A 72,089-nucleotide genomic window follows, 5' to 3' on the forward strand; every position below is an offset into this window, starting at 1 on the left:
ACTCAGAAGAATTATACAATAGAACAATGCAAACAAGTTAGCAACTATACACAGGAAAAGTTTTTTGTTGCTTTTCACCTTTTTGTGCCATGCGCTTTTTCAGTCTTGAACAGTTGCAAATTATAAGTACCCGCATATAGTTTGGATTATCCCGAACTCTAAGGTGCTTTATATCCTTACTAGACAGAAATCAGTTAAAGTTTTCGTCTGTTTAAATAAAATGAAGTCCCTCGCCGTTTTGTTCTATCCTCTGCAGGAGATAGTTATAGTGACACTGATACGTCATGCGTGTTCCCACTATAAACCCTTCAGTGATTGAGTTTTTCAACAACAATATAAAATTTCCAAACCTTCTAATATGAAAGCTTCGTAATTTTTCAGTATCTACACAACCGGCTAGCACAAAGTTACGAGTAAAGAATTAACAAAAAAAAATTCTTTCAAAGGAGAAATCTCTCAATTAAGGAGCTAATAAAAACGTTTTACACATTTTTTTACAAAAAACGTTTATCTACACAATTTCTAATCCTAATAATACAATTTGATACAACTTGTTGGAAGGAGCCGATAATAAACACGCTTCTTCAAAAACAGTCAATCAACATTTCTTGAAGCAAACCTATTATTTCACAATTAAGAATGAAATGTTTTTGCAAATTATCTAGTATTTAATAAAAATAATCCTAAACAAATCTTTGTTGGTTATTATTTTATGTATAGGATTGCTTAGCTGCTCATATTTTCGCTCAGTTGCTATAACCAATTAAGCCTTCGTTGCACTGCAAAGATTTGAGAGGATCGATACTAGCTGCCCTCCCCTTAATTTTAGAATCTGCTATTCACATAGGTTTAGTCTCAAGTTCTGTGGTGTTCAACGGTAACATTGACAGTTTTTGTGGGGTGCTCTCTATGCATATATTTTGAAAAACAACATATAGGACGGTAACTCATTAGGAAGATCTCACTGATATATGTATAAGGATTTGTTGCGGAACTCGTAACCCAGCTATCTGTCGTGTAGTCTTTTGCAATAATAATGTTACAGATATTGCTCAAAGGTTTGTGTGGTATACTGACATTATGCAGGCGGCCATTCAGATTTGTTGTAGTAAATAATAGCGTCGCCATTGCCAATAAAATTTGTAATAAATGCCATTATAGCCGTGTAGGCTTCTAGGAACCTGCTTGAATTAATTTTTTTTGAGTTTTTTATGTTAGGTTTTTTCTGCTATCCTGCAATAGTGCTACTGACGTATTGAGACGGTATACAAGATTTAAAAAAAAACAGCCAATAGAATGGGAAAATGCAGCTTAATATAAAACAAAAATATCTTGTAATCGCATCGTGCTGTTATTGTTATCTTAACTTCGCCTAAACTTTATACGTTCTCCAAATGCACAATTAAGATCACAGTATAATGTCAAACTATTATAGATCACAACTGGCCTAATATTGCACAAACAATCGAAATAATATAAACCTTCCCCAAAATGCACACAAAACGGACATTCCTATTACATATTCACAACGCAATGTCCATGATTTGATTTGGACAGAAAAACATAATCCTGTATACGGGTCATTATTTTGTAGTGTTCAAGGCAGATTGTCTTGTCCATTATTAGCACAAATATAAAGTTCTACAAAAAAAGATGTCCATAAAGACCAACCTTACATATCTGTCTTTGTTCATTCGCTGGCGTTCGTTCTGCTCTACGTAAGTAGATAACATGTTCAATGCCCACAGCAACCTTTGTGAAGCCCGTCCAGTGCCAATAATCTGTAAGCAGGATTATTCCGGCCAAATGGGAATGTCATCCTCTTTAAGGATTTTTTTGGGTCTTTCATGCAAAATATAATTACGTATCAACCGATCAGTCGCCAATTAGACTGGCATCGAAATAAAAAACGGGTTCCGGTGTATCCCTTATGATTTGAGCGTGTGTGTATCTATGTGTTTCATGCAAGCGCCGGTTCTGCAATGGAAGTATCAGGTCTCTAGGTATAGGAGTTAAGAACCGAGTCCGTAGGAACGGTTCAGGTACTCTGATTTGGTCCTATATAAGAAATGCCATGAAACTATGACGGAACACAAGCCCTTATCTGATGCTGATGCGTCCATTCATTCCGTCAGCACTTATTTGGCTGATAGCTTTCCGTACTATCAATTGAACGAATGATATTGAGGTTATTAAGGTCAAAAGCATCGTTGAGCTACTTAGCACGTTTCTCCGAGATTCGGTGAACATTTTCCAATCATGCCTGAACTGAGTCAGTCACAAACTGCCACATCTTCATTGTACTGCAGCACCTGCAATGCACCCTTCAGTTCATGTTAGACTTTGAGAACACGATTTATACTATATACACCTCTTATACTGGACGGTCGTTGATGGCGTTGACTCGCGAGGATGGCTTCACATGCTTCCTTGCCAATCGCTTTACTTTGAACAAAACTGTGTTACTGTTCTGCCAAGATCCCTTCATCTGTCGATTAATGCAGGAGAGAACTTCGATTGATCACGATGACAAGCCATACATTGCTTTGATGAGCTCCAACCGCGATTTTAGTCCCTCTATCTGCTCAAGCCGCTCATCTCCGGGTTGAGAAGCTGGACTCTCTCCGTTAGGCCCAGTTTGTCCGTCTTCGGTTAGTGGATTCAACTCTTTGGATATTTCCGAGATCTCTTCGTTGGCTTCTTTAAGAGCTTGTTCTTCCTGTTTTAGCTCGCTGTCTACCCATTCGATGCGCTTCCCCAGAGCATTCATCTCACCTATAACGGGATGCAAAAAATAATCACAAATAATTTGATATCATCTACTAGGACAATAATAAGCCCCATGAAGCTCATCTACAAATTCTATGACATTAATTGCAGCATTTGGTAATTAGTTCTTCGTGAAGCAGAATCGTAGTTGTTCACGGATTTCAATGGGTGCAGTGTCTTGCATTAATAAAAATGATTAAAATGAAAACTCTTAGAGACATTCCATAGGTCTCTCTCTCTCTATATATATATACATATATATATATATATATAGGTAGTGCGTATGGATGTCAAATCAACATCAACTAGTACTACTAATTAAGCCCAAGGTGTGAGATCTGATATCCGTCTTGTGAGCATCGTTCTTGAATCAAAAATAGAATGTATAAATTATGTTTTGATATGATTAGGCAAACATGTTTGCTACCTTCGGCTCGTTTTAGTTGAACTGATGATATATTATGAAGTTCATTAGCGATGATCCTTAATCTCATCATTGTATTCGAAGAGAATCCGCTGCCGAAAGCTAGGCCCGGATATCCTTCGGAAGGAACCCGACTTTGCCGCTCTTGACGGCGCTTTTGCTGTGCGGCAATCTCTTCTGTCTGGCGCGAACTACATGTCATTGAGGAAAAATCTTCTTCGCCGGCGTCATTCTGCAGGTTCACCAAAAATATTCACAACGGCACAACCCACATAGACAAAACAGATTAGATCTTTGAAATTTAAAGTCTCATAATTTGTGCAAGATACATTGAAGTCGTAGATGAGAATTGTTCTAAAAGTGGGTTGCTAAACAGCTAGAGCTGCGTGTAAAGCACATTAGGTGCATAATTTTCTACTACGACATAAAAGATTAGAAAGTAATTATTTCGACAAGAGCACAAAAATACCAATATCATTACCATAGCTTGTGAGTAAAACTGAATGTCTCCAATAAAAGTTCTTGTCGGAAATTTCCGGAAGTTTTAGGCTTTGATCTATAAGACCACATCTTCTAAGTCACTACAGTTAGGACGTACTCGATAACAAATTTTCGAGTGTGATAGAATGCCTTAATAAAAATACTTAATAACAAAACTATTATGATATCCCGATTTACAGTCATCTATGATTCACGGAGTGTAACACACAGAAACCTAATACATACCCTTGGTACATCATCCGTTATTGCCCCGTTAACTTTTTCTATGGTTGACATCTTTATCCCCGTAGAGCCGCACCTTTTGCACAGACGGTCCGCTTGCACAACAAGCTTTTAAACTTTCCCAAGGTAGGTCCCGCAATGTGTGCTTGAATTTAAAAAATGTCTGCAATTTGCAAGTTCACAATAAACATCTGTTCCAGCTGCCATGTCTGTTAACTACATACGATATAAGAAAGTACAGTTGATGCTTTAGGTAGTTACAAAAGCACGCTCTGTAAACCTAATCGGTCATGTTTTCGGCATATAAAACAGAAGCCCGACGAATTTTATATATATATATAGTCTGTTCTGATTTCATGTCTCTCTTACTAAGCATAGGGTAACATGATGCAAATAAGATAGTCATGCCAAAAATTATATCGGACCACAAGCCAAATGGAAGCATTAGTTTAAATACTAGTGTGAAACGCTATATATATATATATATATATATATATATATATATATATATATATATATATATAAACTCGGGACATTTCTTTACCTGTTTGTTATCTTTCTAATTACAGAACATACACAGAAAATATGTAAGCTACATGCAAGCGACGAGTTAATTTTTCCGCCAATATGTCAAATAGCCTCGTTGCCGAAGTAGATGTTGCCAAGAACAGAAGAACGCATATTTCGATAAAATCCGCAGCAAAAATAATAGCAGAAATACTCTTCCTGACCCCTCGTCTGCTCGTGCTTATAATTTAGACACCCTAATATAACAAGACACGCAATTGCCATGATTACTCAATTTCACTTAAAAGTACTCATATAAGATAAAAATCATTGAGAGCTGCAGTCACAAAAACTAGCTGCTAGACAATATAATATAACCAGTTGGAGGTTATATTTGAAGCTGTTGTAACCTAACAACATTTCCGAAGTTTTACAGATCTTAGCAGTTCATACATATATACACTTTATAATTGGACTGATGTTTTGTATGCCTCAATAATTCAATAAAATACATCTTGTAACTTCATTTACTCACCGATTAACAGTATTATAGAACGCGAACAATAAAGCAGATGACTTCAGTTTTTCGGATAATTTTACGGCGCTTTCAAGGTCCTTTATGAGATAGTTTTAATCTAACAAGTACATGATATTTCCTACAAATTCGTATCTACATTAACGCAGCGTTCAATGAACACTGCCAACTATTTGTTTTCTAACTCCTATCTACGACTACCCTATTAAATAACCAATGGACTTTATTCTAAGCCAATGAAAGTGGTCACGTTTGAGCGGTGTCGAATAATGCAAGTACTTTCAAACTGCCAAAGTTGGTGTGTTTTGGTCCGCAGCAGTATTAAACTGTTTCTTTTTTCAGCTCCAACCCATCACAAACGATTTGAAATATTCGAATAGATCGACGAAAATATCAACTGCTTTTGTTCTTCTCTCGCTCAGATGTGCTGAACAGACGGTTTATTCTTGGTTGGCTGGCTGCTTTGTTTATAGAGGGCGCATTCGTTATAGTAGAATGGCGCCGCGCGATAATTTAAAGACAAAATTCGATGTACTTCAATGCACCGTAAGCGAATTCTATAATATCCAATAACTTTTCTATATCATTAAATACGTTCAATGGTTCACAGTGGCATGCGAGAGTTGCAAGGCTGCAGTAGTATGAATTGATGCAAATATCACCTCAACTCAGAAATGGCCGGTTTCAGTTATTATTTGACCTTAGTTGGGACACATACCCTAAGCTGAAAAGTATACTGCAAGGATAATGTGAATGTAAAAAAATTCGTATTTAAATAGTCGGCCACATTTTTTTTCATATATAAAAAGGGCTTCATTTTTGTCTAACAAAAGAAACCTTTGGATAGATAACGTTCCCCGAATTCATTACATTGCGCTTTTACATGGCAATTCTAAGATACTCTGCGCAGCTACGAAAAGTAAGATTACAATATTAAATCATGGCTTATATAGGTGCAAACGTCGTTTAGGCTTTATCGACCTATGACTATCTGATGGATCTTCTAATCAAGATGTGTATTTATGCTACCAAAAAATGGTTTCCAACGGTCAATAGCGAGTAGTAAGGACGTTGATCATATATGATCATTATGCAACAAAACTGTCTAAAGCGGGTTGCGGAATGGGTCGGGCCAACCTTCGGCATGGGGTACCTAAAAGCTTTTTGGCTTAGACATATTTATAGAAAGTCATGCAGAATGGGTGTGGTAATGTACAAGCAGAGCAATTGCTTCTTACCACTTTCACTACTTACTTTATTGTTACTATTATTTATCTACTAGTTATATTTAATATTAAGCATGCAAACAGCTGCGAACTAAATCTGTCTAAAACAGCCATCCTTCTAAAGCTGAACGATCCTGTCTTGGGGAAAAAAACGTTCGATGCTATATAGAGGACTGAAACATAGTTTCAACAGCGAAACAAAATACTCCAATATCCTATGAGAGGGCAAAAGTTAAAGTAGATATTGAGGGTTTTTCCTCTCAGTCGCTAAATACAAATAACTTGTGATGAGGAAAAGGAATCTGGATTCGTATCTGACGAGAGTCAAGCAGCGAGCCGATTTGTCGTGGTAAAATGGACATCAGATCAGCGACTGATCCTACTTTGTTTGACTTCCCTGGATTTCTATGCAGCAGAAGCTTTTATTTACAAGTTTTAGCTATTTAGACAAAGATTTTCGCGCTGGAATACAAAGAAGCTGAACTGTACGTCAATAAAGTTAATCGGGATGCAAAAGAGACGGGGTCACGTTGGCTTTCAGGCAGTCCACTAAGTTCTTTGGTTCAAAGCAGTATCGCCTGACAACGCGGAGGCCTGCTCTCGGGGAACAGTTTTTGTCCGTAACTACTTTAAAGCCGCTGGATATGAGGAGTGGCCAGCGAATAAGACGGATTATATCACACACCAATGCAGTTATTTTATCAAAATTCTCAGGGCAGCAGAAGAACTGTAGGAGGTACCATAAGGGGAGAGCTGCAGTGGGGTAAAGCGATTAACAGGATGAGTAAAACTGGGTAAATCTTGGGAACGGCATAGCGAATGCCTCATAGCCACACCAGCTGAAAAATATCAATAATAATAATAATAATAAACAATAGATAATAGATAACTCTAAAGTGGGGTAACAGCGGCATAATTATTATGTAAAATGGGGATTTGGGAGAGGCTGCTGGTTCATTCTGTTGATTTAATGGCTAAGTGAAGAGCTATCGGGAATTTCCGCAAATATTCGTCTATAAAAAACTGGCCGATTATTCGGGAAAAATAAGGATATTTCAAAGATACGAAGTGCGCCAGATGGAAGAAATGGATCTACATAGATGCTGTGATGAAAACAACGAAGACAAAGATATTTATAAGTGGCGATTCTTCTTTTTCCTTTATTTCTTGATACTTGTGACTACAACTATTAGACGTGACGGACTTGATGGCGATGGCGATGCTGATGATGGCAAGTGTAGTAGAATTCATGCGGTTTCATTTCAATGATTTATTATAGTGAAATCGCGCTCGTCTCTTCCCCTGTCGCCGCCATTTCAGTTATTACTCTATTTTATCCTTTTGTCTGGTCGCTGGTTCGCTCGCTCGAATCTTCATACGTGCGCTCCGTCTCACTCAGTCACGTTCACTGCTTCAACTTCGTCAGTCTTTCAGTTTTCCTTGACACGTTCATTTAATCGCATGAAGTCATTTTTTTGTCTCTATCCCACCGTAGCCTTATTGAAGTTGTTCTAGTTTTGGAAAGTATTGCACCATTGAATCTCGGTCAGTTCCCATCAGTGTAAACGATCTTTTGAATTTGAACGTCTTGTTGTTTGTGTTCATCAGGTAATACAGGAACGTCGATTTGAATAATATTATCCCTGATTACTTTTTCCTCTCTATTTTCTGTATCCCATTTTGTATATTTAAGGATCATCTGTATTAGACAGCACATGATTTTGTTTGATAACTGTCGAGTGTTCTAAAATATTTTTCTAAATATATTTACACAGTGAATGAGCTCAGCCGGTTTCGGCATCATCAGTAAAGATATTTATGAAGCTCGCACCCTGTTATTTCGTATCTAGATAAAGTACTCTTCGCTTCATCATTATGTTTTCTATATGTATGTTAAAAACTCATTAGGATTTATTTTATATTGATGTAAGAATTCCGTAAGCGAATTTAGTGCCTGAAATGTTAACGTTGATTTAGATTGGCTTGATAGATAAACTGTGGATCTTTCATTAATAATTATATTATTAGAGAAAAATAATATATCTAGTGAAGTGCGTATCCGTTTTTCACCTTTGTAGACCATGGCTGCGGAATAATCATAGCAAAGACAAAACTTAGGACAAGTTAATGATAATGAACGTCCGGGTTACTGTTACTGTAGCCAGTGTATCGATGGCGAGAAGCAAAAAGAACTTTTTTTAGTACGAAACTTAAGCAATTTGCTATTTGTTAGGTCGACAATGTCGCTATGCCTATAATAAAGATTTAATAGCATTAGTATTATATACAGACTTAAATAGGAATCCTATATTCACATATCTTTCAGCGCGTGCGTACGTATGTCTGTCTGTAATTGGGTATAACTAACTATTGTAATAAATAAATGCAAGATGATGGGAGAAAAAGGTCAGGTTATAATCGGATATCCACGATGTTGATGTGATTTTTGCTTTGTGAGGAAGTATATAATGAATATTTATTGGTTTTCCTAAAGCGTGTTTTTTTTCGAACAATGATGATATACTTATAGTAAAAAAACAACATTGAGACTGAGTAATTTACGTTTCAGCACTGACAGTTTCGAACAGAACTTGAAACAACACATGTGGTCCTGTTTCCGTTAACTTAAAACAGCGGGCTTCTATTAAATATCATGTTCAACCTTTTGGCCTACGTCAACAGTTTCATATGTACAGTTTTGAGCCCGAAATTTTAGTTTATGTAGGAGCTTCATTCTCGCTTCATGGATCGCTCGAAGGAGGTTTTCCTTAACATATCTGAGATGAAATATACATATTTCCAAATGAAGTCGTTCCCAAATCTTAGTCGCCCTTCAGTTGATCACAAAGTTCTTATATTTGTTGCGTCATGAAAGGCTTGTTACGAATTCGAATACCTTACCACAAGGTCTTTCGGCCGTTTGTATGTATACAGACTTTGACCGGCAACGCGTGTTAGATTCTTGGTAACACCCTTTTCACACAGTGGATTTCTTATCGTCCATCTGTTCGAGTTGGCCTTAGTCCCACAAAAACACTGTGTTAGTAATGATCGTTGAGTTGCATTTCCTACCCTATGTATATTATTTATACCTGTATACAATACGCGTCGAAGCGTTCACACATTCTAGGCCTATTCAGTCGTCTACGTTGATGCCCGGCACTGGCGATACTACTGATTAACGAAGATCGTTTCTCTCTGCTGTACTTGTCACCGGCTTTCCTATGATTACTACGACGTTTACTTAACATGATAATTTCAACTTAACTAATCATTAGTTCAATTCGACATATAGAAGCTTTCCAATTATTAGAGACTTCCTCTAGAAATAGGGTAATGGAAGACGTGGAAGTGTGAATGCTCAGACAGCACCGTTCCCTTAACACGGAAGGCTGTTATAGATATATATATTGAATAACAGAAACTGTGCTTTATCATTGTCATCATTGACTATAGACTTGCCCTATATGCGGGCGAAAATTTCTAGCGTTTTATTATCTATCGTTTATATCTATCGTTGACAATCCCAATTCTACGCAAACATGCGTAACGATTTCTTTGATAAAACTCTCCAATGTAAGTTCACTTCAACCGTGACTCGACATTTGATTTCGTTCAATTCACCCTTCAGCGTCTGTATGGGTTAAATTATATTAATTTACGTAGCTGGTGCCTAGCAGTCAATGAAGAGTACCGCCTCATTAATTGTTTTTCTACTGAAACGTGTAGACAAGATTGGAATACCTTTGTCGGTAGGCCCTCATAAATCCAACTTTATCGACAATAACTCGTCGTTTCTACGTTTACAATAGGAGTATAGTGTAATTCCGTGTTGTGTCGTGTGCGTCCGAATCGGACTAGTCTGTTATAGGTATTCCTGTTGCAACACGGTCGGCGTAAGTTGATTCAAGATAATTTACATGGCTACCAAGGACGTATTAGATGATCTGCTCGGGCGTATCATTCAGTCATTTATAGTCGAGATCGCCGTACTCGAAACCGCGCAGTTTAAAAGAGTTCCTGAAAGGTAGTCTCTACAGTGGCCACCATTCCCTGTGGCGCTTGCTGTGGCGGGCCGGCGAAGTCAAGAGGGTTTGAGGTTGATAGGGGCGAAGCTTCGGAGAATGAGCTGATCTCACCCGGGGACTGTGGCAAAGTAGTCGGTGGCTGAGTCACCAACGGGGCCGATGGGTCGTGATTTCGAAGGTTGTTGCGTCGCCATTTTGCGCGAGCGTTCTGGAACCACACCTAGAATTCAATCACAAAGCATAATATAAGTAACCCCAAATACGAAAACTAAAATGATACCCATTCAAATATTAAACAAGGGGAATTTGTGATCGTATTTATTAAACAGTAAAAAAAAAAAAAGGAAAAAGAAAGTTATCAAAATCTTCTAGTTACTGCATTACCGTTCCCTACTTGAATTTCCATGGGAAATATGGTGTTTGTGGTCTACTATATGTAATATTATTTGTTTCATATGATATCAGGTCAAAGACAAAGCTAGAAAGCGGCATTTTTTTTTTAATGTAAAAACTACTCATGTCTCATGAATAGATAGATGAAAAGTCTTAAGACCACTAGAAACAGCCAATAGAGTTCTCCAACTGCCCTCCGCGCCGACATGTAATTGAGTCAATCACTTTCTAGATACTTGCCTTTACACTGAAGGCTTTGTCAGTCTTGTTCAGCCTAGTTAGTCGTTTATACATTATTATCCGCCACAATTGAAAACTCTGACTTTCATTAAAAATTAGGTGTAACGCGTTTTACAATATACCACAGGGTAAAGCGAACCTGTATAAAAATACTTTGTCAGTCGCCTCAACGCCCTTTTCTAGCGAAATCTGAGTGTAACAATAGTTTTATAAACGGAAAGGCATATACTGAGAAACAAAGTATTATTATTTTGATTTGTTAAGTATGACTACCCTAAAATCGCACACTTGTTGACTAATAAAACTGAAGAAGTATTGAAATTCGTAGGCGGATTATTTAGGGACCAATGGAAAATATTGGAGATCTTTGGCTGTTTAAATTATCACAGATAAAAGATATTCCTGGGATGCCACAGATGGGAACTACTGATCAGTGCCATAAATACACTTCAAATCGATACTTATATGCAATTATTTTTTCATTTAAAAGTACCTTTTTTTTTTTTACTTTTCTAATGCACTTTACCTAGGGACATATGTATCTATATATAACAGTAGCTATATCTAAAAAAAAATCAGTGTGAAGTCAATATCAATAAATACCTTTCGGTTAATCGTTTTACTATACGTCTATTTGTATGACAAGAACCGTCTCCTCACCTGCAAGACCCTCTTGGAGAGGCCAGTCTTTTGCGCCAGCTGTTTGAGGTCCTTGGCGTCGGGGTTCTGATTGATGGAAAAGTAGCTTTTCATCGTTCGCAGCTGGTGATGTTTGAACGAGGTGCGCATGCGCTTCGTACGTTGGCTTCCTCCGCCAACAACGCAGTTGCCCAATCCCGCTATCTTGTGGTCAGCCAATGAGGTGAGCGGAGAGAGCGTGCTACTTGGAGAGAGCTGACATTCAAGTGGAGCTAAAATAGGACAAACCAAGTTACTCTTAAATGTTGGTATGATGTACGTTATAGAACCATCGCTGCCTATATGGCCATACTTGGCCACATAAACAGCGATAGTCCGTTTGCGGCTAAAGTCCTAGCTGCTAGCAGTTATATACTATTATTGGCAACACGAATTGGCAGCATGGATGAAGTTCTCGTCCGACCGCAACTGAGGAAACCACAAAGACTAAGCCAGCAAGCTGTTCAAGGACCAGGCTAGGAAAGCAAAAGGCACCGATTAAAACACCGCAAGTCGGCTAGGGACTAAATCACCACAGAAGGTATACCACCTTCAGGGCAATCGCTGATACTTCTTATTAGGCGCCGTCAGGTGGTGGTCCATGTAGATACGTAAAGCAAAAAGTCGGAACCGAGATTTGCTTGCGAAGGACTAGTGTTGGCGGAAAGAGGTTTGACCCACGAAAAAGATCAGATGCGTGCCATACGGGGAGCAAGCGGCTATATACTGTACAAAATTATTAGATCCGGACTAGAAATCCGGCAAGGGATAAGCGCCGACGACGGACGGAACGCAAAGATGTCACGACGTAGACAGCCAATGACATTGCAATAAGGACATGAAACCATTGGCACGCGGAATTGTGAAACCTGCAGCCGCACAGAAAATACGCGAATGTTGCGTCAACCCGGCATGGATAGTAGTGATGGCTGAGAGTTACGGGTAAAAATATAAACAATAAACATTTCGATCGCGGTTAGGGCCTTAACCGATAGCCGCAATATTGTCAGTCTTCGATTAACGGTCCTTCTATAACGTATATATTTTTCCTTTCAAATATGTCAGTGAGCAGTATACATTAAAGGATGCGTCATATTAATAACTTTTTTTTTAACAAAAAAGAAGCTCTCGTATTGCACCTCAAATGTAGACTTTTTAGTTATTTAGAATCTGACGACATATCGTAAACATATCGCGGCCTAGTTTAAAACCGTGCACTTCTGTCTTAAAACAAGCATTAAACAAGCTTTTTACAATTGAATATACACACGAATTAACCAATTTATTTTAAAGTTTTGTATTACTACGGCACTGGCTCTTGTACCTCAGCTTTGATCGACTTTAGGCAATCAATCTTGATCAATAATTTATTGTCAACTTTAGGGCAGCTTTTTTTTTCTTACTAATTAATAAGCATGCTTTTATAGTTGAACACATCGTTTGCCAGATTAAATCAACACGCATAAAAATCTTCACAAGTACTTTGCTATGGTCTTTAAGAAAACAGGACTACTTCTTCTATCGATTCTATAAAACTATACATCGCGATGTTATCTTTCGTTATCCAACCAGTTGGCTTCTGCAGACTAAACCTCCCGACAGACAAACAACGTGACAGATAACCATAACAACATCGACTTAACATGATCCTGCTACGCTTTCTGCTGCCGTTCAATAAAATCAATGGAGGGCATCCTAGCCTCGTATCTGCCGCTCTGTCTCAAGCCGTTGACGCGTACTTACCAGCTAACAAAGCTCACAACAACAGCCAACAGCACAGACCCATATTTCCCCATTTTCTTGTTCGTTCATTTTATGCGACTGCTGATGTACACATCGGCCCCAATCATCTGACAACGTCACGCATAAAAGATCATCGACATGAGACAGGCGGCTGTAACGGCACGATCAGAGAATTCATATTCATCGAGTCTGAAAGGTTTGCAACGAGGAAAGCCTTGCCCCGCAGAACTATACTATCGACTTGTCTCTGTTACAGCCATTGGTTTTCTTCCAGTTTTTCGTAGCTGCTGTTGTTGTTTCAGAAAGAAACCATATTTATTCCCACGCTTTGTTAGCGAAACAGATTGTTACTCGGCGTTTGATCTGTTGGTCTTACTCGGTCTACCGGCTTAGTGATTTATCATGACCAGCTTTTTGGTGGTATAGTATTAGGTCTACACGTTTCTCTCCATTTTCATCGACTCTTCTATTTTGTGGTGCGCTAGTAGTTCTAGAAAACTGGGATTGGTAGAAATCATTTGCCAAGGAAACAATGCGTGTCTCGTAGTATGCAACAATTAGCCGCTTGGCGCACATAGCGACGCAGGTACCGTGAAGCGCAGACGACCTTGCGTTTGGTTCTGCCAGGTTGCCTTAGCAACGAGTCGCATGACGACGTACCTGATATATTTTATAAGTCAAAGGAATTGCGTATTAACTAGAACTTATTGGAAGCGGTTTTTTTCTTTTGTCGGGAGCACAGATAACGGAAGTTCGTGATTCTATCAGTATCATCTGTGTTTTTATGGTGCATTATTTCTTTAAGTGAACATCTGATATCAGATGATAATCTATCGTTATTATTAATATAAGATGGTGTTAACATTTTACCACAACAACTGTTATCGATAAAGCTGTTTTAACAAATCTAAACTTGTAGGTAGACGAACAATTCAGTAAGAATGGCGTTACTGCATAAGCAGGCCGTGAAAAAGCGCTTCTCACCATATTAATGCTCTGTTTTTTCCCATTAGACGACATCACAAAGTCTCTCTAGTAGATGAAAACAACATGTATACCTAAGTGCGTACAGGTAATTCAATAAATATGAATAGAAATAATTTCTTGAATCATCCATATTCATTACTATCGTAGAAAGCCTTCGCCCTTTAAAACGTAATAGGCTCTTATGATTAATGTTGTTTTCTACATTTTTCAAAAAAATAACACCCGGTTAACTAAACCGAACATAGCTGTTTTTTGTTGAAGCATTGATCAGTATTATGGTGTTCATTTTTTGTTAACCACAAGAAGATGTTATTCCGAAAACAGGACAAAAAACTGATGCCCTTCTTAACTTGGTCTTATTCGGCAAAAAGGAATCATAACATAACAGAAGTCATTTCGTTTGAGAACTCCCTTTCAGTAGAGGCCCTTCCCTATTGCCTCTGATACCTTCAAATCACATTGAATATTGAAACTACCTGGTTACCTTAATTATGCTCTTCTCACGGTGTCAAATATAATGAACGGAAAAGGAAAGGATATAACGCTGCAGAAAAAGAAAAGCCAATCACAAAGGTTGTATCTAGGCAGACAGTGTCCCGCAGCATCGCCGTGTAGAACTAATGAATTTTCTGAGGGCAGTCCTTTTGCATTCCTATTGAAACCTTTCCGTCTCGTCTGAGTTCATTGACCCAGTCATTCATGCTACTGATTTAACAATTAAAGGTTGATGTCATCAATGATTGCAGGCTATCGCAAGCATCATGTGGAGCATGAATCATTCCCAAGATAGTGACAGCAAATGTATTGTGCTGTATGGGATGTTAAGGCCACAATCGTGCGCAACTGCGTGCACTGTCAGATTATATGCAAACGATTGATACATATACCTGGGAACTACATTTAACTTCGAAATAGGAAAACCAGGAAGGGTCACGTATGGTCTGATGGTAGATGAGGTACTCATGAATAGGTATATATATATAACGAGATCAGCTATTATAAAAGGATCATCTAGCTATATAGTTGGTATATAGAGGTGAAACCGAGACTTACTTTGTATGCACGGGGGCTGCGTTGGATTGCTGCCACTGTTGTTGTTGGGAGCATTGTTGTTACTGTTGCTGTTATTGTTGTTGTTTCCACATCCGTCGAGCTCAGAATCGGGTTTCCGCTTGCGGGGTCTACCCTTCTTAGGGGCAGGAACTTGAGCGGTCTGCAATGCCCCTGGTCCTGGTGATAGAGCCGGTGAGTATGAACAGGGTAGGCTGACTGCTGGTGAGAGCGGTCCTCCTCCGTCTGTTATGTCTTCCAGTTCACCGCCAGGGCCTAATGAGAGTGACATTGAGGAGAGCTCGCCTTCACTACATAGAGAATCAAAGTGTGCTCGACAATAAACCAGATTGTCCCGAATACCTGTGTACCCAAAACGGAATAAACATTTCAGTAAAATAGATTAGGAGGAGCCAATTCGAACGTATTTTTTGGGATAGTTCAGATAAAAACTATGTCTAGAGAGAGAGAGAGAGAGAGAGAGAGAGAAGGCCAGTATATGACGATGTGTTAACTGTCGAAAACGTGATCATCGGCCCTCCAGATGCACAGCTCTTTTAAAGCATTAGAGATAAGCACTTATTTCAGCAATAACAATAATAATAATGTTTGAGAGATTCGAAACAGCGCCCCCTGGTTGCTATCAACCAGAAACCTGGACAAGCGTTTGGGCCATTGTCTCAATCCTCAATCTGACAATGAAATATATTATTGTTATTGGCATGTTTCCCTACTAATTTTTTCTTCCTTTTTTTATGTCATACGAACCAAAATAGTCGCCCTGTGTGAGCGCAATGTTACACCATGCACAGGTGAAACAATGCATGTGATAAACTAGCTCTCGGGCCCTCATCACGAACTCCGAAGCGAAGATCCCTTGACAACACCTCGCACACTGTTTCCCGCTAAACAATCTGAAAAGAAAGCGAGACAGTCAGCTTAGGAAAAGCTTTAGAAAGAAAAAACATTTTGAATTGATTTTAACAACATAAAAAAAGAACAACTTACGAGACCGGAAAACTAACGATAGTACTTGTGAGGTACGACATGCAAACGGTGTGTATTATAAGCGAATGCGTTATTGTTGGTAGCGAGGTAAATGATAAAGGCATTCTAGCATATATACGAATCGAGCGGCCGGTATCATATGGTACCATTTACAGTTGAACTAAGTATTGAGATATCCTGCTAAAAGGACTAACGTTTCTTGACACCATTACCTCGACATAGGGCAGGCTCATTATTGATTACTTGCTGGTTACGGAGTGTGAAGATTTATTCACCAGGCCAACGCAGCTTCGTGCTCAGCTGATATTAAAAACTTAAATAAATCATTCAAGGCCAATAAGGTGTCACGGGACAGGACTTCCTTCTTGCATGCCTGTTGTTTTAGCCATCAAAAAATCCTTGCTTTAATATTACTTTGACGAACATTTTTGGCTTCTAGGAGACAGTAAACCAAAATGAGATTTAAAAACAGCGAGTTCTTAATTGAAAGAAGATCACAATATAATAATATCATCCTACAAAATATATAAAGTTATTAGCAAAGATTCGCATTAGACAAATTAATGATTTTTGATTCTAAAGTAACTTTATATAGATATAAATAGTAAGTCTATCGCGAAGGTACTGATTCTGAGAGGTAGCATAAACATGATGGTGTTAGTATCCTGCATTGTCTGTAAGATCATTTTCCATAACATACTAATTGGTGATCATCATAATTATAAAAATAGCGTCATCTTTAGAAAAATACTAGTAAAATGTAATCTATTACCACAGGCTACTGCCATTCATGTTGGAGTACTACTGCAGCTCGGCTGTAGAAGTGTTGCACCTAGTCTATCTTTACACCCCCAGGCACCATTAATCAGTATATGCCCCATCACAGTCGTCAGCGGCCGCAGTAGCGACTGTGGAGTTTGAATAGCCGTAGCCGCTGGTGCTGCTGATAATGCTGCCAGGCTCATTGTGCCAAAGTGTGTCTCCATGAAGGAGCAGAAGGAAAATAAACGCAGGTCACCCTCCTTATCGCGTTTCTCGACAAACCTAATGTAAAAAGTCAATCGGTTGTCGCTGTTTACTCTCCGCCTTTTTGTGTTTTTTTGTCGTCGTCCTTTTTCTGCTGCTGATTGTTTGTCTTCTCTCCCGGTTTAAAGAAGACCCCCATCAGTTACGCTAGCGGCGTAAAAGACGGAGTACTACCGTAGAAACCGTAGTTGTAGTTTTAACAGTAGTGGTTGTACAAGCCGTTGAAGAGATGCTGAGCTCGATCCGAATGAACAGATATCAACCAAACGAGATAGTACAATTTAAGACCGTGCGAAGAGCAACTAGCTCCTAAGAGGAGTTAGATCACACGTGAACTAGACTGCTTAAATTTATGTCGCCCGCCATCAGCCGCTTCTCGATCAGCATCGTTAGACCGTCGTCCATTGCTGTGAGAGTGATGCGTCGTGATTCGGACTCATCTTCCTCATTGGCGCCTTCATTTGATGGAGTGGACTGAGCACCAGCTGACCGCTGGTGACTGCTCGCTAACGCAATTGCCGATTGTGCCATCAAACGTGAATTATTAGTAGGTCTCCGCAAAGGCACTGTGGTTACTTCCGTTTCCGGTGCATCAGTTTGTTAATTCTCTGAACTGCTGCCATAAACATCAGCCGCTGCAATGGTACGTCGTATTTCTGTTTGTTTGCTTGGCCTTAACGTCTTCGCCGCTTCTGTAGTTTTATATTACTATTGTGAACCAACTATGATCTCTTTATCCGTTGGTTGCTATCCTTCACCACTGCTAAGCAATGAGGTTAAGATAAAACGCATGAAAATGGGTCGGAACAAGTGATGGGGGAGATGCCAAGGCTTAAGCCGCACTAAGGACCATTATATAGATTATGTGGACCGAAGTCTTCAGCCTGGTCGTTTTGGCTGGTGCCGCTGTACGCTATAGGAGGCACCACGGTAGGGCTAACTAGCTCTGCTGCAGCTGCCGTCGGTGATGCTTCCATCAGCGAGGTATGGGATGGTAGTTGAAGTATATTTAGCTACCTTGGTGCCCTTACATGCCACTAATCCACCGAGATGAACTTGATTTTATCGACGCTGCCATCTCATACGATGTCCTCATGGTCGCCGTCAGCCGCATGAACGTCTTCATGTATAAAATTGTCAAGGAAACATTGTGATCCCGCGGAGACACTCAGCTGTTATCGATTCTCAGGTGAAAAGTGTTCTATACGAGTTCCCATGTGTTTACCCAAGGTGCAAAAAAGACAAGGGAATACGTTCTCTTATACATTGTTGTTTCCCACTGTTTAAGGGCTCATATTTACTCTTCTTAAAATTCAAAAGATCGATTTTATTCATTTGAATCATAAGTATTAGAGCTACTTAATTTTTACTCTGATTGAACTGTTAGCAAAACCGACCTGCACTTCTGGATAAAGTTTGCCAAATCTCGCATTTGCAGTTTATGCAGGAACAAAATCTATAGTAAAAATTAAGGTTTTTTCGCGAAGTGCCCTATCCGCCTCTGAGTTTGCTTTTTTCCAATCGAGTTTTCGAGCATTAATACTCCGAATTTCCCCAGGATGTTTTGGAAAATCGTCGGAAGCATCAAAACAATTTTGACATTGGCAAAAAATTCAGTTAGATACTTTTGCATGCAAACCTTTAGTAAGAGCCTCTGCGCGTATGTCGTTGTGTTGGCAACACAGAACAAACGTCCGTTCATTGTGCGGCATTTTGTACGTCGGCCATTTGCAATTCATGTTTAGAACGCGACGTTTGGGCCTCCTTCTCGCAGTAGCTCATTATGTCGGCTTAGCACTTGACTCTCCCGTCAATTGCTGCTGCTGCCAGCCATTCCGTTCTATCCCGTAAGCCTCCTTGGCTCAAGCATTTTCAGCGCCCTTTCTGGTCTCGTTTTGACGCTGAGCATTTTTCGTTGCTTTTATCTGTTTGTTTTATGGGTTGTTGTCATTATTAGTTGTGTCGGTAGAGAAATTTTCTGTGGCACCACTCTCAGCGTCTATTTCCAGCTCTGCTCAGCCGTCTGGCTTGTAGCCTATTTCTATGTCATAAGTTTGTATCTCTCTACCTAACCTTTTTAGAAGGTCCTGTCCCTTGTCTGCTGGGCGCACTCCAGGCCTCAACTAGCAGAACGAAATGCAACAAACTACCCATAACGCAATATAGGTCAAGATAGGTGACGTGCGATATATGAATGAATGAATAAATATACGGTAGCTTGAACTTCTGTTACGATCATTATGTTATTACCGAGTGTCGTTCAAATACAGAAACATATTTGTTTGTCTCATCGTTTTTTTCTATCTACCGTCATCTTTCAAGTGTGTTACATTTTAGTTTTATTTTCGAATACGTAATGGACCTTTTGCACATTTTGTGTAAGTCTAATTTGATATCATTTCACCCGCTTGCCCCGACCCAACGGTCCCAATTAAATATCACGTGAAAACAAAATTATAAAGCGGTCCTTGGTCTCGTTTTGTAATCGATACACAATCCTTAAGGTACTTAGTCCCATTTAAAGTCACAGTGTTCGCTATTACGTGTATCTTCGTACTTCTTGAAAGGCTACGTTTTTTATCAACTATGCAGCGGAGTCTATGAACAGATGTTTCTCTTCGCCAAACGATGTCCTGTTTAGATAATTGTACTTAAATATCCTGTCGGACGCCGAGCGGTGCGAGCATTTTCGTCATATTCAGTATGCAAAATAATCGTAGTACCTAAATATAATTCAGGAAAATGCTCAATGTTGGATTATATCAGACTTGTCCAGTTTGAGCATGCTTTATTTCATAGCATAAAAAATCAACTGTCAAAAATTGAACTGCTCAACAAATGTTGAGCTATTTACTGTAAATTCAGTGCTTAATAATGATACTTACCCTGGCAAGAGATCATCGTGCGCCAACAAATCATTCACGAAGGTTTCTCGTTTCGTTTGTTTAATCACTTCAAGGCTCATCAAAAACCATCAGAGTAGTGATGAGGCTAGCCTGTTCAGAACTGAGCCTGCATAGAGCTTCAAGCTAGAGGACATAGAGAGGCGTGATTGCATACTCAGTTCAAATTTTTTTTCTAATATCCATTGTTTTATGGCGAAATCAAAGCTATGAATCATCGTACGTCTTTCGCGGATAGTCTCGTGTGTCGCCGCTAGAGGCTCTATGAATTACCCTCGCTAGCTAAAGAAAAAAGCATGTCTCTGTAACAGAGCTATATCTAGTACAAGCAGAGCGAGAGGAATTAACACGTTTTAGTTTACAGATTAATCATTTGTTACTATTACAATGTAATGGCTAAGACATTACCTTTAGCATCTTTAGAATAGACGATACACGTGTCTTCTCTTCAGATGTTATTTAATGACACAGTATGAAGCAGATTGGTAAACGCGTATTTAAATGCTGTGCTTTGTCATCGCGGGTTCCCTCTAGCCCGAAATCCTCAACTCCAACACGCAGGATCTATTTCGTGGCATCACAATGGTTTACGTAAGCGCGTCAGCTGTAGCTGTCCACCAAGAGACTTTCCATATAGGGTGGACACCTCGCAGCAGCGCAGAGAGCCAAGTTTGGTTACTTTAATATCTGAAGATAAAAAACTTGTGCAGGTTTTAGGCCTTCTTCATTGCCTGATTAAGTCTAGAACACGAAAGGGCACTGGGATTAAACATAACCATACAAAATGGCCTTGTCGGGCCAAGTTGCCACTGTTCACCGAGGACCTGCGTATGTGCTACGAGACTCCTATGACCGAACTGATTGAGGTTCACTTTAAAAATTGGCTTAAAAGAATCACCCGAAATCTTGGGGCTTTGTTTAATTTGGGTATGATGGGGAAGGATGATTGGAAGGAAATGAGCCAGTTATATCGACACATCGTGACTCGCTTCGCCGTCTACTAAGAAAATACTTGCTTCTACGACCCTACCGACAGATATAAAAATTCTAGCGCAGAGAAAACCTGTGATAAATATAGAGCCACTTGCTGCCACCTCAGTCACACCCTCAGGAAGGTTGATAAATCGTACTTAAAAAATCCTATAAGCTGAAGTGGTTTCGGACAAGTCTCTGTGTTTGAAGTTTTACGTCCGGTATTGCCGTTAAGCGCTTCAAGATTCGGACAACCCATATGACGCGAAGTGTCTCTATACTTCTGTGTTCATTCCGACCTCGTATTGTTAAGTTGTTTGTATTAACTCTTCGACTACTACCAGCAAGAACGAGCAGAAATGGAATCTGATTGAAAAGAACAAGTAACATTTTTAAGGTCGTCATAAGAAATCATTGGTCGTGTTCGTGAAGTACACCAACGACACCTAGCGGCGGCCGCAATGGTTCAAATATACCCAATTTCGTCGATAGAGGTGGTTTCATTGTACCTCATCGTGGGGTGTGAGTTGTTGTTGGCGAACTGCATGCGCAGGTGAAATATAACGGCTCGCTGCCCCTGTCGCGTCCAGAGCATCCACTGTGTTAGTAGGAACATAAACGCAAATACTCACCCGAGGAGAGAGAGACCCACATGAACGGACATCCAGGTATACTCAGGGCTATCCTATGTAGATCTGTAGCTTCATTCAGCTGAGTCGCAACCCCCTTTCCCGTGATAATGTCATGATGTTTCCCAGAAAGGAACCATGTCGGGTCGACGGGTCGCCCGTCTAGCTAGATAGCTGCGGAAGTCTAGGAATACAATGTTAACGGCCGTATGGCGTACAATCGGCGTCACGATGTTGGCTAACGAGATGTTCCCTGTCATCCTTGCTCATCGTTATTCTGCCGTATTATAGCGACCTGCGTAAGTTTATAGATGAACGTGGTTGCTACGTATTAATAGAAGCCGGCCAGGATGACGTCGAACAAAATCAACCAACCAGCCTCTACTATTATTATGATTGTCATTCAAAGTGATCAAGAGGCAAAGAGTCGAAATGGCATGTGAGTTTAGTGAAAGAAAAATGAAGATGAGTGCAGCAAGCCACCGTCACAATGAAACGTCAAACTTGGACTCAGTGAAACCACGAAAATCACAGGGGTGACGTAATAGACTACATTGTCGTACTTACGTATATCCAACATGGCTAATCAACAGGGTTCAGTACCTAAAAGATCAACTGGTGCGTGTACGAACATGGCTCACGAACTATATTTGTACTAGAAAAAGGCTTCATGATTGAAGTCGAATAATATTGACGCAGTAGTTAATGGTTTCGCTTTTAGATGTGTTTAATATTTCAATGCTCTGAGTCCCGTAGGCGTATTACCTTCTGCTTTGCACAATTGGCGCATCTTTCTGTGCCGTAGACTTCGGCAATATAGGCCCATTAGAAACTACACCTTAACGAATTCGTTAAAATAGGTAGTTACATATAAAGATCGTATTCTATTTAGACTATAGCGATTGTCCAATATGCAAGTTACCCGTCTATATCCACATGCATAAGGGGTCCAGCCGTTTGTTTGTTCGAGCGTGTGCATGTTTCCGGATAATTCACACAGTGGAAAAACCATTTGCGCTGTGGGCAATTTCAGACTGGTGTTGGGTGGCAGATGTCTAGCAAAACCTGATCGGGATTATTATATGTAAATGATGCGTCAGTTAAAAATCCAACATGCATCTCTTTCAAAGACCGAGTACGGTGTCGTTAGTGTTCCTGACCGACTGGTTATCAGGTTACTTAACATGGCCGTCCGCACTGCTTCAACATAGATAGTATATATCTATATGTGTGTATGTATAAGGAACAAACTGCAAGATATATCTAGCATCGTCTGCTAAATGTGGTTTGGCGCTCTGCTTCTCGAAGCACAGGCCCTGTAACGTCGTGGTACGACAGCCAGTAACAACTAGAACTTGATGCAACTGCTTATTCTCTCTCTCTCTCTCTCTCTCTCTCGCTTTCTGTCTCTCGCGCGCGCGCGCGCGTTGAACGACCGAACTACTGCTTTACATTTCAATAGATCTGCCATCAGAAGCGAAACGGTGTCCGAAATCTGAACGAGGCAAAGCCGCCTGGTGATGGCGGAGAGCCGCCGGCAACCGCAGCCGCAGCCGCAGCCGCCGTCATCGTCGGAGGCGGCGATGGACCAGCCGACGAGCGAAGGGTAGCACCGGCAAAAAAAAAACAGCAGCAGCGGCATAGGCACAAAGTCAGTCAAAGCGGCACTGGAGTGCCGAAGACTACAACGTCGGCTTGCCACTAGCTAGAACGGACGCTACCCCTACCCTATATTTTGCCCAGCGGTTACTGTGAAGAGCCGCGTCACCGTCATGCCGCTCTGGCTGCGACAGCGATAGGCGCAAAGGTAAAAAGCTAAGCGAATGTAAGGGAAAGGAGGAAAAAAATAAGGCGAATATTATTTCAGCAGCGGTTTAGCTTAATCGGCTGAATCGGCAGTTTTTTTTTTGGCTGTTGCTGTCGTCAGAATGCTACCGAGATGAAGAGGACGAAGTTAATCGCGATGGCCTGAACGACGAAGTTGGCGGGGGTCGAACATCGTGACGCCGACAGCAAAAGAAAAGGACCCCTTAGTCAGTGAACTATGGATATGAGGTATTATATACCTACAAATGAAAAAAGTCAGTGTGGGTGTTTTGTATCTGCAGGGTTACACAAAAACGCATTTGGTAGCTGTTTGCATTCGATTACTATAAGGTTTAGATAAATCGCACATTTCGCTTTAAAGTGACATCCTGTTAGTTATACTAACGGCTTACGCAAGGTAGTATGATGATAACTAAGGAGGCAGTATATATATATATATATTTTTTTTGTTTTTGTATTTTCATAGGGACCCGCATAGCATCTATCTCTAGCATACGAATTGCGTGGGCACTTATGCATGTCAATATATCTCGCTTTAAACGAGACAAAGCATATTATTACGCAAAGTGTATTAATAGCCCTTTCCCCCTTCCGCTTACTTTTCGACAATTGTCTCTTGGTCAACAAAATAAAGATAAAGGATCAGTCTGGACTATCGCCAATGCTCGTATCAGCGAGGCAGCTTCCATCAGAAAGATCTAACAGATATTCACAAATGAATATGCGAAATTCTGAATGCCGAATTGGAAACGGCTCGTAGCATAACAGGTCGACGACAACAGGACTTCATTCACAAACAAGGGATCTACTCTTCACCATTATAATTTTCAAAGGCATTCTGACATTTTTCTAGCTTCTATCGAAACACACATTTATTTTTGTAATTTAGGTATACAACGAAATTTATTTACTTTGTTTGCTACGACGGCCGTGTGTTGGATGGCGACGACACACAGCACGATCAACGTCAGCCCCTCATATTAAATTCGTTTTTTCCACCATATTATATATAGATGTATGTTCCAGTGGAAACAGACTATGTATATATGATTTGCTCCTAATTATACATACTGTTTTTAATATTTGATTGTTCAATCAAACAGCCTTTGTAACGCCATAGATATAGTCGGATCATCAGCATGCACACACACACACACACACACACACACACACACACACACACACACACACACACACACAGAAAAATCCAAGATAGTCGTACCACTTTATTCATGATCTGTCATTTTGCTTTTAATGCCACGACCAACAGACCGATCAATCGATCGAAGAAACGAGCCAAATGATCCTCCTCTAACGCGCCTCTCCGCATCTATCCATCAGTTTCTCTTTTTTACTCCAGGATTTTTTGCCCCGTTTTTTCGACTACGAACCGATCGCGAGGGTGCACCCGTTGACTAGCACGCCCTGACGAGACAGCAGGTCTTCCTGCGTTTCGGTCCGCGAAGAAACCCATTTCCATATCTCTCCATTCGTAGCGTCTTTTTTTTTTGCGCTATATTGTTTCTTCTTCATCGACGTATGCTACGAAACACGAGCTCTGCCATCTTTGTAGCGTCTTACGTTTTGTTATCGTTATGTGTATAGATCTTAGTTTTAATCTATTCGTAAGAACTAGTAAGTGTGCATTTCGGTTTAGGGAAAGTCGTCATACTGACAGTGCCAGTTGGTGCGCTCTGTTCCCACTTTTTTCGTTCGTAAAATTGACAGAGATTATTGGAAATTGCTTGTAGACACCCAGTTCCTACTCTACGATTACCCTCAACACGCAACTGAAACAGACTCCCCGAAATATTTGCTCCGCTAAATTGACATGGATATAGATATATATGAAGAAGTGCTATTCTCCTCCATGGCTCCTCCCCGGATTTCCCCAGAAAGCGTGCTTGACAGACCTCAGAAAAAGCGTTTGGTTCTCGATGACGGGCTTGCGCAGTGACCATTCAGTGCATCAGCTACATATCCTAACCGCTATAGAATCATAAATTCACTTACCTATTTTATCTATTTTCTACTATTTGGATCGCTCTGCTGTTTCGTCGCCCACTAACGATCGTCGCAAACATGGCAGGCACGTACTAGAATCGCTTTGTAATATCAGACTGAAAACCCAAATTAGCCACTGCCTTTTGTTTGCTTTCTGTTTTAAATATGGCAACCAAACGTATCGTAGCTTTCATCAGTGTGCCAGTGCATGCACAGTCTTATTTTTGACTCCATATGCCGGGGAAAACGGAGCTGGCTTGCGACCCTTCGCCAGAGTATTTTTTTCTTGCATTCATTGTGAGATAAAGCGCATTTTTCGAAGGCCAGCTGAGCGTTTCCGTATATCGTCCGTGTAAGGTATATAGATTAAGGGTTAACTGCGGATATCACCAATACATCAAACGTTGCGATGTTCGTCACTATCATATCTAAAAAATGATTGTTTTGTAGATAACTGGACAAATGTAAAACGTGTCTACACCGCATTACGGTAAAGGACTTTATCAAAGAACGTTTGAAGCTTTGGTAATCACATGAGCGATACGAATGTAAATGTATAAATATCTTGGCGGCGCAATAATATTTCATTCTATTTTTGCACTGACCAATGCTTTCAAGAAACGCCGGCAGGCCGCAACGGCTCCGACCCAGTGACGTTGACTACGAACGGAATAGTTAGACCCATTTCATAGTAAATGTCTATTTTAGAGGCTCTATACACTGCAGCTGTACGTTAGGCTAATGTTGTTTACAGGAGATGTCCATCAGATCCATTTGTTGTGCATCTCCTCCCCTCTGTGTTAAGTATTCGCTTTTACAAACTCACAAAAGTTTTGCCTCTAAGTTATCTAGAGAAGTGTGCGGGTAATCTCGTAAAAAAAAAACAGCATGAATTCCACAGGAATATCCATAGGAAAGATGCATACACGAGTGGGCGCTCTCTAGGCAGCGAAGATCTCGTAATCACTAAGAGGAAAATATGAGATATACTAGACAATGAGGCATATATGGGTTGTTTTCAACAACCGCTGTCTGCATGGTACTGGTCTGAAAAATGAAAATATAGATAGCCAACATGTGGAAAAGGGAGACCAGTACTTAATACCTTGGTCATTGATTCGATATGCGTGACTCTCAACATCTGTTGAGAAATTAAAATATTACCATTGTCTTAATTATGACTAGATTTATTATTTACTGTCAAGTTAAGATCAATTTTGACATCCATTACTTTGGAATCTTGTTCATCGTATAAACTGCACAAAAAAAATTGTTGCGTATACTAAGAAAACACAGACAATAAATAATTAACTTTTCCTTATGGAGCGCATACTTAGGTATTATAAAAAAAAAAACTGCGTTAATGTTTAGACAAATATAACCGTATCATACACACTAAACGCCGACCGTCGAATTCATAATGGGGTTTAGGTGATACCCCCCCCCCCCCCCATTCTGCGCACTGTCACTGGGAGCCACGACTTACATGGACCGCTTGTAACTCAGTTGTAGTCATCCGTCTAACGAAATGCGGCCATTGTACGACTATAGCACACCCCGTACGCACACCAACTGGGCATGCAGATACGTTTGGAGGTCCCAGATCGTTGTCAAAATGTGCAAACTGCAAGACTAGATTGACCTTTCTATGTGATATTGATTTCACGTTACACCATCTACTATCTGACCAAGTTTAGTCATGTCTTCGTTGGACCGAATTGACATATTTTTCAGTTATCTAACTTATTTATCTCTGATGCGATATGGGAGTCCTTTTACAGTGCTCGTAATCTGGCCTTTTTTCATGAGAATTTCGATTATACATACTGAACAGATCTTGCAATACGCTTCATTCATGTTGTACTCGTCGCAGGACCCCAATATCATGCTCTTTCCTACAGGCCACCACGACCATGGATTAAGTCTGACATTAAATTTCTAGCAGCTTGTCAACACGTGCAGTACACGTTCTCCTGCAACGGTATCGAGATTTTTGCTGGAACATTTTATTACGAGTATTGTCAAACGATTTGCCCAAATACGGATGTCGGTGCGTGTTCACTACTACTCATACAATTGGTCCTCTTTTACGGCTGCTAGTTTTGTACCAGCTGCAAATCAGTGCTTCTAAGCAGAGTGTCCACTGGAATCGCAATCACCGTCGTGACAACAATAACAATAGCAATAATAACAATGGAAAACAAATAAGACGATAGGCGCAGGGACCTCAAGCAATAGGTAAAGCAGAGCAGAAACACTGGAGTTTCTTCTACCCACCCATAAATCAATACACAATAGGTAAAACCAAGTAAGACATTAGAAATATATATACCAGCATGTGTGTACTGCAGACATGGGATGTAGCAATAAGGATTAAAGCAGTTCTTCCAGCCGCTTAGGAACTTGTTCGCCATGCGGTGATACGGCGCGATCTGATTCCGAGATTGTTTTGTTCTTGCGATTGTCGGTTTATCAATGAGTTAAGTGCTCTGCAGACCTCTTGCTCTTCTTTGTTGCTCTGGGCGTTTCTTCGTTGAGGCCAAAATAGCCTATGCCGTCATCCCGCGCGACTCCAGGAAGTGGCTCAAAGGACGACACCGTCATTGGGCCGCAAATTCAGCTCTCTTAGACCCTCCGAAAAGGGAATGCCTCGAAGAAGTCAGTCGGCTTTGATGGTGGTGAACCAATATGGCTTTACAGCGTTGTATTACTATTGATAGTGCTCGCCGGCCGCCGACGAGCTTGAATCGGTAGAGCGGTATGTCGTACAGGGAAGCACAACACCCAATTGGTTTATTGCACACTGATGAAGCAGCGAACGCATCGGTCAGCTAATTTTACTCGGCAAAATGCATCTCCTCTTTATAAAGCTTTTCTTTTGCTATTGCTAAAGTCCTATTCAGCCAGACTGTTTCGATGAAGAAGGGCACCCACTATTCTTAGGAAACTAAGACTACGCGGGGTGCGCTACCTTTGAGGGGCAGACAGACACCTCCAGCGAGCATACGAGTAACGATACCAGCAACGAGCATTTCTTCAGCGGGTTGCTGAATGCTCGATCCGCACAAGTTCTGTTTATCCTCGACAGTTGTACTCCAACGGATGAATAAGAGAAAAGGAGAGAAGGGCCGAGAGGCGGACATAAACCCCACTGGGGGCGGAAAGCGAAGCGGGAAAGTCGCTTACAGATGAAAAGCGAAGAAAACAGAAGTCAAAAAAAAATAACAGTTAGTAATTGAAAGTGAGACGAACACCCCACATATAAAAACACTGACCTAGCTTATATTGAATCCAAGAGCTAAATTAGGTGGGGGCGCAAGTGCGATCAACGCTGAATTCGATCCAGAGTAACGAGTAATCTCGAACTTAATCAAGACAATATACTAAATAGCTTCATATAAGCCCAATACATTTTCGAAGATCGGTGAACTTTCTAACCTGTGCTATGGCTTTTGATTCGATAACTTTCTTTTACTTTTGCGTATTATTTAACAATAATGCACACAGATCCAAGTCAAGTAGCCTCAGAGACTATAAGAAATTACTTTTATAATTTCTAATTGTGCTTAAAACCTATAGGCTAAAATAGTGGGTAACTTCTACTTACTATGCGTGGCTCCAAGCTAGGCAGGAAATAGATTCGAATTTTGCCCACGAGATTTTGGGTCGAAATTGCGTAAATGATTTGCATCCTTCGCCATATTTAGGCTGCCCTAGTTCACAGAGAGCGCGCTCTTCCTATCAAGTAGCATACGGGCAGTGACTTTGTATACTAAGACACACAGAGGTGTTTTATAGAAGAAAAACGGAAGTCCGTTTATAAAAACTGCCAGTACAAGGCATACCGTTGTGTTTCATTTTAACTAATGTGAGAAACTCTGTTCATACAGCTCAACAACTTCATTGAACATTGGTATATCGTAGTTTTTTTCCTATGAGCTGTTCTCAGGCGTCGATTGAGGCCACCGATAAAAGTTATGAAAAAGAATCGTATGTTATTGTTTATTAGAGTCTATGATTCACGCAATGGATGTACTCTGGGATAATTAGTAACTTTTTACGGGCGACCGTAAATGACGTTTTGTTTATGGTTGATAGTAGGCCTCTAATGCTTAGCCGCATTGAGCAGTAACGCTGAATTTCAATACGGTACATTGCCTTAACTGGACCCATTATGGTGCAAATCTATCTGTTTAAGATCTTTCAAGAAGTTCACTGATATCAGCACAGTTTGTTTAGGGAAATACAACAGTGATTCTTATTATTTTCTAGCGAATTATTAGCCCTTTTTCAAAGTTATCGATTTCGAACTGAACATTATTCATTAGAACCATAGACACACGTTATCTATGATGTTAACATGAACCTTAAGGGGTTGTGTCCCTCCCCTGGCGGTTGTTATGGCCTATCCATTTATGAACTGAAACGTGCGCCACTAGCGCATAGTAATTGTCTTTAGATGATAAGAACTGATTTCCAGTGGTTGGCTGAGAACGAATCAGCGTTCAGTATCTTCCACTGCTGTCTTCATCACCTTCGTCAAACTAAAAAGAGGGCCATGTAAGTGCTTGTCTCTGGGTCCTAGAGCAGAGCGGACAAATCGCCTGAACAACTCGTCTGGCGTCGGGTGAAGTGTTTCGCTATCGACTGGCGGCGTAGACTGTTTCGTACGCTTATAGCAATGGCTGTTGCTTGTCAGCCAGTTGTTTTAAAGTCGCCAAGGCGAAACGATTGTTGCGAGGCTGATAGACAGTTGTTTCACGACGTAGCTTCTGTCGCTCTGTGTCGCCATCAGCGGCAGCATTCAACCCGCTGGCGTTTCTGTAAACGCTTTCACAGGTGGTTGCTTTCAGGACCTTCGACGCTTGTGGGCTGCCCTACTGGTCGGACACTGCTGCTGCTGCTGCTGCTGCTGCTAGCTCAATATCATCTGCCCTGTGGACGAGGGCCGATCGGGTGGATTGGCGCGTGGTCGCAGGGGTCTGTTTGGTCGCTCGGGGGTCGGACACCCGAGGAACTTCGACACCGGCGACCAACCGTTCATGGCGTTCATCTATCGAATCTGTCCCACAAAACAGCTCCCTGCTTTGCTTGACCGATATGTCTGCCGCTGAGAGTGTTCTTTGTCGAATGAAAACGAGAAAGGCTCACATTGTCGAGATCACGCGGTTCTGGCCGAGCGCGTGCACCGGGCTACCCATGCCCGATAAAGTCTCGACGTCACACACACACGCACGCAGACATACACAGCGTCCCGATAGAGATTTGGTCAGTCTGATTGGCCACATGCAAATGCACGCGCATACACGTTTACGTTACACTAACACAACCGTCTGTCCATAGACAGGGGGAAGCGCAAATTGCCGTCAGGTCGTTCCGATAGTTGTTAGTGTTCAAAAACATTGAAGATTGCTGGCTCGTCTCGAATTATACAAGCGTCAAAATCGTCCACATTTAGGGCGAAAAAAAAAAAACTCCCAAGATTTAAAAATGAAAGGTGCAGGTGTTCGCGACACCGGTCTCTTCATAACGTCGCTGCTATTCCAGTGTTCTTCAGTATTCACCGAGCGTCACCTAAAATCGGCTGTATAATACATGTATAGGTATCAATGATGCCACGGATGACCGGTGCAAAGCGATATCGATCCTGCAGCCGCTGTCGTGCTAACGACAGAATTACCCTCTGTCTTTTCGCCATAATTGCTTGAGCTTCAGTTCCTTACCCAGCCAATGGGCAGAGACAGACTTAAATGACCAGTCACTCCATTATCCTACTGTGAAAATTGTAATAGTGATTCAATGGTAGTAATAAGGTGCATATATATATATATATATACTGTCTATGTCGATCGAAACGTTGGGAGTATAGGTTGAGGTGATAGTTTTAATTATTTGGTCGACGTAGAAATGATACGAGAATTGAACCTACAATACACGCCTTACGAACGACTCCGATAACAAAAAAAAAACAGAGGTTTATGACACGACAATAGAAAAAAGATTTCTATAGGTCTCCCGCCAAAGTGTCATCAAATCGCCCTCATCGTGCGGTTCGAGGAAAACATATTCTTCTGTATATATATTTAGATATATATATATACACATATATATATATATATATATATATATATATGTATATATATATAGCTAGCTTGCTGGCTAACCTCTTATCGATTGGACAATAGCTGAAGACGACGGCGCGTATTGTCGACATATCGGAAAGGAGCGACGAAGTATCTATTGAAGATTTGCCAGAAGAGGCAGACGTAGAGTCATCAGATAGCCAGACGACTAACAGCTAACTTCATATCTTCGCAGTAGTAGTAGGAATGGTTGCAGTCGCCTTAAGTTTCTCCAAGAGCCGCCTGCAGACAAGTGTCGGACGGCAAAAACGGCGTCCTATAAAACCTACAGAACTTCTTCGAGAGTAGAGCACCTACTTGTGAGGAGGCTATGCGCAACTGCCTGATTCAAGTACAGAACGAAGCAGAATGATACATCCGTTTATGCCGAACAGGTCGAAACAAAGCTCACGAGATAATCCCTCTATGGGGTGCCGCCACCGCCATCAGCGCCACGCTGACCAGACCATTGAAGGTGAGCAACTACCGCTGAAACAAGGGACCCTTAGATATACGTGCATAACCAACCCCCTATCGCCCTTTTTACACGGCTCATTGTGTCGCTCAAGACTGCTGAAGTCTAGGGGAAACATTTGAAAAGGCGCAGAGTGAAGTAACACTTGCTCAATGTTTGGCTATGTTGTCGATAATTTGCTGTAAAGACGTTAGACCGTCAACCTGTGCCTTATGTACTTTTTGCGTGATTTTCATTTACATGACACAATACCATACAGTATATTTAATATAGATCATATCGTTGTTAGCAATACGAACACGCATCTACACAAAAGCCTTATTCTGAGTGGTCTTTGAAAAAATTCCCACATGCATTTTATCATCATACGCTAGGCTAACCCCGTCCCTATCTCAAAGGTGGTCGTTGACAAGGATTCCCACATTCCATCGTTGCTCTGATGTAGGCACCCAAAAACAGGCCGTGTGCACTTCATGCGGTCCCGCTATGAACAAGACATCGTTCGGCTAGCTTTCCTTCAAACGACTGATCGAGTCGCGCTTCACGATCCCGACCATCTTTGACAGAGCCCATTTTCTCTACGGGGCGAAGATTCGCCGAGCTAGGCCTCTCATCGGGAAGCTCAGAGGAGAAGACCGCCCGCGGCGAAGACGAACGGGTGCCGATGTCGTCAAGTCAACAACATCTCAATTGGCCCCCTGGCCGTCGTAGTGAATAAATACACTGTTTTGATACATTTCACCCTGTCCTCACGATTTCATTCCCTCATCACCTGTGAAGCTTTTTGTATTTCCTTCACAATAGGCAGGACAGTTTCGATGAGGATTGGGTGCGTGCGGCCGATGCGATTATCTGGCAGCAGTTGCTGATGCAGGACATCTATCTGCCTACATTAATGTCGGTATCGCTTAAAAAAATCGTTGCCAAACCTGAGCTGCGATTCATTTTCCATTTCTTGCCTGAACGTCCCTAGCCGGTAGGCAGCAAAGTGTAGGCCATTCGACGCTAAGGTGTAGCCTCAACGATGTTATCCCACTCCGCTTTCACATAAGCGAACTCTAATCAGAAACGATAAACGTAACGCGGGAGGGCTGACTGGTGCTGCTACGAATCTAGCGGTTGCCCTAGACTTGGTCATGCACCATCGCTACCGCCCGCTCTGTTGTCACGCCTGACTGCGACAATCGGTGTAGCAGCAGCAGCAGCAGCGGGCTAAAACGGCGGCGGTTATGGGAAGTGTCGTTCGTTTATGTATGCGTAGTTAATCCCCGCAAGCTTCTTTCTCTAGAGGGCATCGTTTTCTATCTATCCCTATTCTCCGAACTTTGTTTTTCCACAGGTGCACATGAATCAACGTACGAGGTTTATTTTTATTCATGGTGCCTTCACGAAGGCCATGTTGCGTCTGCCGCTGTCAGTATCGTCCAGAATGACGTTCTTACAGTGCAGAGGCGAAACCAAAACACTGAAGTTTCTTGCTAACGGCCTAATCATCGATGGCAGTATCGCTACACGATTTATTAATAAGTCATATGGCTAATTTTGTTCGTAGATCTGTATTATACGTTGACTGTCATTGAATAACTATCCGGTGCAATACTAACTTAACGCTACCTATGACATATATTTGACAGCGGGGATCCCCAGCCTACCCACGTACACAAATGTGCCGTAGGCTATTGTAGGGCCAATGTACACCCAGAGTTTGAATAGCTTCGGATAATGACGGCCTCATCGTAACGTCCATTCGGCCTTTGGTGAAAAGGAAGAAGCCGAGATTGTGGCCAACTAATTGAACGAATAGAAAAAGCTTGACGGTATTTGGTTGTGTTATAATTATTCCAGAACTGTTACTCGCATGTTTATACGTCGTCCTTTTCGACTAATGAGTCAGCGATCCGTTTACGAGAGCGCCTATTTTCAAAGAGCGATAGATGTGCAACCTGATTCGGTGCTGGTCTCTAGTCACGCGTTTTTCTAAATGACGCCACTGACTGGCGTGTCTTGTGTCTGGTGCTGATCGCGGCGGGGGGTCAGTTGTCGTCTCATCTGGGTGCTACTTGCGAGCTCCATAAAGAACACCAATACAGGTTTTCGATGGGTCGTTCGATCGGTTTTTCAAGTACCACCCAAATGAGTGTACCAGTGAAAATGTTGTATGGTCAATGAGTTACTCTTATATGGGTTAAAGCATGCGAATAATTTTACGCCCTCGGTAAAGAGCCGGGTTTGTCTTATGATACAAAGTCAACAGTTAATTTTAAACATTTCATCAGTATACAACAATGAGTCTCAGTCGAGTCGTACGTTTTCAATGCCCGACCATGAATCAGTACTTGACCGCTGAAGTTCAGTTCTTTATTTAGGATCAAATAAATCAACATTAATTCATCGGCTTAATGATGAGTGACTTCGGAAGCCATCTATAGAACCTCAAGCAACTGAAGCATCACTGAAATGGAGTCGGATTGCCATCAATACAAATTAGCGGCAGGTAAAGGTTACAATCTAGGGTATTAAAACCTTCATCAGCTTTAAGAGTTCACGTTCGGTATGGTGGCGCAGGGTCGAAGTGGGATAAACTTTACTGCAGTCAGTCTCATCTGGGGGCTTGAAGCTCATTGTGCAACCCCCGCATCTACAAAGAAACTCGATCTGGGGACAGGTACGTAACTGCTCGACATTCGAAGACACTGACATAGAACGGAGATCCTGCGGTTGAGGCGTCGAATCAAAACTGAAGGATATGTCGAAGCTGGAAACGTCGCTCAAAGTGTGGTTACTTGATTTAAACTATCAAGGCACAGTACATGTATATACATCGCCATGTATGGTTGCTAGTTATTTCTGCGTCCGGTGTGCATTAATGATGTATTGATTTGTCATTCTTCGACAAAATAGAACTAAATAAATCAGAGACTCTGTGGGAAGTCGGTGCGCGGTCCCCCCTAAACAAGATGAATTCTACCTGTAGAAAAAGTTATTTGGAGGAACGTTATATAGGTTACGATTCTGGTCCTTCTCGCTTACGACTTCTCGATCGACGTGGTGTATCCCACAATATACCGTCTCTTTTCGTATTCCATTGCCAATTCTGCCCGTCATTGTGATGAAGTTTATACGGCTTAGAAAAATAACAATAACAATTAACTTGCTACTTTTGACTATCGAGTGAGAATACAATTAAATAGGTATTAATATTCTAAACAAATCGCTCGTCTCCATAATCAAGGGCGATTTTTCTGTTAGTTTTTTTTTCTAAGTCCCTTGCTAGCCTCGTTTATCGCGTCATTTATACGTAAATGCTTGTTTGCTATGGATCGAGCGAAAATCATTTGCGCCTATATGAGCAGAAGGCTAGCAACTGAGAGTCCGTCTTGATCACATATACTAATAGTGGTGGCATTCAGACGAGCTGAGCGCCCATCAGCGTGGTGAGCTCACTCGATCTTTCTGACCGCATGACAACATGGCGCAAGCCTGCTTCTTCTACGCGTAGATCAAAGAAGTCAGCTGGCTAGCAGCACTGCAGCATGAGTGTGATAAACACTGACCCTCAGGGTCTGCGCCCATGTGGGCTGTCTCTTTTTCTGAGATCTAATGCAAAATCGTGTTGGCGAATTTCGGCAGAGGACCGTGCGACAAGCATCGCTGTTCTTGGAAGACCTGGTCCTGAACCAAAACGACATCGAAGATACACGCAGACGACATTGCCTTGGCTTCCTCTCCGCCCCTCGGCTCCCAACGCGGCCTTTAGGGCACTGACAATCGTGTTTTTTTCGTGTTTTCAATCGAATCCGCTTTCGAGTATCTCGAAGCTTGAAAGAGTGCATGTATCGAAAACGTTTTGTGCTTAAAGCAGGTTGCCTATTAGAATGGACACAATGGCCTGTCTCTTCGGTGCACACTGCTAATCTAAATAGGCCGAACCTGTAATTTGAACGAGGTTCAGCCAGAAGCAAGCGAGATTGATCTACGAGTCCTAGAAAGTTTACAGTAAAACAGTGAACAAATTGGAACTAATAACTGTAGAATGGGGTTGACCTTAGAGGGAGCTCAACAGGGAGGAAAGACGTGTCGACTTTTAAAACAGATGCAACTCCTTAAAGCTTTATGATATGATCTGATGACACGGGTTCGAACTGCGAACATAATGAGTACTACGAAACAGGACTGACCAATATACCAACTCTTCTTTTTTGAGCGAACACATAACCGTGTGCATTCTTATTTCATTTAATTAGTTAAGTATTCTTTACTTTCTTTGCTGAAGATCTGTTGACGAGTATAGCAACAGAATCAGTAAGACTATAACTGGCAACGACCATTAAAATAGCAGAGGATAACGATTTTTCCCACGGCTTAATAATAATAGAAATTAGGTTGTGCCATACAATTGCACACGAACATATTCATGTCATCTTCGAATTTATATACAGAGCCAGCGCAAGTATATATTAGTACGATATGGTTCAACTTGAACGTGAATTAGCAACGTTTCCGCTTCCATGGGCTAAGTCTAATACGTTTATGGCACCCAGTTTTTACCTATCGAATCTACACGATATCAGCTTCCAATGGATCTTCTGACCAAGATGCACTGGAACCGAAGTAGATCAGTTTTTTTTTTTGTACCCTAAGAGATATTCCAAGCAAGCCAAGAGCCCCGCAAGAACGAATGAGTGAAAATGGTGCGCGTCGTCCAGTGAAGCTTATCAGTATCAATGTAGCGACATGGTCTAGTTAAATTGCCAAGTGGCTGTATATACGATATAACGCTAAACGTAGCACACAGGAAGACAAACGCGCAAATAATGACAATAAAGGTAATATGACGGATTATTGTGGCCTCAAGTGATCTCACCGATCGTACCGAAAATACTTAAAAGTTAGGCACAGCCTATCACAATACGCGTTTCCTGAGTTGAAAACACGAACGAGGAAATAGAGATACAGATACAAGCATAGGCTGGTGACAAATCCAGAACGAACTCGCAAAAGGAAAACTGCACAGGACACAAACCTGCACCTGTTACCTCTCGGAAAATGTTCGTGGTTTTCGTGGAACGCATATAGCAGCAGCAGCAGCAGCATCGACAAACAAGGCAAAAGATATCATGATGAGTAACAAACACAAAGATGGCCTTTTCACTTCAAGTAATCGTTGTATTGGTCCGGATGGTGAACAGTTGGTTTAGGCGTCGACAAGAACGTTGTCATGAATGCAAGTATTGCTTATAATAAGAAATAAATTATCATTTACGTAGCCCTAGTTGATTACGTAGGTCAGTCTTTTCGTAGCTGCGGATAATATCTTGCCTCAGTTGTGCGTGATAAAAGTTCCGGCGCACGATGGATCAGCGTGTCTTAAAGCCGCCGATCGAATACAATAGGGATATATTGAAAATATAACAGCCTACAGTATAAGCTCGACAACGTGGAAGCGAATTAAATTCTAAAAGCACAAGATGGTACGCTTGATTCGTAATTGCTCGGTCGCAGTAGAAGTTTCCTACAAGTTCTTTTTGTGAACCTAACCTGGGGGACGACTCGCGAGATGCACGATGTCTCCACAAAGGCCGTGTGACAACTTACAGGCTGTATGATAGTGAGTAGTGCACAGTTACGACCAGGTCACTTTTTCATTTGGTACCAAACGCACACAAAGCTGTTTGCGAAATATGACATAGTAAATAAGTAAGGTACAGGATGTCGTGTATGAGAACCGCAAATGTTCTTCCTGTTATCCTTATAGATTATAGGACAATAGATAGAGATCTTTATCAACATACAATGCCATGCTGCACTGGCAAGGTGCTTATCTACACGAAAATGTAGAGACAGCAAAATGATCGGATTCGAATTTGGCGCTTGGCTTGCCCAGTAAATGTTCGAATCGGTAATAAAATATTACCAATTACTTCGGTCAGGCTCATAAATCAAAGCCTAACAATCCTCGCAGGCAGCGTTTCGTATATTCTCTAGATGGGCACGCCATTAACAAGTATAACACGAATGCGAATGTTAGTAGGGTCGTGCACGATAAAAGATTCGTTTGTTTATCATAATGTTAGCAACGATTATTGTTATCAGCCCTTCGCTCCAAGTAGATAACATCTATAAACTGTAGCCAGTTAAATCTCCGACTTTTAAGCCCACTAATAATGGTAGTATTTTTATTAAACAATCGTAGTTTTCTGTCAGTAGTAATAGATGAAACGAAAGGTGTACGAGTTACATCGGTAGACTGACGCATACATGCAATACATTATTCTTTTTGCATGCTGAAAGTCCTTCTTGCCCGCCCACATAGAAAATGTCCTGCTATTGTCCCTCAATAATGAAACAAGCTGCTCCCAACTGGGTCGATAAGAACTACCAGACGTTGACAGAAACATAGATGATATAGTAAATTCATTTGCAGTTGCTTTCTTCACGCCTCTCTCTAACTAATCCTATTAAACAATTGTCCTACTGAATAATATTTAGCCTTTGTGCCTATTGCTTTTAGGATCGATCAAGCATTAGTCCAAGCAAGGCTGTCTTGAACAGTTGAGCCCGAAAGAAAGAAGTCCGAATTCTATCATTGGATGTGTCGCAAGTCTTAAGCAGTGATACAAAACTACGAATTTACAGGCAGATATATGTAGATTCGTTTGCAGTACTCACTTGCAATATACACTTTCGCTTGATGACGTTTATTTTTGGTAAGGCGTACTGGTGGTACTAAAAGCAATAGGGCAGAGCCGGCTTTTCGACGTGCGTATCACCATATGGCTGTATATGCATCGTATGGTTTAGCTGCGTTTTCCGTTTCATCTTTTTTTTTTTGACGCCTTTATATTTGGATCTTTGGCATTGGGTAGGCACGTTTAGCGCTGTGCTTGTTTTCCATCGACAAGAGTCGCTTACGAAACTGGCCTGTAATATAAAATGTTTCCGCTTGCATATTGATAAGCAATTAGGACGTAATCGATGCCAACGTGAACGTCCATACGCCTTAGTCGGCGGCCATTTCGATTTGATCCCGCACGCTCTCGCAAGATAAAGAGCGACGTAGAATTTATTGGCTCATAGTATCGTTTCTTTTTTGCCTGGATTCTGTTACTAAACAGGCGAATTCGAGACTTGGCAGGTCCACTCGACCGTAACCAACAAGTGTATCAGAATGAAGATAGGTTACGTTTATCGCTGACGTTTAAGTATACGACAAACAAACTCTCGTATTTAATTCAGTTCCGTTTCCGCTGCTCGAAGCGTTTTCTCTGACGTACTCCGAGTTCGCTCTAGCAAGCTGCCTTTGTCGGCCGTCTACCTTGTAAACGACTGCTGGACGCGTCACTCGTTTTCTTGGCCGTGCGCGTGTTATGCGAAGTTCTGCCTGTTTATCTGAGTATCATGGTGTGAGTGTAGATGTCGCTCAGTTGGAGGAACGCGAATTTAGCAGCTGCGTTATCTAAAGGGCGATAATAGTGAAATGACGATAGCTGGCAATACGCGAGAAAATGTTCGTCTGCTATTAATACATCGATTGCCAAAATCAAAGTCAACGAAGAAACTAAATGAGTCAGCCAAACTAGCAACAAAGGAACCAATCGAAAAGCCAAACATCGAAGCTTTCTAATGAGAACGTCTGGATGAGCGGATGAATGAAGTTAAGCAAAACTTATGACCCGTCTGAGATCATTTATTTTTTTGCCTGTCGCTGCTCTTACTACAGCTGCTGCTGTTGCTGCCGGCGTCACTTTGAGTAGGCTTTCTTTTTTTCTATTTGGATCTCTCTATTTCTCAGGCCCTGTTTAGCTGCTAAAATATGAGCAACTTAAGCAAACTAAGATGAAAAAAGAAGCATCTCTGCCTTCTGCTCTTTCTTTTTCCATCGGCCATGTCGGCCTACTGCTGTTGTTTAGTCGGCGCGCAGCGTTTGTTGCAGATCGGCGGGTGCCGATGTCAGTGAGTTATGTCGCGATAACACTATTCCGTAATGAAGAGAAGTGTCTCAAATCCGGGCACAAACGGAAAGAGAAGACTCGTTGCGCCCACCGTCCTTCTTCATTTAACACACACACACACATTCATCTATGTATATATATATGGATTTCTATCGTTGTTTTTTTTGTCGTACAACGATTGCTATGCCACAGTGAAACGTTGGACAGCTTGACGGAGACGGATGTTGCACAGAAGATCTTAATTGGCGCAAACGAAGCAAGAAGGGAAAGCTGGCATAACAGCAGAAGCAAGACCGCTACTACGACACATATCAAAAGTCGACAAACAGACAGACAGACAGACAGACAGACGGACAGACAGACGGACGGACGGACGGACGGACGGACGGACAGACGGACAAACGGACGGACGGACAGAGTGAGAGGAAGACAGAAGCCTTAAACAGGCGGAGGAGAGCATCGAAAGCAACGTGTGACGCACGCGCCATTCAAGTAGCCGTCCGCTAAATGGATAGCAACAACGATAGAAATTCATTTATGGGAGCCGCTAGGCTCGATGACAGCAGTGAAGAAGTCTTTTGCGTGCAAAAGTATATATTATACGCAGCATATAGGTACTGTATTGAATTTTTAAATACTAATATTGCTACTGCCTAATGCAACGTTCGTTGAGATGGCCTCATTAATTAAAGAGCATGTCTGAAATCATGCGATTACTGCCTTATTACGAAAACATACAACTTTCAGCTTAAGACGAACGCACCTTAGACCGAAATAGATACTTTTCAATCAAACCAAAACCCTTTTTCCAATCCGATCGGGCGCTTAACCCAAAAAAATGTTTTTCAAATGATAATGTTTGCAAATATTTCGGTAGTATTACTTTACTACTTGACATCATACTACGAATTCTAAAAAAAAATATTTATTTTTTAATTAGTGACTTTATTTAAATATTGATGAAAGATTGATCGAAATAAAGATTGATTAATACAATGCCGGAATGTAACGAAAGCATTAATTAATTAATAATATTTCATTAAAAAGCTATAAGCACAACCTAGTGACACGAGAAAAGCCAAGTTCCTTAACGAGGTACTTTCGGAATAGGCTCTACTTGGATAATTGGGTTTTGGTTTAGATGAATGGTTCTACCTAAAAACTACCCTGTTTTTTCTGATTATGTTTAGCAGAGGTCACTGCTTCATGTTCCGCAAGCGACACACCCAATAGAATCTCTTTGAATAAAGAGAATTGTACATCGTACAAATTAGAAGTTGTAGGTGGTATAGCGTAAAGCAACGATGACCCTACGCAATACTTCTAGAAGCCTTTAGAAGAAGTTTCTTTATTCTCACAAGTTTTGAAGTATATGTCGCTGACAGGACTTAAAGCAGCGGCTCCAGACCTCTTTGAGCAAGAAGCTTGGCCGTCCAAGCCGCCTTGTCGACCCCCTAGAAGCCTATACTTCAATCACAACATGAAAATGTAACTGTCCCACCGTTCTATCAAGATTTCTATGATAAATATATTTGCCGGGTATGTATCGACGAGAGGCAACAATTGAGACCACCTTCACAGCTGATAGGATGCTGCCTTTGGGAGGATCCGAACGGTACGTGCCTTCTGGTTATCTGTTACAGTGGCGTAGCTGCCATGACCGCCGTCGGAGTCCACTGTCTGTCTGTCTGTCTGCCTGTCTGTCTGTCTGTCTATCATGAGACGCTGCTACTGGATACTGACTTAGAATGTTGTCGATGCTGATTAGCTGTCGTCTGCTGTCAGGTTGCGCACGGGCAAAACATGGTTAGACGTGGACAAAGTCGCCGCCGACATCCGTCCGTCATCAGATGCCCCGTCCGTACCGTGAGACGTAAAGCGATGCCATCATATTGGGGAATCCGCGAGTCGGGTCATGCCAAGATAGATAAGCTGGGCATTCGTCGCGGATGAGAAGACCTCTTAGACCAAGCACTGAAAGACAAACCGACGTACGATGCCCCATCGGGGGATGCATTACATTGCCGAAGTGCTAACCGGTCTAGGCTAGCACATTTAACTTAACCAGCTCCATTAACATTGTACATCCCAAAATGCCCGGACGATACCTATCTATGAAACAAGGCGCATTGATGATGGCCATATCCACTGACCATCTTTTTATTGGTTTCTTCTTAGATAACGTATGTTGGCTCCTTCCTAGAGGTCAAAGCAACATGCATTGGAACGTACGATGAAAAGGGATCATACCATTCCTCAAACATACAGATTTCCGTTAGAGGGTTTGACCCCTTAGATACTGTATCAAAATGGTTATCTAAGATTTGTCGAAAAAAACGGGACTTCCAGTGTCCACGCAATTCCTCGTTCTCCTTTCGTTCTAAACAAACTAGTGCGAAGTTCGACCAAGACAACAACATCACCGAAACCATGTTCGATTCCCGGCTTGACTACGGCTGTGCTTCTTTCTGAGTTATCTAGTTAATATATAAAAGATATTCCTATTATCATTACTATTATTATGCTATTTGTGTTATAGGAAATACTCATCCTCTCAATGGCTTATTTAGTTGTGCGCATTTATCTTTTTTTCATATTCAGACTTGAAAGATTGTTGATTATCTTGTGCTGCGTGTAAGTTTAGAGTATTTTCATATAATGTATACATATACCCCGGCAATTGTGTACAGTGTATGTGTGTGTGTGTATTGTGCTTGGTATTCTAGTAGGCAAGTCAACGAGAGAGTAACTGTGTATGGGAATATACGTGTATATGGTGTCCGATCGATCATCTTTATTTCGTGGTGCTGATAGTTGTATTATGCGAGATTGTCATCTGGGTCTGTCTACGCCTGATTGCTCTGACGCTGCAGAGATAGAAAATTGTCGCCGCAGACATTGGTAAGAACCATAGTGGCATCGGGTTCCCGCTATCGTATCGGGCAGCTGGCTACCTTCAGTCGGAAGCCAGCTTTGGTCTGACGCTGACCGGTTATACTGCGCAACCGAGTAAAAGGCAATATGCTTATTTTTTTTTACCGGATCATTCAGTAAAAACACGCAATAAAATAATGGCCGAGCGAAAAAAATATATATATATATTCAACAATCGCTATTCGATAAACTGGTCCGCCTATGTTTCTTCCTCTAAATCTGAGATTGGCAGCCCTTTCAGATATCCGATTGAAGGAATGAAAACCAGATGCGTGGCTTTTCAAGCACTCCGAACCGAATCTTAGATAACTGATTAGCTACCCGATCTACAGCAGATTAATTTTTCACGTATGAATAAAATGATCTGGCAAAATTTAAAAAAAAACACTAATGCTTTCACCTCGTTTAACCTTGCCGTTGCTTGCGGTGATCAGTATATATTGATCACAACAGAGTGATATATATATATCACTCTGTGCACCACAACTAGTGCTTTCTAGCGCTAACTTACTTTGCTGGCTGATGCTTATATGATTGAATAACAGTGAATTGTAATAAATATACCCGTAAACACGCAGCGTTCTCGCACCGGCCAGTTCCCTGAACAGCGACGGCGACAACTCACCTGCCTATGGCGACTGCAGAAACATTAAGTAACAACAACAATAAAAACAACTTGTTCATATTATAGAAGGAGAGGGGAGGCATCGAAAGGTGGGAAGAAGATGCATTGACGCAGACAAAATAAAACCATAGGAACAAACGCTGCTAAACAGATAGAGAAGGGAGTGGAGAGTGAGCGAGAGAGGGGGGACGCGACGGGACGTACCAGTTCATATACATAAACATCTATACGCCAGAACACATGATGACTTTCAATTCAGCTTTGCTGTTAAGGCTGCGGCACCGGTGGCGACGACAGCGCCTGTGATCGGGTCGAAACCACAATTACTGCGACAACAACAATAAGCTACTAGTCGTTGTTACCTTGTCATCATAGAGGACCTTCTCCGTTTATGTTCGGCACTTCAAGTCAAGAATAGAAGGGGGTCGCGGCAGAGGTAAGCCGACTACCCTGATAAGCTGAGACAATAACAACGCAGTCAACGTCGTCTTTGCGGCCGCCGTCGCTATCGTTTTCGTAACCACTGGTGACATTCAGACAGTGACAACAAACGACTGAAAGCCAACAATCGCGACGTCCGAAGCCGAAGTCGCTCTCCGGCCGAATCGTAACAACCACGAACAATGCGACCGTCACCGCCGCAGATGTGCGCTCTGTGTACATGTGCGTGCTTCCACGTGTAACAATAACGGTCGCTCACGATGTGTCTCCACCTCTGTTATTGTAACTAGGGCTATTACATTTCTAGTACACCTGCTATTTGTGTGTATCAGCGATAGCCACTGCCACGATAAAACGCGACGCCGCCGCACTCGACAATGCTGCTGTTTTGAGTGCCCCTGTTGACGCTCTGGTGTCTCATGATGATACTGATGGTAATCGTTAATAGAGCTTCACCGAATACTATAATAATGCTACCGCTATTGCTTCATGGCGCAGGTAATAGACATTGTATTGATGCCGTCGTTTTATTGCTGCAGGCGTATGCAGTTGTCGCCAAGAAATTGGCCTACTGAAAAGCTGAGTGAGTCATTGACTTTCTGGTTAGCTGTCGGGACTCCTGGTCTGTGACGTGACCATCGACGAAACGCTTTGCTTCGTCCGTAGCCAGTCGGACGAATAAGCTGCAACACAGACCATTGGCACGAGAAGGAAAAGCCGCCTTGCTCCTCCCTGTGTCCCCCCTTCCCCGCGGCACACTGACGATCTTCCCCACTGCCATTCTTGCTGGTTAGGAAATAGCAAGATCACCATGAGACTAGCTGGATTGCACAGTTCATTTAGACTGACAAAAGCTTAATGCTGATCAGTCAGTAAGACAAGGGGCTCACAAATACGGCTCGCTGCACGAGCCACATAAAACAAGCAAGCTCGGCAAAGTTTATGGCGAATCATGAACGTGACGACGATGATGATGACGGGTCTCGTGGCATACAACTTACTTTCCTCGCACCCTATTTCGCATCCCAACTGTTGCTGATGTTGATGATAGCCGTTCACCCTTCTAAGAATTTCAACACCCCCTTTTACCGACAGATACGACCATCTCGTCCACCTTGACTGATGATCCACCTTCATGTGGACCCACAAAGCACTAAATATTTATAATTCTGTTCACCACCGACAAATTACACAGAACACAGGGCGTAGATGAACGCGTGTTATGAACGGTGCGTTGTCCTGTCATCCAGAACACTATATATAGGTATATGGATATATATACCTATATTTTGACAAATGCGTATCATCAATAGGGTATATTCTATAAGGTCACATGTATCTTGAGAAAGTCGGTGCCTTCCTTATTGATTTGACCGAGTGACGTGAAACAACGTGTAATAATTCCAACAAACGATTTCTCCAAAGCATAGCTATAAGCAAATCTGGTTGCTACTCATTTTAGCAATAAGTAGAGATAACATTCAGGACTGTGTCCGGGTCCCTATTTTAAGTCCGTTTTGTGACGAGTCTTAGTCGCCGTCAGTGGTAAATCTTGAAGAAATAAAAAAAAAATCTCATTTCGTACAAAAGTAACATTACCCGATCTGAGTAATAACCGATAATCAATATAATGATTCCATGAATTACCTATCAGCGTTCTATTATTTGTGCGATATATTGGTCAGGAGATGACAGGCGGGCAACAATGTCACATAGTTAACAAACAAAGACAATTTCCAGCACTTCGAAGTGCGCAGCGCTGATCGCGTGACGATACGAGCGAACCTCAACATTGCCTCTTTCTAATGCTACCATCTAAATCTGTAATGTTCAGTGCTGTGTATTTACGGTACACGGATGTGTACCGAGAGGGTGAATGTGTTTCTATGCATCCTAAGAGATACTTGTAGCGGCGGTTTTTTTTTTTGTCGCAGGAGCCCAATCATAGTGTCCCAAACAAAGGGACCCGCGATTAAGGCTTACCGAAACGCCGACACCACACTAGAAGACAACAAAAACAATGGAGCAATCCGAACCCAGTCTACGCACAATGACACGCTTAGCGTCATCTGTAAATTGCTTAACAAAGGGACATGAAATGCATCCTAGTGAAATTCAGACAAAAATCCGTCCTGAATTACGGCCCGGTGCTTTTACATAAAGAACTTTCACTAGAACATAAATGCTAGTCGCAAGTTGTTGGTAAAATCGTTAAAAACACGGTGCAATTTCATCTATCCGATACAAGTTTTTCCCCAAATAAACATTGATGGGACCAACCACTGGTCACGCGTCACAAATTCCTATTATTCGTGTAAGCAATAACAAATCATATTAAAGCGATTAAATACCCGTATGTAGTGTTCTACATACGGTTCACATATAATTAATTGCAAGTTACATGTAACAACCTAGGCTAGTGGTCTATTTAATATGTGACGCATCGCTTGAATTTATGAACTCGCCTTCTGGAACCATCGCAACAACAACAACAACATGTGGTTGACGCTCCATCTAAGGCAAATCCTCAACGGTCTTTCTCTTGAGGGTTTTCTTGTTGGCACATTGCTATAACAGTACCGCTGGCTGGTGTCGACATGTTGATGTGCCCCTCCGATAACCTCTTCGAAGTCGTAAGTATCATACACTACTGTCTTGTTCGTGGCCTTAGCTGAGGCTATCAAGCAGATTTTTATCATCATCGTCAGAGCCGTCCTATCTAGGCTACGAAGCGGAAGCTCCCGAACACTCAGAACAGAAAATAAATACACGTCCGACAGGCCCATTCTGGTACCGGCGACATTAGATATTGCGTCAGCACTCACCATAGTTTGTCCTATTTATATTAACGTACATTTCACTATCCTAATCTAACTGAGCTTAAACAACTTGTTTGGCTGCATATCAACACGAAAATGGCCTGTTTTGTATTCTTCGAAGAGTAACCATTATTTCCACTATGCATCCTTTCTGATTTTCCACCAATAGTTTTTTCAGACAAAAATAAATCGTTTTCGGTTCGTGCGTACACAAACGCGGGACATTGTAACGCAAAAATAGTTATCGTAGGCGCTTTATTAAAGGTTCAGTGTTCTGAAGCAGGCTTATAAACTCAGGTTAGACTTCCCTCGCTGTTTTGGGGGAACTTCAAGTGAAGACTGAGTATGGTGTTGTCCTTTCTGTGAAGAGCTGCACTTCTTTGAATAGCTTTTGCCGTCTCTAAACACGAAATATATAGTAAACAGTGCACCGTTTGAAAAGTCTTGGAAACGAGGTACCCGGAAGGGCTGATCAATACCGAGTATTTGTAACCAACGAAATGGGCATGCCTTACTCACATGACTGTTATGAAAAATTAAACTTTCCTGAATTTACGTCACCAGTTGCATAGAAGTCCGTCGTTTGACTGTTTGTTGTTTGTCTGAACGACATTGCTTTTCGTGTTTCGAGTTTAAGTTCGAGTTAAAGTTTGCTAATCACTGGCGGTCACTATCGGCAGAACTTTGATCGAATTTTCGAAATTCGTTGTAAAAATAATCAGATCTGGCCATTAATCGTGGCTAGTCCCTCAAATCTACATTAACGTATTCTATAACAGTACGAAATAAGATTATCTGCTGTTTCAGTACACTTAAAACTCAAACACGAAAAGATCTTCTGTCTAACCAAAACCTGATCTTTTTGTCATGATCAGTAAATGTGTGGTAACTTGGATCAAACTATCGCGACCGTCGTGCATTTGCTTAAGTGTCCGCCCGCTGAGGAATAACAGCGGGTGCCATTGCTGGCTGAGGATTTTTCGACTCCTCGGGAGCATTATCGCATCTTTAAGACTTCCTTTTCAGTTAAAATTTTTCTCAGCTAGACGAAGGGTAGCTTTCGTAAATCGTACCAACCGCACCCTGTCTACCCGCCGATCGATATGTTCATGGTTCAAGCGGATTATACCGCGCGCACGTTAGAGAGATGGGAAGTCTAGCTACTTACGTACGCCGACTTCGAAATATGACCGTAAATATTTGCCGAGCATGATGGGGGTAACTGCTATCGTGGGAACGATCTGTGATCACATTGTTGGATACGCAATAGTTTGAATCATATAGTCGCAAGTGGTTGCTGATCTCGAAAACAATTTCGAATTCTATAGAGTAATTAGCTTAAGAACATTGGGGTATGCATGCGCTACCTAATAAACTCCATATTATATCTACATATATGCCAGATGCTAGTGATAAGCTACTTTATCATTTGTGGCGCTCACCTATAGTAGTCCTCCTTGCAATAGATTGCTCCTGAACGCGCGAAACAGCTCAACTCGTTATCCAGATGTATCTTACAATGGCTGCAACGCAGGCAGCTCGTGTGCCATTGACGTTCTGCTGCAAGCAGATAAAAACGATCGTGAATATGCGATCCACAGCCATAGCACTGTTTGTTAGCGGGTCCCCCGACGCCGGGCGATGAAGATCCCGACATCTCGCTAGAGGACGTTTCCATAATAGGCATCTTGACGAACGGCAAAATTTTTTCACGATCTTTGTCGCGCTTGTTAGTCCTACCGGCCAGATTGTCTAGTCCGGCGAACAACGGTTCCGGCCAGTAGGACACAGGTCCTCGTTCACACGCCACACGAGTAGAGTTTTGTGTCACAGTGACGATTTCATTAAGTCGCAGTTCGATAACCGTCGACGTGTCTTCCAACGCACTCGCGAGCAGTGATCGATCACACGATGATCCAATATCTTTCTATCCACACCTACAGATTGACTGGACGTATCTACATTAACATATTAGGTTTTCTCACAGATGCCATTGGCGGTTGATGGCAGCCGACGTTACACGCTTGCACAGATTGTACGAGCTTCAATATCTTCGTATAAGTGAGCCTCGTAGACGAAGTTTTCGTACTTGAGAAACGTAAAATTTTCAACTAGAGCAATGCCAGGCAAGAACACTCACAATACAGCTCCCTCTCTGGTTTACTATTCGTCGCTGCTCGTTGGTTTACCTGCTCGACGTTACTCTGCTCGCGACTACTGCTTAATACGTTTAAATTCATTCTCACAAAATGTTGACATATTATTCGCACATGCTCTGTCGTTGTACACATCACTTCAACATCGGCTAGCAATTGCCAGGACGATCGCTTTTAGACGCTGTCAGCTTCGATGGCGGTAACTTTCACGTCGCCGACGACAACAACTAACCTAGGTGGCAACTTGTTATTTACATACGCAGCACAGACAGACAGGCACATCGCGACGAGCAACACAGGCGAGAAGCAGTATCGTCACTGAGTGAAACAAATAGCCAGCCAGCCGGCCGGCCGGCCTGTCATTCGGTCAGTCAGATCGGCAGACACGCACGTCAGCCAGCCAGCCAGCGTCGAACGGCCGCTGCCGCCCTGTCCTGCTTAGTCCAGCAGCTACAAAGGACACACAGTTGCAATAGTGTTGCCTCAACATCGAGCAGCTATACGCATTGATGCACACGCACGAATAGATAGACGGACAAAGAGAAAGACACACAGATCCACGGCACTGACTGATGCCAATACACAGATTGTGCTCACTCGCTCGTTCGCTCACTTGCGCGCGGTGTAGTCCGGCCAGAAGTAGTCAGTAGTCAGGAGAAGGCCGCAGCACCGGCCGCAGCAGTAGCGCCACCACGACGCTTTGGCCCCGCCTCGTTCGTCGCTCATTGGCCGTCGATGGAGTGACCGAACGCCGGCTCGCGCTCCGCCCAGTTTGTGCAGTCCCTCAAAGACGATTGGCCGCCGAGGACGCGCTGGTAATCGAAACAGCCACGAAAAGGGGAAGAGCGGCAGTGGGGGGGCTTGTGAGTGGCAGGGGGTAATCGTACGGATGGTGGCAATACTGTTCGTAGTGCTAGTGGTGGGGTGGAGGCATGGAACAGGAGGATGAAAGGGGCGAGCGGAATAGAAGAAAGCGCGGAACGCGAACAAAAAGAGGGGACAGATCTCGCTCTCTTTGTCGAGGAAAATTCATTGGCGTCACCATCGACCACCACGGCCGCGAGTCCTGCTGGTAGTACTGCAACTAACCGACCGCGGCTACCGGCGCCGCTAGCGACGTCGTCGTTGTTGTTGTTACTGCTGCAACTGGGGCTGCTCCGCTGTCTTTGCCTCAGTACAAAGGTGAAACTGACGGTCATGACGATGGTCATGATGGTTGTGATGCTGATGATAGCGTTGGCAATGCCTGTTGTTATTACTGCCGCTTCTGTTCCTTCCACAAGGATGATGATTCTGTCCACGGTGACGGCGATAATGATGATTATAATGATGGTGCTGATAGCAGCAGCAGCAGCAGCAGCAGCAGCAGAAACGGAAAGAGAGAAAGATGTGTTATCGCACGGCTTGGTGCAATAGCCATCTGTCAGTGCCACAATCGTCGCATATGGTACTGCACCATGTGAGGGATCCAAAACAGTCAACTACTATGATGTTTACTATTAATACTATACAGCACCATGTACTATACGTTTCCATCCGTCCGTTCGTTTATCTGAGCGTCCATTCGCACGTCGCTGTGCTCGTCAATTTATGTATGCGTGTGCGTGTGTGCCTATGTACGTATGCTTCAAGCCCGGGGAGGGGGTCTGCTATTCATGAACAAAGAATGTAAACAAAAAGAAAAGGGCGAGAAATAGACAAAAATGCCCGTTTCAACTGTAGATGTCAACCTCAAGAAGAACCGGTGGCATCACACACTGTAAAGTACATGACGCAGAGTATCACAGATATGGAATGGGGCGAAACGTATTTTAACCCACTGAAGCGGATACTGACAGGCAAGGGCAGCGCGCGTGCGGAATAATGTGAAGACAAAACGAGACTGAGACACAGAAGGAAAACAGCGGGTGCGACATAATAAAAAATAAACTCTAGACAATATTGCTCGATAAGATTATTATTAGGCCTCCGAATGCTTCATAGATCGTTTTGCTGGGTTACGAGAAGCAAACACTATCGTACGAAATCTGACGGACGCAATTAGAGACTTCTAAATGAATGGAAGCGTCTCTGCAAAAACTAAAGGACCCACTCAGTATAAGAGAAATGAAAAAGAGCCTGTTTATAAGTTTATTCGCCTCTTTGTATTAAAGGCCAATGAGCGTTGACTCAACCATTGAACAGCTCGCATGGTCACGGTTGAAGAAGGGTACCATAGCCCAAACAACAGCATCGACTTCCGAAGTCAGGCGGGCTTTTTTCTGCCATTATTTTTCGCTGCAGAAGCAGCAACGCAATAAAATGAGATAAAACGATGGCCGGCTTGATTCACCTGACGAAAGACAGACGACTCTGTAATTCATTGAGGAAAGCTCTCAGACTGCATTCAATTAGTTAGCAAAATTATACTGGAGACGGTGTGATTTTCTCGTAGATATTTTGTAAATTATGTGTAATAAATTATTACACATAGTGCCTTGACTCGAACGGGATTTCGGTAGCCGTCTGTTCTGCTCGTTTTTATGCTAATTTCCGTGACAAAAAAATCATATCTATTCAAATTACGCACTTTTTCAAGTCCTTTTGGTTGTATAGAAGATAGCAACCTGAATTTAAATTCAGAATTAAATAAAGCGTTTGTTCGCAAGATCAAAATACCGGGGCATGCGACATGCGCCTTATGTACCGCGTATTTTCAGATCAGGAATACCGACCTTTGATATTTTGCTTTACAAAACTTTGTATTTCTACCCTTTGATAAAGGAAGACGTCGGTTCTGAGAGTTGACTACTGATGGACGCTATTTTAACGTTATATATCATATAACAGTAGTATAAATACGTAATTTACCTTGCTGGAAAGTTTTTCTTTGTAAATAGCGAAATATTCCACTAGATAAATTTCATCTAAATTATTCGATAGGGAGTGGAAGTTTGTTTTACGCAACATAATGTACGCAAACATAATCTGTATTACAACCCTTTGATTGGTAGGCTCACATATTGGCAGCTTCAATCGGGATTATATTTCTAAGAAACTGATGTCTTTATCTATACCCAACTGTGTGAAAAAGTCTAAACCTTATATGATAATTATCTTTAAATGGCAAAAAAAATGATATAGAAAACGAGTTCTTAAAAATTAGATAATTTTGGACGTAAATTACCCTTTTACTGAACTCAGACGAAGTTCACGAATTATGTACAGAAGCTCGTCCAGCTTATTTCGTAAATTACGCATTGTAAGTTATTACGCACGTTAACTTGACTCGAGCGAGAGTCAGCCTGTTTCACAACAGTGACAGAAATATTATTATTCGAATAATAGAGATCAGACTAATAATAGAAATAATAACATTGAAAAAAATATTGGTAGAATCAATCGAAGGGTTGCAATATAGATTATGCCTGCGTCGCGTTTTTTTTTTACTTAAGTAGTGCATAATTTAAGTATAAATAAGTTGAACAAATGTATTAATTTTTGTTCTACATTATAGCCACTAAGCGAATTGTTCTATGTTATATAGCTGACTACATTTAGAACTTCTACAAACGCCGTCAATACTACACGTCGCCGATACGAGTGAACGGCGAGAGGTCCGTGAACACTACAGCATAGAATGCTGTAAGGTACGTCTTTTTTGTGGATGAGATAAGATATCAGCAAGGCCCGGCGTTAGTTAAATTCGTCTTATGTGGGGTTGTCGAAATGAAAACTTCTAACAGATAGATAACCGATGGGTAAGTAGCGAAAAGGACACACTATTGACCAGTATATTAGCGTATTACACATATAGCATACAACCAATTCATTAGAATCTGCTTGATGAAGTTTTGTTTGATAAAAATAAATATAAAATATCAGAAATATATATATAGATACATGATGATGATTGAACTAGCGGGATTTTCAAAGGAGCAAACTGCATGGCAATCTGTTAAGTGGCATTTGCCCTCGTGGCTTTACATCGTTTGTGTGCACGGATGATGAGATCGATAGGCGACTAATCAGATGATGCCGGTTTTCGGTTTATGAAACTTGCGCTTCTCTAGTTTTTGTTTGCTATAGCCTTTGTTTCGTTAAAGCTAGTATTCACATATGATAATTATATCGTGGTTCTGCAAACGAAGACGTTGGTTTGCTCGAAGGTAAGATCTCTTCGCGAAGTTCCCAGTAAAGTATTAGGTAGAACATACAAAGCCGACATGATGATTTGTGTACGCCTTGAACTTCCTGCGCTGTGTACGATGTACGTTGCATTCTATCCAGGTCGCCCGTTTGCTTTCTCGTTGATTCCTCGACCCGAAGCTGTCCATTGTTATAACCAGAGGGCGTGAGAGATGGCTTTAGGTAAAGATGATGTATTTGTTTTATTCCAAAATCGATTGCTATGTTGCCTATCGTCCTATTCACAACACGATCTGTAAAGGACCGTCCGTTAATTGGCATAATCCTAGCGTGTATTTGATACTTCAATAAAACCTAGCGATTGGTATGTTCGAATCGAACCTTCGTCGTCGGAGCAACGTTGTGTACCGCACGCATTGAACGGTGAAAATTTTGAAACTAAAGCCTAATTTCATAAACGTGCGTTACGTTGCGATCCGCGTAAAGCTATACCGCCGTCAAATCGGATAAAGATATCCACATCAGTGTGGAATCATGTTGGGCTGTCGAAAAGTCTTGACCGCTTCTTAAGCCAAGACTGCAACAACTTTTTTTTATATTTGAACATATCGTTACTAAAGTGAGTATGCGCCGTTGATCCAGGATGATTGATTGCTATTAGAACGTCATAACCCTATAACTGACGAACTTCTGTAGGTACCAAGCGAAAAAATGGGACAAGTGATTTTTGCATCTCAACATTGAGACCAGTTAACACCATTAGGAAAGTTCTGCAAAGACCGAAACAGGCGATAGTCTGATGGAGCGAACTGACGGAGCTATACGGTGGATGCAATAAAATTTCCCACTCGAGTTCTATTTTTTTCCCAGGTAGCTAAATATTTTTATAGTATGGCACTGTCGTGGTAGAGTACGACGCTGTCTCTGTTCGCTAGCCGTTCCTGCTGACTTTCCGCTTAATGGCTTGTCCTAATCGTGTGACTTCGTGAAAGTAAAGGTAGACTGTTTTGCATCTTACAATCGTCATCCACAATCAACTGTTTCAGGAAGGGCTTGATTTTGTTGTGTTTCATAGATCAGTAAACTTCCGTGCGTCACAGTGTGTGATACCCAAATATCGAGCTTTTTTGTAAACAACTTTTTTCCGATGATTTAAAACTGTTTGACGATGGATCTTAATCCCTTGGCAATATGATGGCTACTCACATGTAGGTCTTATTCAGCTTTTGTAATAACTTCATAAACTTTTTCCGTAATTGATCGACCATTAGGGGAAGCGTTTCTCACATCGAAAGCGGATGAACCATTTTCAGGCCGATTTTTCTAATAAGGTATCTTGTTTGTAAATAGCACATTTTTTGATGGGCCTGAGCAGCATTCTGAGCCTTTATTATAATAAAATTGTGAAGTATATCGAATTTCAGCAGGAACTTCACTCATCTTCGGGGCACTTTACCTTGGGTCCGAATGAAGACAAGCTTAGCATTTTTACTACTGCCAAATCTTGGTTTCTAAATAACGCCAACTTGGCGCGACGTATTATTATCTGATATATGTGATCTAAATACCTTTTCAACAATCCAGTATATGATCGCTTTAACTGGAAACATTTAATGGGACGACCTTTCAGTCAGCCAGGTCCCAATCTAATAATACATTTTCAACATTGCTTTGTTAACTCGGCCTGGTCCTATCAAGCCATGAAGATTACTTAGAGCAATATTTCGCTATTTTTACAGGAAAACGTTAAATATGAGGTCTGAGTGAGGTACATTTGAAGGTAAGGTGAGCAAAGCATAATCACGCTCCGGAAATAGTAGCAGTAGTCCGTCAGCTGCAAAGATATCACTTAGTCTACTGGTAAATGAGGTACTCAATCGAATTCTATATCTAAGTAAGAGGCGTGTGAAATTTAATGACAATATAACAAACTATTGGTTAATTGTTATGCTCGTAGGATGATTTCTTAGTTCAGACTGCAATAACACGAAGTGTTCTGTCGGGAAAGTCAAGACCTGGGTATCTACTGGCGATCCGATATAAACCGTTTTTGAAATGGCGGATATCGGTCGAGAGGAAATTGTTGGCACCTTTAGGTAGCCGAGTAACGGCAGCGGATTTAATTGTCAGTTCTTATTTTAAACTTATATAAACTTGGGATTCGGTTCTGATAAATTAGGCAAAATAGATTTTGATACCTTCGCCCGAAACAGCTTCTACCTTAGTTAATCGTAGACGACTTCGCAGTCTAGTCCCATAGATTTATTTTAAGTAAGAAGCAGTGCTTACTGGAAGTAGTAGACGAAAATACGATCAAGGACGAGATTGAGCAGTGACAAACTGAGACGCTTACGTACAGCTATGTCACTTAACTTGATCTTATTCTTTACCTAGATAGCTATCCATAGTGTCTAGCAAAATTTTTTAATTAATGGCGAGAGTTTTCAGTATTTTGACGTTCGGGATGAAATTCGCTTACTATATAATAACTAAAAGTCAAAGCAATTTAGTCAAAAATAAAAGTCATGCTCTAATTTTTACCGCGCTTAGCGCCCGCATTCAGCGGCCTTACTTTTCACATAAATGTTTCTATCCAAATCTCGTGTAACTGATAGCGTTATTAGTACATGCAAACCGTGTAACACCGTAGCCTGTAGAAATAAAGGAACCTTGGTTTTATTTTTATTGAAGTTATACACGGATATTTGGTTGTTGTTAGTGGCCTAAAATGCATCTTCGTACACCGTTTGGGTCTGTGCTATAGAATAGATTGTGCTACTTTAACGAACCGTTTCTAATTGAATCAGGTTAAAAAAAAAGCTGAGACGGAAGGATTCAGCTAGAACGTGTTTGACCTAAGATGGCCTTAGGAAGTTAATATTGGTTACTGATTCAAAAGTCCGACTGCTTTGATTTTTGTGTGACATATCGTATTTTATTTGTGCGTTAAAAAATAGACTAGTTTAATGCACCCATATCTTGGAACGCACATTGATAACTCGGGTCTGTCGACGCGGTTAATAGCTAGTACCAATCAATGATATTGAAATCAAATTCTATAAGATCTCTATCAATCTACGAAATCTGACACAGTAGTGTTTCTTGCCTAAAGATTTAAAGAGTTTAATTAAATTATCTAATTCAATTTGAAAGATTGTGTTAACAATTATATCGTTTCGATGTTGCGTTTTGATACACAACAGCACGAAGGCGCAGTATAATAAAGAAGAAAAAAAATGTAAGATATGAATACCTGAACAAATTTTTATCGGTTAATTTTTTAAGCATTTCAGTATATACTCTTCTTTAAATAGCAGTTTCCATCGATCTTTGTAGCTCTATCGAGCGCATTACTGCTGTCAATTATATCTTAAAGATAGCGCGAAGGAATGGCATAGGCTCCCCAAGGCGCTGGTTACAGAATTTGGTAGATATCAACGGGGATTTACATTGAACCTGTTAGACGAAGGAGAAATGTAACACAACGAAAATAAAAAGGCACGCTAGAACAGTCGCAACGGTCTTTTTAGTAACTACGCATATTCTACTATAGTAGGGATAGCTATGACTTCGGCTAAGAGAGAGAAGACGTCTTGGCCGTTAAAACGTATATTTGGATTAGTTCCCCCCATTGAGACCGTCAAGCATCTAGGCAACTAATGTTAAGGAAACAAATATCCACACCGAAAGAATTCTCCTATCTTTATATTATATCGTTTCATGAAAAAATGAATCACGTTTCCGCGATCTCTAGGGCAGCGATTCAGGCATCGTTCCTCAATGATACATCAGGCATTGTTGCGTCTGGTTCCGACGTAATTGTGATAATTCGCTACCACAGACGCGCCATCAAACTGCCAAACGATCTCAAATTGTGATCGTTACTTTGTTTATCATGTTCATTATTTTCATCTTTATCGTTTTCTCTTAAAGCAGCGAAACGCTATAGCTGAAAATACCTTACGACATTTATTCGTTCTGTTTTGTCTTAAACGGTTGTGTTTTGTCCAATGGACAAAGACGCTGACCCGTACAAGACTCACTGTATACAGTGAATAGTCAAATATACTGACATCACGCAAAGAGAATTGACAATGATTTAATTTTATCTATCTATCTATCTATGTCTATCTATCTATCTATGTCTATCTATCTATCTATGTCTATCTATCTATCTATCTATCTATGTCTATCTATCTATCTATGTCTATCTATCTATCTATTTCTATCTATCTATCTATCTATCTATGTCTATCTATCTATCTATCTATCTATCTATCTATCTATCTATCTATCTATCTATCTATCTATCTATCTATCTATCTATCTATCTATCTATCTATCTATCTATCTATCTATCTATCTATCTATCTATCTATCTATCTATCTATCTATCTATCTATCTATCTATCTATCTATCTATCTATCTATCTATCTATCTATCTATCTATCTATCTATCTATCTATCTATCTATCTATCTATCTATCTATCTATCTATCTATCTATCTATCTATCTATCTATCTATCTATCTATCTATCTATCTATCTATCTATCTATCTATCTATCTATCTATCTATCTATCTATCTATCTATCTATCTATCTATCTATCTATCTATCTATCTATCTATCTATCTATCTATATCTATCTATCTATCTATCTATCTATCTATCTATCTATCTATCTATCTATCTATCTATCTATCTATCTATCTATCTATCTATCTATCTATCTATCTATCTATCTATCTATCTATCTATCTATCTATCTATCTATCTATCTATCTATCTATCTATCTATCTATCTATCTATCTATCTATCTATCTATCTATCTATCTATCTATCTATCTATCTATCTATCTATCTATCTATCTATCTATCTATCTATCTATCTATCTATCTATCTATCTATCTATCTATATCTATCTATCTATCTATCTATCTATCTATCTATCTATCTATCTATCTATCTATCTATCTATCTATCTATCTATCTATCTATCTATCTATCTATCTATCTATCTATCTATCTATCTATCTATCTATCTATCTATCTATCTATCTATCTATCTATCTATCTATCTATCTATCTATCTATCTATCTATCTATCTATCTATCTATCTATCTATCTATCTATCTATCTATCTATCTATCTATCTATCTATCTATCTATCTATCTATCTATCTATCTATCTATCTATCTATCTATCTATCTATCTATCTATCTATCTATCTATCTATCTATCTATCTATCTATCTATCTATCTATCTATCTATCTATCTATCTATCTATCTATCTATCTATCTATCTATCTATCTATCTATCTATCTATCTATCTATCTATCTATCTATCTATCTATCTATCTATCTATCTATCTATCTATCTATCTATCTATCTATCTATCTATCTATCTATCTATCTATCTATCTATCTATCTATCTATCTATCTATCTATCTATCTATCTATCTATCTATCTATCTATCTATCTATCTATCTATCTATCTATCTATCTATCTATCTATCTATCTATCTATCTATCTATCTATCTATCTATCTATCTATCTATCTATCTATCTATCTATCTATCTATCTATCTATCTATCTATCTATCTATCTATCTATCTATCTATCTATCTATCTATCTATCTATCTATCTATCTATCTATCTATCTATCTATCTATCTATCTATCTATCTATCTATCTATCTATCTATCTATCTATCTATCTATCTATCTATCTATCTATCTATCTATCTATCTATCTATCTATCTATCTATCTATTTCTATCTATCTATCTATTCTATCTTATCTATTCTATCTATCTATCTATTCTATCTATCTATCTATTCTATCTATCTATCTATTCTATCTATCTATCTATTCTATCTATCTATCTATTCTATCTATCTATCTATCTATCTATCTATCTATTCTATCTATCTATCTATCTATCTATCTATCTATTCTATCTATCTATCTATCTATCTATCTATCTATGTCTATCTATCTATCTATCTATCTATCTATCTATTCTATCTATCTATCTATTCTATCTATCTATCTATTCTATCTATCTATCTATCTATCTATCTATCTATCTATCTATCTATCTATCTATCTATCTATCTATTCTATCTATCTATCTATTCTATCTATTATCTATCTATCTATCTATCTATCTATCTATTATCTATTCTATCTATCTATCTATTCTATCTATCTATCTATGTCTATCTATCTATCTATTCTATCTATCTATCTATGTCTATCTATCTATCTATCTATCTATCTATCTATCTATCTATCTATCTATCTATCTATCTATCTATCTATCTATCTATCTATCTATCTATTATCTATCTATCTATCTATCTATCTATCTATCTATCTATCTATCTATCTATCTATCTATCTATCTATCTATCTATCTATCTATCTATCTATCTATCTATCTATCTATCTATCTATCTATCTATCTATCTATCTATCTATCTATCTATCTATCTATCTATCTATCTATCTATCTATCTATCTATCTATCTATCTATCTATCTATCTATCTATCTATTCTATCTATCTATCTATCTATCTATCTATCTATCTATCTATCTATCTATCTATCTATCTATCTATCTATCTATCTATCTATCTATCTATCTATCTATCTATCTATCTATCTATCTATCTATCTATCTATCTATCTATCTATCTATCTATCTATCTATCTATCTATCTATCTATCTATCTATCTATCTATCTATCTATCTATCTATCTATCTATCTATCTATCTATCTATCTATCTATCTATCTATCTATCTATCTATCTATCTATCTATCTATCTATCTATCTATCTATCTATCTATCTATCTATCTATCTATCTATCTATCTATCTATCTATCTATCTATCTATCTATCTATCTATCTATCTATCTATCTATCTATCTATCTATCTATCTATCTATCTATCTATCTATCTATCTATCTATCTATCTATCTATCTATCTATCTATCTATCTATCTATCTATCTATCTATCTATCTATCTATCTATCTATCTATCTATCTATTCTATCTATCTATCTATCTATCTATCTATCTATCTATCTATCTATCTATCTATCTATCTATCTATCTATCTATCTATCTATCTATCTATCTATCTATCTATCTATCTATCTATCTATCTATCTATCTATCTATCTATCTATCTATCTATCTATCTATCTATCTATCTATCTATCTATCTATCTATCTATCTATCTATCTATCTATCTATCTATCTATCTATCTATCTATCTATCTATCTATCTATCTATCTATCTATCTATCTATCTATCTATCTATCTATCTATCTATCTATCTATCTATCTATCTATCTATCTATCTATCTATCTATCTATCTATCTATCTATCTATCTATCTATCTATCTATCTATCTATCTATCTATCTATCTATCTATCTATCTATCTATCTATCTATCTATCTATCTATCTATCTATCTATCTATCTATCTATCTATCTATCTATCTATCTATCTATCTATCTATCTATCTATCTATCTATCTATCTATCTATCTATCTATCTATCTATCTATCTATCTATCTATCTATCTATCTATCTATCTATCTATCTATCTATCTATCTATCTATCTATCTATCTATCTATCTATCTATCTATCTATCTATCTATCTATCTATCTATCTATCTATCTATCTATCTATCTATCTATCTATCTATCTATCTATCTATCTATCTATCTATCTATCTATCTACTATCTATCTATCTATCTATCTATCTATCTATCTATCTATCTATCTATCTATCTATCTATCTATCTATCTATCTATCTATCTATATCTATCTATCTATATCTATCTATCTATCTATCTATCTATCTATCTATCTATCTATCTATCTATCTATCTATCTATCTATCTATCTATCTATCTATCTATCTATCTATCTATCTATCTATCTATCTATCTATCTATCTATCTATCTATCTATCTATCTATCTATCTATCTATCTATCTATCTATCTATCTATCTATCTATCTATCTATCTATCTATCTATCTATCTATCTATCTATCTATCTATCTATCTATCTATCTATCTATCTATCTATCTATCTATCTATCTATCTATCTATCTATCTATCTATCTATCTATCTATCTATCTATCTATCTATCTATCTATCTATCTATCTATCTATCTATCTATCTATCTATCTATCTATCTATCTATCTATCTATCTATCTATCTATCTATCTATCTATCTATCTATCTATCTATCTATCTATCTATCTATCTATCTATCTATCTATCTATCTATCTATCTATCTATCTATCTATCTATCTATCTATCTATCTATCTATCTATCTATCTATCTATCTATCTATCTATCTATCTATCTATCTATCTATCTATCTATCTATCTATCTATCTATCTATCTATCTATCTATCTATCTATCTATCTATCTATCTATCTATCTATCTATCTATCTATCTATCTATCTATCTATCTATCTATCTATCTATCTATCTATCTATCTATCTATCTATCTATCTATCTATCTATCTATCTATCTATCTATCTATCTATCTATCTATCTATCTATCTATCTATCTATCTATCTATCTATCTATCTATCTATCTATCTATCTATCTATCTATCTATCTATCTATCTATCTATCTATCTATCTATCTATCTATCTATCTATCTATCTATTCTATCTATCTATCTATCTATCTATCTATCTATCTATCTATCTATCTATCTATCTATCTATCTATCTATCTATCTATCTATCTATCTATCTATCTATCTATCTATCTATCTATCTATCTATCTATCTATCTATCTATCTATCTATCTATCTATCTATCTATCTATCTATCTATCTATCTATCTATCTATCTATCTATCTATCTATCTATCTATCTATCTATCTATCTATCTATCTATCTATCTATCTATCTATCTATCTATCTATCTATCTATCTATCTATCTATCTATCTATCTATCTATCTATCTATCTATCTATCTATCTATCTATCTATCTATCTATCTATCTATCTATCTATCTATCTATCTATCTATCTATCTATCTATCTATCTATCTATCTAATCTATCTATCTATCTATCTATCTATCTATCTATCTATCTATCTATCTATCTATCTATCTATCTATCTATCTATCTATCTATCTATCTATCTATCTATCTATCTATCTATCTATCTATATCTATCTATCTATCTATCTATCTATCTATCTATCTATCTATCTATCTATCTATCTATCTATCTATCTATCTATCTATCTATCTATCTATCTATCTATCTATCTATCTATCTATCTATCTATCTATCTATCTATCTATCTATCTATCTATCTATCTATCTATCTATCTATCTATCTATCTATCTATCTATCTATCTATCTATCTATCTATCTATCTATCTATCTATCTATCTATCTATCTATCTATCTATCTATCTATCTATCTATCTATCTATCTATCTATCTATCTATCTATCTATCTATCTATCTATCTATCTATCTATCTATCTATCTATCTATCTATCTATCTATCTATCTATCTATCTATCTATCTATCTATCTATCTATCTATCTATCTATCTATCTATCTATCTATCTATCTATCTATCTATCTATCTATCTATCTATCTATCTATCTATCTATCTATCTATCTATCTATCTATCTATCTATCTATCTATCTATCTATCTATCTATCTATCTATCTATCTATCTATCTATCTATCTATCTATCTATCTATCTATCTATCTATCTATCTATCTATCTATCTATCTATCTATCTATCTATCTATCTATCTATCTATTTTTTTATTCATTATCTATTTATTTTAATTATCAATTTTTCTTTCTATCTATTTTTCTTTCTATTTTTTTTTATCAATCTATCTATCTATCTTTTTACCATTTTTAATGATCAGTCTATCTATCTATCTATTTTTATTATCATTCTATTTATCTATCTATTTTATTTATCTCTCTATCTATCTATCTATTTTCTTTATTTCTCTCTCTATCTATCTATCTATCTTTTTGCTCTCTTTATCTGTCTATCTATATTTCTATGAACACTATTTTTCTATTTCTCTGTATCTCTATTAATGAACCGACTTATCTTCTAACTATCAATCTATCTTTATAATCATTCTTTCAACTTTTCTATTGATCAATCTATTTTTCTATCCAGCCTTTTAACTAATCTATTGATCTGTCTTTCTAACCATTTTTCTATCCAACCTATTTAATGATCAGTTTTTCTGACCAGCTATCCAATCTATCTATCTATCTATCTATTTTAATGATCAGTCTATCTATCTATCTATCTATCTATCTATCTATCTATCTATCTATGTCTATCTATCTATCTATCTATGTCTATCTATCTATCTATGTCTATCTATCTATCTATCTATCTATCTATCTATCTATCTATCTATCTATGTCTATCTATCTATCTATCTATCTATCTATCTATCTATCTATCTATCTATCTATCTATCTATCTATCTATCTATCTATCTATGCTATCTATCTATCTATGTCTATCTATCTATCTATGTCTATCTATCTATCTATCTATCTATCTATGTCTATCTATCTATCTATGTCTACCTAATCTAATCTATATTTAATCTATCTATGGTTGTACATAGATGGTTCTGCTGCGGCAAGCGGGTACATCGTGAGTACTTGCGTTAGCGGTTATGATCCGTCCGTGCGAGTAAATGTCTGCGAGAGCCCCTCTACCAGGGACAGGGGCTGCCAATTGATGGCAAAGCGCCGGCACCTCCTGCAGTGCCTACTCAGCTCCCTGCAATACGGCCGCTTGATATCTACGGCGATCTCTAACAAGCGAATTGAGTAAGCTTAAGCTAAGTCGTCGGCATCGGCTCGGATCGAGGAGGCGCTCGTGTGCAGCGCGTTGCCGGATCCTCTCTGTCCGGCTTAGCTCTGTCATGCGCCTGCACACCACTAGCCGGCTTCTGCTGCTGCTGCAGCCTACTTCCTACAGCTCCCGCCTCCTCTCTATGCATGCACATACATATATATTGGGGAACGTTCACAAGGTTGCACGAATCGATTGGGCCCATGGTTTAAGAAAACACTTTGAAGCGAAAGAAGTAAAAGGAGACACCGTCTTCAGTCATTCTGTTCGCTAGCGGCTGTGCTAGAAGCAGTATAACGGTCAGCAACGGCGGCCGCTTTGCCAGTATAAGAGTGCTGGAAGTGGCTGCAGTACAATGAAATTCACATTGCAGTCCGCTACAAGATAAAGGGAACAGAGGCGCGGCAACCCTGCATTTAATTCCTGTAAAAGCTACGCACGCGACAGGCTGATGTTCACCAGCTTCTACCCTCGTGGGGTCTCTTCCTTCGCTCCCTCCTTTATGCCCCTTTTCTGTGGCTCATTCTCTTCCGGGATCATATGCCGCCGCTGCTGCTTCGGTGGAGAACATCTTTATCTCCGCTGATCAACGCAAGAGGATGTTGATTCCTGGTGCAAAGGGCTCGGCAGCGATGTAGGTTTCGTCGGGAGAGACAGAGTCATGTGACAGAGATGTGCGAGGGCCCAAGCTTCCTCTAGCTCTCACTTGCTTACTCCTCGAGAAGCTGAAAGTTCGAGTGGCTCGTTGACGAATATCAGCACTGGGAAGGGAGGCGCAGGTAGATCTGGCTGGCGTGGTCGACTTCTACCACTAGTAGCACTGCCAACTATAGCTGGATCCAAGTCTGTGGGTCCTCTTGGCCGCGCACACACACATAGGACATGAGGCTTTAGTGGCACAGCCGTCGCAGTTGCTGTAGCAGTAGAGCAGTAATTTCTGGGGGTGCTGGCGGTTGTGGCGGGTGTAGTGGTGGGGAGTGAATTGTTCGGCTGCTGAATGAATAAGCCAAGCAGAAGAGTGGAGCGCGGAGCACGAGCTAACGAAACAAAACGCCTTCCCTCGACGACGACGACGGGAGATGATGGCACGAGCGTCAACTTATCAACTACATGGATCGATGGTTCCCGGTCTTGGGGCAGAGGACATTGGAGGCGACCAATGCAGGATCCCTGCAGTGGTGCTATTGAGAAAAGCATTTGCTTAGGAACGAAGCGAAATAGGGCGAAGGGTGTTTCTCAGCTGTACATCTAGTCTGGCCAATGGTAGGCGGCTGTACACGCTGCCTATAAGCCACTGGCCTGCATGATGCGAGGCTGATGCTCCGGATCGGGTGTCAAAGACCGACTAGCAGCAGAGAACAAGCAAACGAATGGGAGGACTTCTTACGGAGATCAGACCACCGCCTGTCCCGACGCTTCCATGTAAAAGGCAATGAGTGTAAGCGAGTTGGCAACACAAAGCAAGCACCAGCAGGGCAATTTGTAGCTGGGAACACGCGCTCTACAAAACGACCAAGAGCAGGAGAGCCAAACGAAGTCCACTATGGTCAACCTAATCATCAGCATCATTGGCGTCATCACAATTCAGCACCACTCGGCATTTCTAGCAGACAGTGAATGATTCCAATGTGGTCGCGAAAAGCTAATCTCTAGCCAGGTAACAGGCTGGCACAGAGAGAAGGATTGAGGCGGCGAACTAAACGAGAAATGCAAGACAATCTATGATAGAAGTGTATAGCTACGTGGAATAATCTGTGTGGTCTAACCCGAGCACTGACAAAGCTACCAGCTTCATCTAACTCATTTGGCCATCATGAGGAGTGAATTACGGGGTTGATGTTCTGAATCAGTTTATCGAACACATTTATAACCTGATGTGTGTATGTAATGGAAGCCAGAACGTGCTGTCCCAGTATGACTTTTAAAGAACTCACATTGCTCAGCAAGAAGATAGGCGATCCGGTTGACTGCAAAAGGCACATGAGACACGAAATGTCCGATGCTGTTACTTCAGACAGTTGATTTTTTGGCAGACATCGTATTAACGCCATACAGGCGAGTAAAACGGACCCTCTCCGCATTTTAATGGTTTATAAGGAATGAAATGTCTAGCGGTAACGTACAAGCAATTTGTCAGCACATCTCGTACACATTACCAACAACTGCAGGTCAAGTCAAAAAGTGGACGCCGACGAAAAGTAGGTGTTGGCAGTAGATTGTCGAGGTGTATACAGTGGGCCTGGTTTGGCTACCTACAAAGATAGATAACAATAATAAGGATCATAGAGTAGGAAAAAGAATACGTATATGGTAGTAGATAAAAGCTAGTGATGGATAACCAAATAAAAATGCTTCAAATAGAAAATTGTTCCAATTACTGAATAGGAGGAAGCCTAAACCTATTCACAAGAGTTAATTTTAAATATAGTATGAAAGAAAATTCAACCTTTACTTGATCTAAACGCTGAAGCTACGCCTGGATATCTGTTTATGTACAAATCCCCATAGGATTTTGTCGGCAAGGATGTACCATATTTTCGTTTCCCCCTTCAGGACCTATCAAATTAAGCATCTAACAGCGTCGTCCTCGGTGACACCGATAAAAGCGACATCACTACCAGCAGACTATTTTAGCAACGGTTTCTTTCATCGATGGGGCAACTATTGTGCATCCGGACACTCTGCTTGACTCCCGTCGATGTCCTATCGTATAAAGGGCTTTCAGCTCGCTCGACTGCTTACTGTGATCCCTATGTAGCTCGTTGTGCAAGAAGGTTGTCACATGCACAAAGAACCACAACGGATTCTCCACACGCATGAAGTAAATTCTCAGTCGCCTGAACCATACATAGTCAGGCAGTAGAGACATACCTTGAGGGGTGGCCATTAGGTAACGACTGGCACAGAAAGCACAGGATGACAAATTTACTCAACTGCATTTCTAGCATAAGTCGGATGTATAAAGCGCTTGCGAGTCTCTGGCGCTACTTTAATAGCCTTTAACCTGCTCCAGATAAGACAACGATGACAACGCGCTAGCTGAGCTAAATACTTCAACCCTACAACCAGTCTATAAACGATGTGGGTACGCAAATGCACGTAAACGTAACTTACGTGCCCGATATACGGTACGTACAATAAAATCGCAGTCAAAGCTGAAAAACGTTGCATTCAATAGAGAGGACGGCAATTCAACGGAATCTCAAATAAGTGTGTGCGAAAAAACAACAAAATAGTAGCGATTCATTAATTGATAATAATGGTCTTATTTCGGTCATTCGTGCCGATAGTGTTATCGAGGCAGTTTAAATTATATGCATAAATATAATCATGACTGTACCTGTTTCCTGTCGCTGCTGCTAATAAGATAAGACTTGGTGAGTCTTTTTCTATATAGTCAACAAGTTATAGTATGCGAACCTAATAAATCGGTCAAGTTTGTTTGCTTCGAAATGCTTTCTGAGCGCAGACGATCAGTAGATATCATAATCATTTTGTCCTCTATTGCCCTATATACAGGACAATTCGGCCTTTTGAGTTTACGCGATGGCTTGATAACTATAAAAAGTCCTCCCTCGAGCGATCGAATTCATAGAGTAAAGCCCGCTAATTATGATCTCAGTTTCAAATTGTCTAATATTTGTTTTTTTTTTTTTCTATTTGCAATTGTGTTATGATAGATGTAAGAAACTACAATGCCAAAGTGCAGATACGAAAACCTAAAAATAGGTGATGTACTTACGACTTTGCAGCGTCGTACCTTGTCGTGTCATCGTAACGCGAAAGCGGGTTTGTTAAGAGAAAACTATACTTGAGACAGCAGAGTGCAGTACGTTATGCGACATGTTTGTGGCGTGCGTGCTCTTATGCTGCCTATTGTACCGCCCTAAATAAAGCTCAAATGTCCGATGAGGTTCATCTTATTTGGTTTCGTGTTACCTTTTAAGATTCAGCGTGCTCCCCTCGCAACAATATGGGGACCAGTTAAATCACATACATGCATACAAATCGGCGATATATGTATCCAGAGAGAGGCATGTCTTCCTTTACGGGAAATAACGTGCACCCTTTTCCCCTCTTGCATTGGTGGTTATTGTGTCATTGTAACTTGAAAAACGAGCGATATCGCGGCGATTAAATGTCGAAGTTATTATACCGCCATAATAGCTTCATGCTTTTGCGTTCGTATACATATCCTCTATTCTAACAGCAGTAGACCCCTCGGCCTCCCTGGCGCCACCCCCTCATGACGGAGTTGTCTCGTCATAGCCAAGCTTCAAGGCTGGTTGATGCTCCTGCAATATCGAAACTCGATCTCGTCGTGTCGTTGGACACCCCAGTGACGCGGAGTTAGTTCGGCTGGAGTGATCCTGCATATACTTATATCTGCCTATAATTATCTGTAGAAGATATTTGACATTGAATGTATTATACCATAATATAAAGCAAGCAGTGATAGTTCAAATATTACCAAGGTTAAAAATATCATGCGAAAACCAATCTATACACAAGACGATTATGTAGCGTACTACACATCTAGTAACAGCTTGATTATTGTCCAATGGAACACATTAAAAGTGGAGAAGTTAGAGAAAGTCCTTTTTTTTTTGAGGAACTATTGCAGTACTAGAAGAAAAGTGTCTATATTGTATCATTTTTAAATGCGTTAGGCTGCCGTTGTCTGGGTCTTGTCCTGTTTAAGGGTGATAGTGTGTTTGGCGCTGAGGGCCCTATCACGTGCCGAAATTGCGGCAGACATGATTACTAATCGCAATCTTAATGGCTTGTTATTGTTCTACCATTACTAAGCTATTATGTGTAAGGATTAGGAACTGAACTCAAGTTTTCTAAGTTTCGACACGTTTTTAGATGTCTTACTTCGACCAGTTTACTTCTTGGCGCTTGTGCAATGAAAAATTTTGCAAAAAAAAAATGCCCATGTCACGATTAGTGTTGGTTCTGGAGATCTGAGGAAAATAATTTAAAGTCTAGATGAACTCCTGTTGTTCAATACATAGAACTGCCCATTTAAGGCACTGATATTAATATTTGGTTGCCAGTTAACCTAGTTCATATACCAATATTCGTTTTGGGTCGTTGCTGTAGGGTAAATAGAGCATATGCCGATCGAATATCCCATTTACATTCCGACAGGAGCTAAAGAATAAGGGTCGATTTTTTAATAGTAAACTTGCCTCGATTGCACCTTAGTCTCCCTGCTAAAAGTTGCCACCACCGTCAGCAAGCAGGGCAAAAAATGGCAGAAAGAGAGTCAGTAAACGATTCCAGCTATAGTTACAGAATTAACGGCATATCAGTTGTAAATCAGAACAAGACTAATCACAATCGGTGGAACGGTGTAGCAGTTTAAATGCATTACTAACTGTGCATTTATTACCTAAATAGATGTTTCAACTTGTACGTTCAGTCCTGCTCATAGGCATTACTTTAGACAGCTGGTTCCTTTCACCACGCTAAGGAGTGTGCCTAAGGCCAGAGAAGTAGAGTACCCCGCGTGTTTTTAAATTCAGCAAACATGTCATCGTAAAAGCATCACCGAGATGCAAATTTTTTGCCCGGCACCTTTAATCCGCCCGTCAAAAATCACTAAGATTATTATCGTCTATCCAAATTTGACTGTCTGTCGCATACAACAACTCCGCAGCTATTGTGATATACGCACGACAAGATTTGTAAACGATTTTAAAAATTTTCTGGAACTTCTTTACGTCTTTACGCCCTCACTCTAACAGCCCGTTAGTGACAAGTGAATGGTGCAACCCGGTCTTCGAGATCATTATTATGCTAATGTGATTCAGTAAATAGTAGCTGGACAGTGTTTTGTAGGAAGCTGCTTTAGAGATCGAGCGAACGCAATGGTAAAGGCGTCTCCGAATTGGAAAATGGCCGACTAAGAAAAACGCCCTGGAATACTATATTCAATATACGTGGTTAGTGGTTGACGTAAAGAAATCCCAACAATACAGCACTTGTTTGATATCTTCTCGGAACAACAAAACCAGCGTTCAAAAGATGGGAAAGACGGAAACTGGCACGTAACTATCGTTAGCATTGATGGATTCTAATGGCAACTTTCTCTCATAGCGACTAGGGATTTAGGTATATTCCTAGGCCGCAATGACACATAACATGACGATGGAGACTATTGTGATCGCATTTGTGCACTCGATACTTACGGTCGTATTTTTCCTTTCTCTATCCATAAGTTGTACGGGACACTCTGTGCGGTCGCATCAACGACTGGCAAAGGGGTGCGTGACGCCGTAGACACTGAGTTGTGATCCATGACCCGCAGCGATCGCCAAGCCTATGTAAAATACTCGGTTAAGCTCAAGGAACGAAGTGGCGAGAACAGCGTCAATGTGTTATACCGCCTTCCGAAGTCAGCAAAATATAGCTCTTTCAACCGGTATTATAAATTATATGATTTTTATTTTTCGTCATTTGATGACACGTAAATTTCTCAAACCTTAAGGCTAACGTCTGGTAATACTCACGAATCACGTATCGACTCAAATCCTTGAATCTGCTTGTTAGTCTGTAGGTATGGACGTGCATTCAAACGAATTCTACAAATGAATCAGTGATTGCGACGTAGCACGTGCAATCAAGCACGTACAACCTAAAGCTAAAATCGGTAAATAAAAATGGCGAGAACTAGTTCTGGTCCTGTGAGATAGAAAACGAATTGTCTCCAGCAAGCTAACTCTTCAACAACGTTCATCAAAAACTCGGTTCTTTTAATAATCAGTGAATGCAGAGTAGCGAATTCGGATCGAAGGGGGTTGGCAGCACCTGTCGCAACGATACTATTGATCATAGGGCATATCGCACATAAGTAAAATCACAGGACAGTAAGGCATTATCGAGTTGTCAAACCAGATGCCATGCCATATGGCCTACAAAACAGGACCAGAAGAACGAAACGCTGAGTAGAAGACGTAGATTAGCTGCGAAAAGACCAGCCTCATCGACGTCTGACATTGGAGACGTCGAATCATCCTCGGACCAGTTGATTCCTGTCACTGCCAGCCTGTCATCACCTGATACCTTCGGATAACAGTGACTCGTGCGACTATGACTGAATATTCTGTCTGATCGCAAACGTTGCTCTCTTAAACCCCCTCGATCCTTTGTAAACAAAGAAGGGGAGTGAGGGATAAGTAGGCAAAGCGGTCTCGCCAAAAAGCTAGCGTTCTTCCTATTATTCGACTGTTACACTGAGATGTTCTCAGTAACTAGGCACAAGCTACCTGTTCTGACGTATTTTGATAGATCCGATGTTAAGCCCATACGACATATCAAGCTAACTCTATAACCGTATTAGTCAGCTAAGGCGTCTGATGTAAGCACAAAGCTTTTTGTAAGAAAGAGACCACTGGCGTGCCAATCGTACACAGTGAGCGCGTACACAACGTAGAACACGAAATAATTGGAAAGTTTTTTCTTGCAATTATCCAACAATTGAAATAAATTGTGTGCTACTGGTAATTCAGGGTCTAGGTAAAGGACCAATGAGCAAAAGTAGTTTTTTTTTCAACTTTTATTGGCGCGCAGTTCTAAATACTGAAATGAAGTATACGTTGGCACACCCATCAGTCCAATGATTAATTGCGTGCTGTTGTATAGTGTAATCCTCAACCCCATCCTGCCCTCTTTTTATATAGTTCCGTTGCCGTTCTTATGGATAGTCGCACGCTGAGCCCAACGTACCGGTCAACCCATTTACAGATTTAGTGATCTCCGTTCTGCGCACATTTTACCCTCTATCTATATCT

The 72,089-nt window shown here is 40.3% G+C and overlaps 2 protein-coding genes across 5 annotated transcripts in view; both read right to left on the reverse strand.

The window, feature by feature from the left end:
* Positions 1–5,410, reverse strand: part of LOC111245507 (uncharacterized) — a 6,723-nt gene extending 1,313 nt beyond the window's left edge. The window contains exons 1-4 of the mRNA XM_022793999.2: positions 4,959–5,410; positions 3,920–4,079; positions 3,197–3,425; positions 1–2,775 (exon numbers count right to left, since the gene is read on the reverse strand). The exon at positions 1–2,775 is cut by the window's left edge and continues 1,313 nt beyond it. Coding sequence (XP_022649734.1) covers positions 2,522–2,775; positions 3,197–3,425; positions 3,920–3,970 — 534 coding nt within the window. The 5' untranslated portion in view covers positions 3,971–4,079; positions 4,959–5,410 and the 3' untranslated portion in view covers positions 1–2,521. The remainder of the gene's footprint in view (positions 2,776–3,196; positions 3,426–3,919; positions 4,080–4,958) is intronic.
* Positions 5,411–7,316: 1,906 nt separating this feature from the next.
* On the reverse strand, positions 7,317–49,824 carry LOC111242870 (LIM/homeobox protein Lhx9-like). 4 transcript variants are annotated; one of them, XM_086990904.1, is made up of 6 exons: positions 48,483–48,603; positions 21,845–22,136; positions 16,072–16,217; positions 15,307–15,666; positions 11,506–11,756; positions 7,317–10,432 (listed from the first exon to the last, which is right to left on the reverse strand). In XM_086990904.1, the coding sequence occupies exons 2-6, from the start codon at positions 21,874–21,876 to the stop codon at positions 10,193–10,195; spliced, it is 1,029 nt and encodes a 342-aa protein (XP_086847030.1). In that variant the 5' UTR covers positions 21,877–22,136; positions 48,483–48,603; the 3' UTR covers positions 7,317–10,192. The 4 variants fall into 4 exon arrangements, with proteins under 4 accessions (XP_086847030.1, XP_022643523.1, XP_086847027.1 ...); XM_022787788.2 differs by lacking the exon at positions 21,845–22,136 and having other exon boundaries at positions 48,483–49,824; XM_086990901.1 differs by lacking the exons at positions 21,845–22,136; positions 48,483–48,603 and adding an exon at positions 20,223–20,361.
* Between the last annotated feature and the right edge of the window lie 22,265 nt (positions 49,825–72,089).

The sequence above is a fragment of the Varroa destructor genome, unplaced genomic scaffold, assembly GCF_002443255.2.
Source record: "Varroa destructor unplaced genomic scaffold, Vdes_3.0 BEIS01000001.1, whole genome shotgun sequence".
Lineage (NCBI taxonomy): Eukaryota > Metazoa > Arthropoda > Arachnida > Mesostigmata > Varroidae > Varroa > Varroa destructor.

Bases quoted from the DNA above. Each gene is read 5' to 3' on its own strand.
- LOC111242870 (XM_022787788.2), bottom strand. From the start codon at position 48,727: ATGCCTATTATGGAAACGTCCTCTAGCGAGATGTCGGGATCTTCATCG. The intron at 15,667-16,071 runs GTTCGTATGACA...TTGGGTACACAG, and splicing joins CACACAGGGCGACTATTTTG to GTATTCGGGACAATCTGGTT. The intron at 10,433-11,505 runs GTGAGGAGACGG...ATTGAATTCTAG, and splicing joins TCTCCAAGAGGGTCTTGCAG to GTGTGGTTCCAGAACGCTCG.